The sequence below is a fragment of the Pempheris klunzingeri genome, chromosome 5 (assembly GCF_042242105.1).
Source record: "Pempheris klunzingeri isolate RE-2024b chromosome 5, fPemKlu1.hap1, whole genome shotgun sequence".
Classification (NCBI taxonomy): Eukaryota; Metazoa; Chordata; class Actinopteri; order Acropomatiformes; family Pempheridae; genus Pempheris; species Pempheris klunzingeri.
Window position 1 is genome coordinate 14,944,706 of NC_092016.1, and position 72,089 is coordinate 15,016,794.

Sequence of the window (72,089 nt, forward strand, 5' to 3'; positions counted from 1 at the left end):
GTTCCTGTGTGTGATTGTGTGACTGTGTGTGTATATGACCGGGTGCAAGAGAGAGATAAAGAGAGGGAGATTGATAATAGAGAGGTATTAGTCCCCTGTGAGTGTGGTAAGGGCAGCACTATTATGCAGATGAGCGTTTTAAATGTGGTTGGACACCACCCAGCATGTCATTAAATCTATAATGGCAGAGGGACCTTAATGTTAGGCTGCTATTGTAATGCGCTCTGTCTTTCCCCTTGCTGCTCATTGAATAACCCTGAACCACCATTAACCAGCTGGCTGAGCCTCTCCGTCGCTCACTGTTATTTTTTATATCCCTCATTTTGCTCACTGTGTTTAGCTCATTCTCTCATTCTCTTGTTGCTCTTTTCCTCAAATCACGGATTTGTCTTTGTCTGCCTCAGTCTGCTCTCACTTTCTGTCTTGTATTCAAACCCAAAATAAAAATACAGCCAGCAGCCAATTACCTCTGGCTCATCCTATTATGCCACTGGACAGCTAGTGTAGATGGCATAAATATAGCAGTCCATACCTGTTTGCAATGATGAGCTCAGAGGACCACGGTGAAACCCATTACCCCAATTACCCAATTATTTCAAATGATGGGTGATTATCACACATCATCACCAATACTGCTGTAGCACCACCTCCAGGGTAGCTGTTTTGCTGGCCTGAATATAGCTATTCATGTCTCAATTTTCTTAGTGTCAACACAGACATACATCCAAACACACACACACATGCATTTAGTCCTTGGCCTGCTGTCATACGCCTATTTTGACAGGTCATTCAGTGCAGTGCTTCTTTTCTGGATTCAGGGATCCTGGATGAAGCTCTCATATTCAACACCAAAGGAAACAGAGCTGTTAGTGCAGGGTCACAACCTCTCACCTGACATGTGAGAAGACTGTTTGTGTGTGTGTGTGTGTGTGTGTGTGTGTGACATGTGAGTAGCACACGTCACACTGTTCAACATCCACTGATATGTTGTTTTTGTAGCTCCTCTGCGCCTCCCTGTCCATTCATTCTTCCTCAAACCCCGGCCCCTACAAAAGTTAATAAATAGGGCTCTGGTAGGGCATCAGAGAAATAAAGATGCTTTTGAAATTACAGCAGGAACCAAACAGTTGCACATCTTGAATGCCTGTCCTTTAATCAGTGATAATAGCCCTAGGTCTTCATGAATCTAAAGTCAAGAATGTGCGTAAGTGCTCCTTCATTGCTACTTCCTGATGATTATTCATCTCCTCCTCCTGTTCCCTCCTCTTGCCGCCTGCTCTTCCCCTCCCCTCCCCATTGCCTTCATCTTCACCACCCACCTGCTACAATTCATGGCATCACACCGAGCGATGATGGACATCTCAAGCACAGACCACTGTTTACTCAGTCTAAAAATAAGAGGTTAGGCTCCAAACGCCATAACTCGTGCATGCCTGACATGTAAGGTGCAGCAGCAGCTTGCATTTGCGTATGTCTGCATGTTTCTCTTTGAGAGGCTGGAGGGGTCATTGGCGAGGTCATGTCTATATATCTATGCCAGGTAAAAGAGATGTCCAATGAAGGATGAAGGCTCCTGTGTCTACTAGTCATCTCCCATGTGGCATAGTGTCACTGTCCCTGCTTCTTGCCTCTTCACCCACCCCCGCCACCGGACTGGTGGTAATACAGCCGGGGCTATTCTTAGCTTCTGTGTTAAGCCTGTCTCTGGGGAGCAATCAAGGGGTCTCTGTTACATTACACACACACATGCACACATACACACACACATACACACATGCATGCACACAGGTGTCTTAGGACATCTCTATTTAATCTTTATTAAGCTCTGTAACTCTAAAACCAATTTGAAGAACAGCCCTCTAAGTACAAGATCATGTTCCATCACAACTGAAAACTCAATTAATTGAGTGGTATGCAGATTGAGTTGCTTCAACAGGCAGCCTGCAGTGGTGAAAGCCTAATCCCTATTACAGTCCAATGAGTAGGCAGTATTTTATTATGTGCTGTATTTTAAATCTTGCAAGTAGGAATTTCTCTGCAGAAAGCTGAAGCTGCCCCTGGGTGGCTCTGCACGTGAGACAAAAACTGATGCTATCACCCCTTTTTTCAACCATGGTAACTCTTACCTCTCAATACCTAGCTCAATAGCAGTAACTCAATCCCCCTTTTAGATGTGTGTGGCTTTAATCCACTCTCTAAGACAAATGTGTCACTCTCATCACACACAACGTGAGAATATGCCTGCCTGTTAGTTGAGTGAGATGGTACCACCTGGCCTTTGGTGATAGTTTATAGTGTGTGGGTTCACATGTCTGGATCGGGAGACTTCCCTCTCATGTAAATCCTGAGGTAAACGTCTCGAGCACGTAGCACTTCATAACAAGGGCATTGCCTTACAGACCACACGCAAGATCGGCACCCAGCTAAAGCCTTGAAGAGGGTTGAAAATCCTGTCAATGTGTCTCTGTGTGTGGCAGAGGAAGGGACACGAGGAAGAAGGTCTGGTTTAGTCCTCAGTGCAGCTGTCCATACTGGGGTGAGGACTAAGCAATTCTGCACTTATCCGGTGAACTTGACACACTTCACACATGTGAAGACCCTAACTCAAATAGTGCACGCTCTGCGCAATAGGTCCTAATAAAAGATTTCCATAAATCATGACCGTTGAGTAAATTGCACTATAGACATTAATGGAACTTAAAAGGAGCTTCAAATGAGCTTCTCTGGCCATGGGGAATTTGTTAAATACCAACACTTGTGGCAATAAATCTGAAAAACAGACTCAAATTTGCACTAATCCGAAGGTATTCTTTAAAGCCTGTAATTCAAAGCTTAAGTCACCAAAAAGGCCATGCTTAGTGAGTTCCCTGGGTGTTGAGTAATGTGAGTAAGAGTAATGCCCTGGATCACAACATCACGGGGCTGTGATTGTTTGTCCACCAGCATCCAGTTCCTTCATCACACCCCAAACCCCAGGAAAAGATTTATATCACATAACTGAAAATTCTAAGACTCATTGGCTCGATGCTGTACTGTGGCAAGCAGTGGAAGCTGAAAGGTGAAAGACAAGAGGGTTTAATTTGATGATGTGTATATTTTCACATTATACAAATTATATAAGGAAACATACATTTACAGTTCAATGTGCAATACCCTGTAATCTGTCTGGTGCAAAACTAGTCTTGCATAGCCAAACCTGGAGAAAACTGGAGAAATGTTGGAATGCAGCAACAGTGCCCTTGCTAAATAGAGTGGAGGGAAGTTGTTTTGGTGAAAAACTTGCATGAGGGAAGGCTAGCCCCTGCATTAATATACCTAAATCCCCACAAAAGAAAACACCACATAAAACAGTAAAAGATGTACAGTATGCTGACTATGTTATATGACTTTTACGGATAAAGAAAGACAAACACAACTTGATTATAGGTACCCTAAAGGCGAAGCCTCACTATACTTCAGCTCTGGAAGAGCTCACTGGACTCATTAAAACTACACACAATTTAATAGTTGTATTTAGCTCTTGCAGAATGGTATTAAACTGCAGAAGCTTGTGTGAAGTGGAACAGACAGCAACTTGTGAACACACCTCGAAAAATCCTAGACTCTGTCTCGCAATACTCTCAGGCCCAGTGTTGAACAATTTTCTGACATGACTATCATCAGTCTGAGCTGATTTGGCACATTTTTTAACTCTGGCAGCAGCAATGTGCCGATCCATCCTACTTCACACAATGTCTGTGATATCTTTTCAGTAACATTATCAAGTTGTGTTTTTCTTTTTTATCAGTAAAAGTAGTTGTTTCAGGTTAGGATACAGACTTTGAAAATACCAAAATGCAGATAGATGAAGGGGAGCCTACATCTCATCATTCAGACTGGTGAAAAACTGCAAATGTTAACTATAAAACCTAGAAGTCTAATGTTATTCTGTATTGTGTATGTTCTAAATCAACAAGGCAACCAGTTGAGAAACATTCAAATTATTTAACAACTGTAATTGAAAAATGAGTACTTGGTTTATCGCTGATTGCTGTTCATATTGTACAGCTGCAGGGCCAGAAGTCCCACAGTGCTGGTCTACCATATTTGGTTCAGTAGTGGTGTAAAAGAGTCTGCAGTCGTTTGCTCTGCAGCAGCGCACTAATGCCGCGTTTCTGGTGGTTAATGGCCTCCCATGAGCCTGCTCCTGTTTTACTGCCCAGCCTCTGGGAGGAGGGAAGGGAAAGAGTGATGGTGCCTGAGGGAAAAAGAAGTACAGAAGCCCAGAGAGAGAGAGAGGGATAAAAAAAACAGAAGAAAGGTTAGGGTGAGAGTTTGCAAGATGAAAGGAAGGAGGAATGATGCATTGATATGAGGTGGGGCAGAAAGAAGTTGACAAGGGTAAAAAGGTAGAGAGGGACAGGGATTGTGATGTGGGACATGGTGTAAGGTGACCCACAGCCCTGCAGCCAGTCTGACTCCTGCTGATGGATGGATTGTTCAACAGGAGATGTCTGACTACTGAAGCTAAAACCTTGACATTTATCCACACATGGAGTAATGGGCACTTCTGGTGAGCAAATACCAAACCTAAACTGATCATGTGATAAGTAATTTTCTAGCAATACGGTCTTTTGCAATGCTGTCACAAGCAGTAGAAATGCCTACAGTCACCACCCTCACACATGAACTATCTATTTCACACAGTTTCTGTATGTGTGTGTGTTTTACTGGTTTCTGTATGTGGCCTCCAGTGTACAAAGGTCCACCATCAAGTTCAGGGTCACATTCACACCCATTAATCACAGACGAGGCACCAGATTGAAGCACTGCCTCGGCTTCTCTGCCATTCTCTCCCACTCAGGCAAGCTGAGGTTGTGGTTCGCCCTTCAAAGTTCAGAATCTACTTCTGCTCACTCTGAATGCTGATCAGCCAGGCGAGCAGTGAATCCCTTCTTTAATCTGTGTTATCTCTTCAGCCCTACAGACCATCACGATAAACTGGTGGTATATGCAGACAAACATCAGTCTGAAATTTCAGAGATTTAGCTAAATATATATAAGAATGATCCACAAGAAACAAGAATTTTCTATCCCATGTACTGGTGCAACTATAAAATATAGCACAATATATTTCAATTTAATGAATAATGTGCTGGAACACACAGAGAGGATATTTTTATATGACCACATACTTGCTTACAGGGAATAAAAGGATATTAGGGATCAAGTGATTTTTGAATGAGTCTGGATAAAGAGCCAAGCTTTCTGTCTCTGTTTAGCTTGGGCTTTCATGAAAGCGAACAGGAAGCTGTGGTTTTACTTTAGTACCTCTGTAGTCAATAGTTGGAGTCAGTTATAGGGCAGAGAGATGAGCAGCCACACCAAAGCACCCTCACTGCAGTTATATATAGAGCCTGTTCACCCCCGCCCTGCTCTGGAGGTGAATGGGCTGTATGCACACACATTCTACAGCTTACATGACCTGTTTTTACACCCACCTCCTTGGTTCTGCTTCTTTTCCTTCTTCCAATTTTCACATCTCTTACATCCCTTGTTTTTAGTTAGTGGTTTGGCAGAACAGTACAGTATGTGGTTCAAAAGAAAATAAAAAGCACAAAGCAGTCTAGTGAAATAGCTGTTGGAGAAACATGTTACTTCACTCTCTGTCATGATTGCTGCCTCAGATTGTATTTATATATGCATAAATATATAATTTCCTTTGCACTTTAGTGTCTTGATTTACTGTCTTACCAGAACCTTCCAAATTCACACCCAGGCTGTAGCTACAATTTTCTCCCTTAAAATTATGCTACAAGGACATTGTGCTGTATGCAGGGCCACATATAATCATTTTAAATACATATATTTTTTTGTTTCCTGTTTTGCTAATATATTTTAGTCTATATCCTTCAGTTTTGTGTGTGTTGTTGTTGTTACCACACACAGCGTAGTTTCAACAGTTGGTCAATAGCTCTTCCGTAATTAAGCCAACAGCAATAAATATTTATATGCACTTTGAAAGACTTATGGAGCGTTCGTCATCATGAGCCTCTGGTAGCTCTGAGCACCTGGAGGTATCGCACCTGGAGGTATTTTCAACAGAAAAGAGTATACTGAATTTTCTTAGAAGGTCTTTCATTGTGCTGATTTGTCTGTAACAGTGGGTTTAATAATTCCAAGTTCAAGGACAGAGAAAGCAAGAGGGAGAGTAGGAGAGAACAACAATAAGAGAGGGCGAAAGAAAAAGGAGAGATGCGAGAAAGAAAGAGAGAGAGGGGGGCGCCGACAGCAACAGGATGCATGGATAGTGTCACAGAGGCCCGTGCAGTGCGCAATCCGTCGAGGCCTCCCATGGCGCTCTAAGTGCTTTCTGCATGCTGGCTGTGAGTGTGTGAGAGGTCAGAGCTGGGTGGACACTGTGGCCATTGTCCTGAGATGGCTGACCATTCATTTCCTCTCACTGACCAGGTGGTAAGGCCAGACAGATGACCTGCAAGGAGTCTGTGTGTGTGTATGAACAAGCACTTTTGCACATTCTGCTTTCACTATGTGTAATAAACATATACTGTACTATACTACTATACTAACATATACTAATAACCATTTTACTGTGAATGGGTGAGGTGTTAATAACAGCGGAAATGATATATGGTTATGGCTCAAAATGTGATTGGCAATAGAATACTTAAATTATAAGGGTTGTAAATGGTCATACTGCAAAACACCTGTGCTGCAATTGGTCATTAATGGGCACTAAAGTTACACAGAGTATGAAAGGGCCATATGGGTGAGAATAGAGTGCCAATCACCCCCCAAGTCCTGAGAAAATGTTTACGCTATTCAGCTTTCATTCTTTGAGTTCATGCCTCTCCTCTTCTCTTCCTCCTGCTTTCTCCACAGAGTTCACAAGGTGTTGTTTTTATTGCTCTTTCTTGGTTGGTCCTGGTCACCATGTGGAGTTCCTGCTGTGTGTGTAAATCAACACCTTGTCAGACACATCATCTTATAGTCACCTGTGACTAAACACCCACAGAAAAGAGAGAGAGAGAGAGAGTGAGAGAGAGAGAGTGATATGTTCGTCTGCTGTTCTACCTTTTTGTTATGCTGTGCTCTCATCACGTGACTCATCGGTATCTGAATAACAATAACAGTGCCAGGAGACACTTTCCACTCAAACACTTTCCATATCCCCGAGATGTACTGACAAACACACGCATGCAGAAACCAGGCTGTCGTGTCACCGACAGCTGCTGCCCCACAACCCTTGAAAAAAAAAAGGGTGAGGAAGATTGAGAGAAATGAGGAAAGAGGGGAGACAAGTGTTTTCAGAGAGTGTTGAAAAGTTATACAGTCAATAAACCAGGTTATTGGGATGTGGGGGATTTTTTGTTCATCAGATTTGAGTGATTTAATGTGAACATGGCCTCAGTAGCACTGTGACAAATCAAATACGCTGTCTTGCGCTCTCTCTGTGGACCAGCTGCTTTTTCCATTAAGTACCATACTCACTTGATCAATCACATCACTCATTCAGGATCATAAATGTCACACATCAGCTAACATCACTATGCAATATCCTAATGATATCGATCACAAAAAACTAAATGAGTAAATTCTTAATATTAATATAATTTTCCATATTAATGTTATGCCCTATTATAAATCACTGTACAGTGTTTTTCAATCAGCATTCAGGCTAATGGATCTGTTTCTCAAACTGGATTCCCTGATTTCCTGGATATTATTTCAGGATAGCTGAAGCAACACACCCCTTGCATTTTCTTGCCTGCTCAGGGCCCAGAATGTTCTGTTTTCAAGGGGTCCATAATTGCTAGCAGTGCTCCTGGACGCACCCATCAAAATCTCCTCACCTTCTACAGTCACCTACAGTCCATGCCGTCGTCAGTCCAGTGCAGGTCCAGTGCAGGTCCAGTTACCAAACATTTCCGTCTCAGCCAGAAATAATAAATAGTAAGGCTGGGCAGGTCAGATTAGCGAGACCAGTGTGTATTTTCAAACAGCAGAAGACAGAGGCTGCATACTAAAGCTCTAATGCCCTACAGATGGTTCCACTCACTTTAGTCAACGACAGGACGTACCCTCTCTCCATCCTGGCTATTTGATATGCTGAAGCTTGACCAGACCTCTGATATTTCTGAGTAGACTTTGTGGGAGGATTGACTCTCTACAGGAATTCGTCAGGGATTTACCATGTCAGATAATAATCTGCATGTCATAGTCTACAGTGTGCAATCAACATTTCTCACTGATTCAGGCTTTTGAGAAAAATACACAAATTATTAACCATTGACCCTTTGTTGGTTTCATTCAAAGTAAAGTAAATACTGTTGACATAAAAAAGCGTTCTTAAAATGTTTCCAGACTACAGGAGAAAACACACTGTTTTACAAGTGAATGTCACAAGAAAATTACTTTCTTTCCAGACTGACTGTTGACATTTCACAGTCACAGAGACAGAAACCCATCCAGAGTAAACATCCTCTCCTTCAACGGTCATGACTACTGTAAAATCAACAGCTGCAACGAGATTTCTTTTCTGGGATTTATCATTAAACATTTTTGAAAATGTTGAAAATCAGTAGGTGAAGTGCAGTAAAAGTAGATGCAAAGACTGAGAAATACTGTTGAGCTCACACACGGGTAAACAGGAGGAGTAGAACAGAGGAGTAAATATAAATAGGTACAGTAACAGTCAGAAAATAAATTAAATTGATGATAGATACACTGATCGCAGACTGTTAAAGAGTGTTGTTTAAAGTCTGGCCTTTTTGGCACTGGTTTTCTATTTAAACAGGGTGACCTAGAATTATATACCACATTCACCATTCTCTCACCATCTTGGCTATCTGACACTGCTTACTGAAGCCTCTGATGATGTCTGTGTAGACATTCTTGGAAGAGATACTTTATACAGCAATTCGTCAGGGATTTTCAGTGTCAGATAATAATCTGCCTGTCATAGTCTTCATAGTGCACACAAAAGATCCCAGTGGCTCACACGGTTGGGAAAATACGGAAAGTCTGATTTAAAATGCCACCCACCTTGCCACCTTGTCAACTTAAAGGAAAATCCACCCCAAAACTTGTATATACAGTTTATTTTGGGATGTGGAGGTGACCAAGGCATGGATGTATTAGAAGACCTGGATACAGGACTCAAAGATGGTGCCTATTCAGTCCAGTGAGAACTGAGATCAGGTCGAGCTAGGATGAGGGCCATCCATCCATCCATCCATCCATCCATCCATCCATTCATCCATTCATCCATCCTTTAGATAATTTCACTGACAACCTTGGAGTAAATTAAATACAGCTTTGAAATGTTACATATAGAGGTATGTTATAATGAGCTCATAACCTCATAGCAGAGGGAAAGATGAAAGACAGGAACGAGCGCTTGTACTGTGACAGCAGTGTATTTTAGGGCAGTTTTGATTCAATGTCCACATTTAAGTGAAATAAGTTTTTAAGGCAGTGGTTCCAAATCTATTTAGTTTGAGACCTCTGAGAAAAATCCTCTTAACGAAAGTTGCATTTTTCTGTTAGTTGTAAGCAATTCTGGTAGAAAGCCACCTGAACTTCTTTGATTGTTTAATTTGTCTGGTTTAACAACCACAAAAACATAAAAAATATCAAAGATCTATTTGTCCCATTTATCATCTTGTGACCCCTTAAATTCATTCATCTTATGTCCCATTGAAAGGACCAACAGGCTGGAAACAATTGTTTTCAAAGAGACACAAGATGGAGTGTGGCAATCATATGCAATATATATAGACCATTACAGTGAAAAGTAAATGTGGTCATTTGGGTGGTGCATAGGTGTAGAATTATTTGTTTGTAACACTGGCAACCAGCAGGTCTAAGTGCATCTTAAAACAACAGTCAGGTACCGTACGTACACTGAAACACTTTTTAGATTGTATTGCAGTACTGCTGGAAGCCTTTTGGAGCTTGTTTTCTGTTTAAACAAGATGACCTTAAATTATACACACCCTTCCACTTTCTGTAAATCTGGGACAAGGTGAAACACTTTGTCATCAGAATTTTATTCCCTCTTTTTTAATAACTGTCTGGTCACATCCGTTTCTCTCCTCACTTCTGCATTACCATGGTGCCTGTTGGTAAAGGGCATCTGCAGCGTCTCCACTGTGCAGTGCTCTTTACAATGGAGGTCAAAGAAATGTCACGTATTTCAAATGGCTGAATGCTAATATGCTTGATTACTGGTGAAAGGTCTGTTTTGGTCCATGAATGTGGATACCGGTAAGTACAAACAAGTTCAAATGTATGTCCTCACTTCTTTTATTAAACAAAACACTCCCAACATTCCTTCACATTTGTGGAATTTACAAAACTTTTTGTGCTTCAGTCGGGCTTCACTAATTTTTAATGAGAAGCTGTACCTAAAACTTTGACTGCTCAACAGTGTCCAATTCAGGCTATTAAGTTTAATTTCAAGCTTGTAAACAGTATAACTTGGTCTACTGCTCTTTCGTTGTTAAGCCACTAATCACACTGGAGCCTTGAATAGCTGTTGTTTACCAAGCTCACCAACAGTATGCTAATCTGTACAGACACATAATTATCTCTTAAGACTTCTTGATTTCTCTTGGTTCTTCTGTTACTTGAATTTCATTAGACCAAACTTTTTGGTCAGGCTAAATTGTCTTGTCATTTGGACTAATTTGATTTAAATGAGATTTTGCTGACGGAACGGGTCATGCCTCAGTTCAACCATTCATCATGTACTTTATTCTATTATAATCACTTTCATGAGAAGCAAATTATTCATCCGTGTTGTTTTATGTAATGCTGTTAGATTGGGCCAGTCTGTCTGGCTGCCTCCCCGAAGGAAGACAGGCAGGAGAGACAGTAGAACATTTAGTACAGAGAGGCTTTGTAAAGGTGACCAGGAACACACACACACGCGTACATCCATGTGCATACACACACACACTTCTCAGCACCGCGGCGACAGGCAGTCCCACTCCGTTAGGGGTAAAAACACAGAAATTAAACGCTGCTTGCTTGTGGTTTTTAATTTAGCGTGCTGACAACCATCCAATAGCCCTGTGGTGACACTGGATAACTTTACGACCCTTGTGAGCACAGCCTGGGAGAGGGACCAGGACAGACACCCACTTCACTTCAGATTCAACCCCTTACACACACACACACACACACCTACGCACACACTTCATCGAACATTTTATCTGGAAGACTGATCTGAATTACTACTGCAGATGTTCACAATTTCAACAATCATTTCAAACACTTTGTGGGGACGTAATCGAGCTATTGATCATATAGTGAAAACATTTCTGTGGTAAAATAATAATGATGTTGTCAAATATAAAAATCTAACCAGTAACTCATGCATAATATGCCAAGCCTTTATCGGTTACTGTGGTCTCTGTAATTGCCTATTTCAGAACCATATACCCACTTTCCTGGAGAACATTAATAGAAGCCACACACGAGTGCATTGTGTGTGTGGTTGTATGTAATTGTTGGGGCTTCACCATTGTGCTGCCAGGTAAGTAGTGCTGACTGGAAAGTATTTGAAATGGGCACTATCTACTGAGTGAAGGGCAGACATGTAAAGAATTTATGGTTTAAAGAAACATCTCTTGTATCAGATTACCATAGTTCCATTACTAGCTGATGAGTGATGAAAACAGATCTGACTTTGTGTCTTTGCGCAGTGAAAGCTGGTCTGGTGTCTTCACTATTGATTGGCTAAAAGTCCTGAGTTGACAATATTGACATGCTGTCAAGGATCTCACTGTCATTTGTGCTCAGTATGACCTTGGAAGTGTGTGCCTGACATAATTGTACTGTGAGGAGTAAAACTGTGTCCAGGCCGACATCAGCAATGCATAAAAGAACAGGCCTTCCTCATTCATTGTTGGCCCAGCAGGGGTGGCAACACGGAGGGCTCTGCCAAAATAGTTGACCCAATATGATCAAATATGCAAAATGTCATTTCAGATAAGATATAATGTATCTTGTAACGTGACCTGGTGGTGGTGACAGCTTTCCACAATATTATAAACCACTGTGCAGTATTTGGAATTTGATTTGCCTATTATGTCAACTGACCCATTTACCTGTAGCAACACACCTGCAAGATTTGTTGTTTAAATGCACTGCTGTTTTTGGCCAGAACATTATCAAACTCATAATTTTATTTCTTTATTTTTGTTGTTGTTCACATTTACTGCAATCTGCACGTGGAGCTACTATGAGATCATAACAAGCATGGATTCATTTCCACAAACACATATAAATATACAAATAGCAGAATACATACAGGCAGAAGGAAATACAGCGTGTGGTGTGGTCCATGTGTTTTGATTTATGATTCTGATTACATTGTAGATTTGTAAATAAATGAATCAATGCAAGTAAGGCTTCAGAAGTGGCCTTGTGGCGAGGTGTGTAATTCTGAAAGTAGCTGCTCTGTAGGTGCTGGATATGTAGCTATTCCATTACCGCATGGTGGTGACAGTGTATGCTAATGAAAAACCACATGCAATGCCAAGACTGTATGTGGTTCCATTTCTCTCTCTGTGTTTTTATGGAAGCTCAAGCTGAGTGGATTGTGGTCTAGGCTCAGTGGACATCTTATTAATAGGCTCTGACATTGAACTGCATTAATCGAACGTGATGACATGTGTCTCCAAATTAATACTCCTTGATTTGTTTGTGTGTGTTTGTTTTCTGAATGAGGACATACAGAAAACGGGTCAAATGAAGTCATATGTTGGACTGTTGTAAGGGAAAGATTTGCCATTAAGATGGAATATTCTGAATGGTTACCAGGCAGGCTTTTCTACTGTGTACAGCACTTTGGAGAGTTGTAAATCTTTGTCATTTGGGAATCATAGGCTGAAGCCTTTTTATGTGTCTGTGGCATCTGGAACACACAGTCGGTCACACAGTCTCCATGAATGAGTCACGGATGAGTCTCTCTTCCCTCACTGGATCTCTGCGGTACAATGTTTGTATCCCTGCACATCCTTTCTCCGTAGGGACACGTTCACATCTGTGATTCCCCACCCACTCTATTCATTCAATCTGTATACCTGCCTACCCGTCTCTCCCCATCTTGCTCTCACTCTTTGCCAAATACTGTATACTCCCAGATTCCCCACAGAGGCAGGCAGCAGGCGGGCATGCCCAATGCCAACCCACCCCACCTGCCCGCCCTCCTCAGAGAACGGCTGACGTCACCACTCTTCTCCCAGGTGATTCTTTGAGACACATCAACACTTTCACACAACAGTATGATTTTTCACATCAGAGCAGTAACCAAGGAAGGAACTGTGTGTGTACACACATGTAAGCACAAGTGTATTTATGTCTGAAAGACAGAGGGAGAGAGAGAAAGAGAGAGAAAGAGAAATGCTAATGATCAGTAGTTGGCAGATGGTAGAGTGATGTAGCGAGGACTGATATTACTGCCCACTTAAACTCATCTGCTGTTACTCCAACCCCCAACACTACTACAAGGGTGGACTCAAAACACACTCATCCACAGTCTCTCTCTCATGCACTCAGAGACACTCTTTCAGATTTCACAGGACTATAAAAACATCGATCTGGATTGAAATTGTAAGTGCACACCTTTTTGTTTGTTTCAGCTGCATTCTTACAGTGTTATTACAGGAGATTTGATATGTCTATCCTGGACAAGAGACAGGACGACCATGAGTTATTCACAGAGAGATCTATTGTCTTGTCATCGCTGATATCACGCTGTCAGGGTAAGGAGTTCAATGATTGCATCTTTTGTCATGGCAATAAAATGAGTCTCAATCACAGTTTGTTAGTGTTGTTGGGCTGAGTAACGGACATGGAGACTGAACCTGAATATTCACCCTGGGGGGCTGGTGTGCCATGTGATAACATAACATAACACATAATCCCACATTTCATCTTGTCATCTCATAACACAACCTGGCGTTTTTTTTTGTGTGTGTACATCACATCAGAGTAGTAACTAGGAGAACATCTGTGTGTGTGTGTGTGTGTGTGTGATTTATGATGGCAGCCCAGTTCATGGAATTATGAAGTGTCCAATGTTCAGTAATAAACTCAAGGCTTTTATTGAGTCTGTAGAGCCTCATAATTAGCATACTGGCTTGAAGTTAAACAGGGATTTTCAGCAGAGGAAAACACTCGCAGTCGTTGTGTTTTATTAAGGTGTGACGCTCTAGGAAATCTTTTCCATGTGACACTTGTTTTACATTTCACATACCATTGATTTTGTGGGTTTCTGGGGAGCCATGTTTCAAATTTGCAGTATTTATTTTAGAACTTAAGGCAATCATAATTCCATCAGATATTACATGATTAACTATGGTAATCATGTAATATAACCATGTTATATCTATGTTCAAGTTACTGCATCTTTAAGTTTCTGTTGAGTTTTTTAGATGAGATATTCTGCTTCTATAACATGATGAAGCATAAAAATACCCCAAACTTGACTCAGTGCAGTTTATATTTACATAACCATCAGCCCCCACGAGATAGGTTAACCAAACTCCTAAATATCCACATCAATGAGACAGAGAATTCATGGTCAAGAAAATCAGCCCTTGGGGTGTACTGATGATGTATGCTGTCAAAAGTTAGTCAGAGAGTACCGCAAATTGTGCGGTACTCTAAGGGATGTTATTCCTCACTTCTGTGTGTGTTTACACTGATCTTTTAAGTCTCTAATTAAAAGCTATGTACAGGGATATGTTCTCTTAAGTGGGAGGCTGAAAGGCGTGAAAGCTTATTTACTGCCATGCTGCACTGTGGGGACTAGTTAAGGTGCTGACAGTGGCTCAGACTGGTCCAAATACTGTAACACATACACACAGATGCACACACCATTAGGGAGACACACAGTGGACAGCTGCCCTGTCTCAGGAGAGAGAGACAGGGAGAACAGACTAGTACTCTCAAGACCACTCCCTATCTTAAACATCATTACAAACTAAATCCAAGAATGTAAGAAAAACAGAGAAACAACACAGAGGGAGTGACAAATTACTCACATTTTCTGTTACATTATTAAATCAAAGCAAATGTCAGTATCATCCCAGTATCGTCCCATCTCTAGTGCAGCCTGCTTTCTGGGATACACAGAGTGCTGAATCTCTGTCTAAGCATTATATTTGGGCCAGCTAGAACTGAAAATGCATTGTCTCCTGACATTTAGTCTAATTTTTTCTCCTCACATGGTCAGCTGTTGCAAAGCCTGAGCCATGCACATGGTTTTTGTTTCTCTGGGCACAATGCAACAGAATACCTCTCATTAAGTGTAGCTGACTGTTACCACATGGAGGTGAGGTTAAGAGGGGTTAGCATAACTATTCTGCTACTGCTCAACCAGAATCCTGCCAAATGTGAATGGTTTCTAAGGGAAAACAGCAGAAGGTTTGAATATGAAATATGCAAAAACACATCTCAAGCAGGATAAACCGCCTTTGAGCACAAGTTCAGTCAAAGAAATCCTGTTGTGCTTTGAAATTTCTCAGATCACACTGTGAGAAGGCCATAAGAAGTTTTAAAAGTCTGTGTGACTCCATTTTAAAATAACATCAGTACACTAGTGCTGCATTTTGAAGTGAAGCGGTTGACGACACAACTGGGAATGTCAGGTCAAGTTGATTTTATATCCCAACACCACAAATCACATATTTGCCTCAAGGGGCTTCACAATCTGTACAGCATAAGACAATCAGCATACTTAGACCTTGTTTCAGGGCGGCAGAAAGCATGGAGTCACTTATGTTATTTCCTCTCATTACACCCTCTTCATACACTGTTTTAGGGTCAATATGCAGAGGGCTAATTGAGCCTTAAGATAACTCAAAAGAAATGTGCTACTAGTTTACTCCCACCACAGTCTGTCACTGGCGTGAACAGCAAATCCTGAGTAGTTATTGTGGATTCATTATGAAACAGAAATTCCTTTTAAAAAATTGCTGGCAGTTAAATATTTCTCCCCAATGAGTCTTTGTTAAGGATCCAGACAGAATCAGTCCAATGTCAACAGTCTGCTGAGTAGTTTCTAAAGGAGGTAGACAGTTTTCTTATACTGTCCTATAGTCAGTAGGCGAAATGAGGGGAGATGCCATTCCCCATGTAAGCAGCTTTGTTAGGGGCTGATTAAGTATAAACTTAAGTAAATTAAGTATTTTCAATGGAGATGTGCAAAAAGTACATTTAAAATCAAAAGTGGATGAATGTAAATGTAAATGTTTTCAGGGCATAAAACCAATGATTAATTGATGCTTACAAATCAGGACTGGATAGTTTAACAATGACATGGCCATCTGTTCTGAAAAACATTTTCAATTCAAATCAAATTAAATCAAATCTTTCTCTGAGTCACACCCTTGTGTCAGTTTCATTTTGGATATCCTCTAAAATATATATGATAAAAACGTAATAATATACTATATTGCAGCCTATTTACTCTAAACAGAAGTGTCACCTGATCATGATCCAAGTGACAAGTAGCAGCATGTAGTCACGGAAGAACAAGAGGAGACACACTGTTGCCTGTAGTAATTTTCCTATTATGTGGGGGCAGAGGGGCTCCCATGCTCCCAGTGGCTCATCCCTAAATTAACAAATCCCCTGTTGGCTATACTGTATCTTAAGCTCTGGATATATGAAAGTTTTCTTTGGTATACGCAGCACTGCCTTTAATAGAACAATTAAATGGTTTCTATATTTGATTACTATTGATGTTGTTTCATGTGGTTATAACCTATAAACTGTTAGAATTTATTAAAGATGCCCTCAAATAAACATGGAAACTTGTAAGTGATAAAGGACCCCAGCTTAGTTTAAATTTCTCAAAGCTCAAACATTTTTGTCGTTATGCTTGAGAACTATACATCTACCACAAGTATCAGCTTAAAAAAAAACAATATTTGCGGCAAAGTTTAATTAGCTTACGTCTAGCTCAATAGCTTGCTGTGTGGTGCAGCAGAACATTACCTTGATGGTTCGATGGTGAAAAATTGCAAGAGCACTGATGCTGAATTTGTCAATATAATGATGCGTACTGTTGCTTATATATAAGATAAAGTTAGTTGTTGAGTTTGACCACCTCCTTATTGCTGAACTTCAAGAGGTTAATATATGAGGCCAATATTGATCTTCATCTCTTCTGATAAACTCTTATACAATGAGCTATGTATGGATCAGTTACTGCTTTTGTAGACAGCTTTCCTGAAAATATCCCAGTTTGGGATATTTTCCATAAATTGCAATTGTTAGGACTGAAAGATGGCTGAGACGATGGCCCGTCATTTGTCGATTTTCTTTGCAACAACACAGGTGTTTTTCCTGTTATATTGTGACTCATTTGATAGATTTGTTATTGTTGAAACAAAATCCTCCTTTGAGGTGACATCAATGTGATAACGTATCTTATCTGTGTCCAAATCTCTGACCCGCTGTCAGTTCCCATCTCCCAGGTTATCTTGGAAAAACTACCCCCTTCACACCAGCTCAGATTTCCCCCAAGTCACTCCAAACTTATCTCAAAATAGTGGGTAACAAGTTCTTTTTTTCAGCTGCCTGTCATCTTCAAAGTAATGGTTTAAAGTCAGCTGGATTTAGTGCAAACATGTGCTTCTGCAAATTTCCAGGGAGGTATTTGTTTCATGTATTTTGCAAAACTGGAGTAGGTCTGAGCTCCTATTGTACGTAGCTCCTGTTTTCTTGAACCTCCATCTGCTCTCTTTTCACTTTTCCCATTTATCCATCTCAATCCTCCCTTTTAGGATTACTTGGTCCCTGTTTCAATCTGCATGCGCTTTTTAAAATTCCCTTGTTCCAGCGCTCAGCTCTTTTCATCTCAGCCACACACCATCCTTCCTTCCCAGAGCCCTCTTGTTGCTGACACAGATTGGTGCTCTGATAGTTCATGCTAGCTGACCCATTAGGTGAACCCCTTTGACCCACCGGATGCTTCTGTTTGCAAACTGTGACAAAGTATCAGATTTTCCCTTTTCTCTGGGCGCAGGCAGCACGGGGGAACATGGTGTTTGGGCATGTTTAACAGAGCAGATATAATAGATAGATAGATAGATAGATAGATAGATAGATAGATAGATAGATAGATAGATAGATAGATAGATAGATAGATAGTTAGATAGATAGATAGATAGATAGATAGATAGATAGATAGATAGATAGATAGATAGATAGATATTCTCACAATAGCAGCCCACTACAGGCTGTAAAATTATTTGTCAACATCATTTTCACACACTCAAAATATTAATGACCCTTTTTTACCTCCAGACGTGTTCATCCATATTTCCTATGACACCCCTGTCACACCACATAGTGCACACATTAACTGACACGTGAAGACATGCCTGCACATGCTCTCACACACACACTCACAAAACATACATTCCAGGAAACCCTCTGTGGTTAGACTGCTATTCTGAATAAAAGTCAGCCTTTGTCATTGAAGGACAAAGCCTTATTAAATTAACTTAAGTGATTATTTGGCATTTGCTAAAGTTGCTCCAAGGCACAGAACTACACACACACACACACACACACACACACACAGATAGCCTAATTAGCTAAATGACTCATTAATTTTAGCAGAGCATTATTAAGATAAAGTTAATGAAGGCAATACTAATTAAGACATGATGAATCGACATGTCTGTTACACCGATTAACACATTATCTACTGCTTCTCTGTTATCACACTTATCTGCTTTTACTGCAGAATGCCGCCTGGAAATTAGACATTAAAGTGTCTCCCAACTGGTTTATCTTCAGACTTGACATTAGCAGAGAATAGGAAAGTTAATTTTCTTTAGCTTACCGCAGTACTTTTACAGATCATCATCACTGTTTTTATTCTGTAACAGTGTCTTACAGGCCTGAAAAAAACAAGCATTCAGCTTGTTGCTTTAGCTACATAATGTATAAAAGCTATAAAGCAGACGCCTGAAACTGCTGTTACTAAACAACCCAAACCTCTTAATACTCATTAGTGTGTATTCTTCCTTGCTGTATTTGTATTTTGTACTATAACATTGTTCCAGTATTATTCCTTTTTTAGCATAAAGCTGAATGATCTGGCACACTGAGCACTGCTGTTTGAGTAACACTTTTACAGTGTGCAAGCAGTAATAGTTGCAACAATTACAGGATAAGACCAACCAGCACTGTGTGAGAAAACAGCCTTCTTATTAATTTTACTGAGACTACTGCATTGGCTCAGTGTTGGGGTCCAATGCACATGGCTTCCATAAAAAGAAAGTTTAGGAAAAAAAGTTGAACCTGGCTCAGCTTTTCTTTCAACACAATGTGATGCCATTTGGCAATGCACTGTGTTGGCCAATGAAATATGTTCAAGCTTGCATTTCTGAAATTTCATGTTTTCAGCAGTATGTGAGACAACAGCAGTGGGACCAATTGATTGCAGTTACCAAATGAATATGACATGCTCGGATGATAATATTTATTGACCTGTGGGAGAGTGATGGGGATGCCTCCAGTTAACACTGTAGGAAAAGGAGCCTGCGGCCTGTTCATTTTTCCTCTATCTTGTTTACGAAGGGAAGGTGACAGACTATCTAGTGCAGAGTGCAATAGTGACCCTGATGTCCTGAGGTGAGTTTCACTTTACTTCGAGAGGATTCTTTAAGTGTGCCATTCATTTCCACTTCTCCCCCTTGCATTGCTGGAGTACAGGGTGGAGCCCAGGCTGTGATAAGTTCATCTGTGCAAGTGAGAGTGACAGCAGTCAAAAGGTTGCTGAGCATATACCTCCAAAGGCACCATGATATCTCAATTTCTAGTCTAGTACAAGTCAGACAGTGTTAACAAAGAAAAAAGGAACAGAAACCCCATGTGAAGGCTGTGGCATAAAGAAATATTACAAATTGGAAATATAAATAAAAAAGGCTTGCATGTTTTGTTCATAATATTATTATTGTTCTGTGGTGTAATATGGGCTTATATATCCCATGAGCTCTACTTTCAAAATAATATTGAATTGGAGTTGAGCTGCTTCTTCTGTATATTGCTAACTCCCATCACAAGACAATATATAATGCAGCAGCGTGGCAGACCACATACCAGAGAGTGAGGGAGCCAAGCATGATAATACACTGCTGTGGCTTTGGTTAATTACTCAATTTAACAATGTAGCTAACATTGTGTTCTCAATTATGCTTTGTTACATATTCAGAGTGGTGAAGTTCAGTGTGTCCTTTTTCCACTCAATTTGATTGTTTTAAACAAACAAGGCAAAATATTCAGTAGCGGTATGAGGTTTGGCACGGGGCTAGTTTGTAATGCATCTCCAAAATAAAGCACATCATTAACAGTGGAGAGACTGCCATGTTTTATACAGAGTGGTTATTCACATACAGATGGCTTTATAGCTGCAGTAAGTAGCGGAAACTTGAAACAGTGAACGCTATGCAGACCTAGATTAGAAAACTAAGCCCTCATTAACAGTCATTTAAACCCATGTTTACAACACTCAGAGTGGTCATATTCAATGCATCCACCATAATTATGAAAACACAATGACGCATTTATATAATGTTTCCCAATTGGATGGAGACATAAAATGTGGTATGATTGGAGATGGCAGGTTGGGCAATCTAACCCTGTGGGATCACGGGCAGCGGGGCAGAGCCATTCAACGTAGAGGTCAAGAGGCCAAAGACAGAAATAGAATGACTGTGCATGTCGGGATGGTTTACCGAGTTCCTTTGTTTGTTTTTGTCTGCAATCAGCAGCATTACCAGAATGTGTCCGCTCACTGTAACAGTGCTTGCCTTCATCTTTATTCACCCACGGGTCACTTAAGACCATACATCTATGGGCAACATGATGAGGCACCCAAGCAGAAGAACATGAGGCTTGGATGAGGATGAGGTAAAGGGATTAGGGAGAGGAAGGGTGGATAAACGAGATTTTAGACTTGGAGAGCGGCGTCTGTGTTTTGTGTTTGATGCCTTGGCAGAGAATGGTGTCTGACTAATGTGGCGTGATACACTCGGTACTGAAAGCAGGGCCAAGGGTTCCTTCCTGGGCATGAGTTTCTGGGTTGAAGCTTTTGCTTAATTGGACAGCTGGACCATTTTCCCCACATATTTTCACAAAAGAGGATGCTGCAAGCTTCTTCTCTCTTCTCTTCTCCTCTCCTCTCTTCTCTAATCATTTCTGCATTTCTCTTTGCTCTTAGCCAGATTTGCTTGCCTAATATTGACGTTACTTCACTGTGGAGTGCATGCTACCAGTGGTGTAATCAGAGATGGAGATGGATGTGTGTTGTTTCTGTCTTCCCTCCAGGTAACAGCCTACCTCACTCAACCATGACAAGCCCAGCAGTTATCGATACTCCAGCTAAGGGGGTCATACAATAATAACCCCTTCTCTTTCTGCAGGTTGTAGTGGTTCTACCAACCTTATTTGGAAGTCTTCGTGGTTAGTGAGTGCCTTATATTAGCTTACAGGAATGCAGGCTTTCTACTTACCAGTGAAACTAAACACACTACCCTTTCATGATGACTTGTTTTTGTCTGCGGGTCACTCTTTTTGATAAATGCTTTTCATGGGACATGAAATTTGATCCGCTAAAACTCAGGTAGGCTGTGAAGTGTTTACATCAATGAAATATTGGGCTCATTGCTATACAGGTGGAACATTAATCCTAAATGCTACTTGCCACAAGATTATTTATGAGGCGGATGTTAAGAATCTTGTTAAAATTATATGGCTGCACCTGGCAGACTGCAGCAGAAGTCAAATAACGTGTGTCCAAAGACGTACCTGAGGGATGAGGGAAAATATGGGAGGCCAGTGGTGGAATGAAGGGTGGAGTTGTTAGTCTTACTTGGAAAAAATGCAAATGCTTGATTCTGGCGAAAAATATGTAGCTTCTTTTATTCTGGAAAGAAATGCAGATAGGAATGTACTATGGTATTGTAGAGTTAGAGTCAAAACCTGGGCTGACTGGACAGGATGAAAGACATGTTGTGTCACATTTGTGCTACGTGTCCAGCAATAAGCTAAAATGAGGTGCAATTTCCTCTTGACTAATTAGTGTGGAATTGGTGCTGTTTTACCAGCCTCCCTGGGGCCTTGGCAAAGTGAGTCTCTTGCTGGAGCTAGAGGAAGCTGTGTGGATGAGTATAGAAAGACATACACAAGGCAGGATCTGTACAGGAGAGGTGTGAACAAGAAAGGGAGGACAGACAGAACACATCAGCCGGAGCACTTCAGTCTCATTGCTGTCAAAGCAGCAACTGACATGAGAAAAAAAGCTTTTCTCTTCGTGTTAAGAGCGTCGATGGAGCCTTCAACCATGCAACAGGCAAATAATGACATAGAGTGAACTCAGTGTTGACTGATGTTCATTTGTAGACACGCTTTATTCTCCTTCGTCAAAAACGTCAACATAATGAATGATAGGGCCCTCTGCTCCTTTCTTATCAATGGAAGCCAGTGGTCTTGTATCAAGTTTTTCTCTCCTTTTTCAACTTTTACTTTGTCTTGTTTTTTTTATTTTTCCGTCTCATTTTTTTGTTATCCATCTCCGCCCTCCCGCCACCTTTTGTGGCCTTCAATGACTTAGAGTAGGTAGATTGAACTCAGTAAGGACAGAACAGTCCAAGGCTAAATGGGAATTATTGGGTTTACGTCAGAGTCAAGGTTCTGATTGAAGGTATAAATCTGGGTGGAAGGATGGAGGCTCATGGATCCCTTCTGTTTGACCTCATCTTAACACCAGAAGCCCCATTTAAAGAGAAGCCCCAGATCAATCGATCAAGCCCCTCCTTCCCCCAGACTCCCCTGAGATTGACAAGGTCAGTTAATCCATTGTTAAATGTCAGAACGCACAATGTTTATGGGCTCAGCTGGCACTGCTGATGTGCGCATTTAGGGGTCAGCAGTGGCAAGAAAAGTGATTTGATTAAAATGCACTAAGGAGCATGACAAGGACATTCAACAGTCTTTAAGAAAGAACAGCAAACAAGGTACAGGAACATTCAAGCATAAATAATTGCTTACATAATGGTTTGCCCTAAGGATCTTTTTTATCACAGTTTAACTGCATTTATTTAGACAAATATATATAAAAAGAGTATCCAACTTGTGGATCACAGGTGTTTGCCTAAATTTGACCAAACAATAACTATACAGGTTATCAGAATCACCTATATGTTTCTGATTATATGTAGATATAGATCATTTTGAAGGGAACAGACAAATCATGTCATCACACTGAACTTTTCTAATGGATCTAACAGGATTATATCATATGGTAATTTGTACAAATTTAATTCTGTTCTGACTTCACTGACGAGAGACATTGTTGTCAGACTACTGGAGCTTCAGGCTTAGAGGCTAGGCTTAACCCAGGGTGACACTGGCTCTTAGCTGGGCCCCTTCTTTTCTGATCAAAGACTCAGCAGGGGAATAATCCCAAGTCTCCAGTATTGGTTTTTAATGAAGTCTAACCTTTGACCCCCAATAAGCCCCAGCATACCACAGCAATTGTCAGCAATTGTGAGTGGTCACTGACTTTGGCTGTCATGTTGGCTATTGATGTAAAATGACAGTCAGAGAGTGAAAGCAGTTCCCTCGTAACAATTACATTTTTGTTCCTCATCCTTAGAAAATATTGAATGTTGATTATTATTTCTAGACTGTATGAGTTGGCAGGGAACAGTGCCTCTGTACTAAGAATAGTGTATCAGCAAGTTGGAACATCTTGAAAATGGAGAAACAGTAGCTCCTGTGTGTCTTGCTAAGTACTTTGCCATTGGCACTGCCCGCACTGAGGGGAAAAAGGAGACTTGAGTCGGTCACATGTTTGCCTAGAAGAAGTTATTGTTATGTCTACTTCCACAAGGTATACCCTTACATGCTGGGCTACGGTTTAGTGCTTTATGGTTCTTTCTCCTCCTCTTTCCTGAAGTTTTCCTCTTCACACCTCAAGCTACATAGAGCTTGCTGTGTTAACCACCAGGAGTGTGACACAAAGACAGAAAGTGAAGTGTATGGTCATGTCAATTTGGTTTGTTATAGTGTGAAGGAAGTGAGCTGTGTGATGTCTAGACTGCTGTCATCCAGAGCTGAGTCAATAAACAGCATCAATGATGAGTTTCAGCTTGTCTGTCTCCACCACACACACACACATACACACACAAACACACACACGATGCTAACAGAGACTAACACACATTGTAACTCATTCTCCCGATCTTTCTCCAACATTATACTCTCTCTCCCTCCCTGGAAAGCGAGACTCTGCTCTGACACATCAGCTTTGCAAATGTAGGTGCTTAATTCTCAAGTGATTCATTACTTTTGTGCAGTAAATCTGCTGCAGTTTTACAAACCTTCTAAATAACTTTCTAAAATATACAATTTATGTGACGGGTTTTGGATTTAATGATGGAGTGAAATAGCCTAAAAAAAACAAGTGTGGGCTCGGTTGTGCTGTTCTTACTGTTGCCTCATAGCCACAATGTATATTTGTTGTAAACTTTCAGTTTGCAGTAAAACACTGACTTCGCTGTGTTGATAACATTGAATTTCTAAATATTTTAAGACCGAGCCACAATGTCAGTCATGCATATGTCTGAAATTCGTTTGCACTTTTTGTAGCGAGGAAATGTTTTTGTGTGCCGTCAGGATCAGTGCAGATAATCATCAGCAAGACATTCAGTAAGAAAAATAGTTTACAGTGTCCAAACTCAGTTTATGAAAGAATATTTGGAAAAGTCCTACAGGATCATAGAGCAAGTGTGATGGTTTCTTTCTAAAGAAGCAATAGCACTAATATTATTCTCCAGTTAATACATTAATAAATAACTAAGACAGAAATGGTGCATGGCTTAAGCTGCACTGTGTATCTGGTTTGTGTCTCCCAACTGTAAAAGGTCAGTTGGGACAAATACAGTTTAGAAGAGAAGCTGATTCACCATGATAGCAGATCACTATGAAGGGAACATCTTCAGAAACCTAAACAATCTGCACTACTGAAATACTGAGCAAAATCCTGAAAAGCTACCAGCTGCCAGGACAGTGTACTGAAGCTGACCCTGCACTCTAACCTCCAAGAAGGAAGGCAAACGAAAAGTATCCTACTACACTAACACTGGTTCTAGGCTTCACCTGAAGTCATCAAACGCTCTGCTCACAAATGTCATAATGTCTTCATATATTGTCTACTCTCTCCTAGTCTGCGCTCTTCACCTCATGGTGTCTTTCTCGTCAACCACACAGCGAACGAATGTCTTACGTTTAGACACCGCTTGAATGTTAGACACTTGAATGAGTTGAAGATTATTTTCTGCGCCTTTAATTCTGGGACTACAGAATGAGAACGGTGTAGAGAAAGGTGCTGCCACAGCCCCTGTCCTTGTTCGTGCAATCTCTGGGTGGCTACATGTGAGTCAGAGAGAGTCTGTGTGTTTTTGTTGTTCCCTGTGGAGGTGAGAAGCAGGTAGCTTGAAGGTTAAAATATTGATGGATGATGATAAATTCATGTGGCTGGTGAAAGAGTGAAGCACATTCAAACAGACGCTCTTTGTGTTAATGCCCCTTCCGATGCTGTGAATAAAATGGAGTTTGCATTCTTGTTCATTTTTAGTGAAAGTTCAGAGAGCTGTACGACTGTTCTTCAAATTGTGTTGTGATTAAAGAATGTATTTTTTCCTTGCATTATTATATGAATTTACAAAATGCACACTGTCAGTTTTGCCATATTGGACCCTTTGGTTGCCTCAATAAGGGTGTGGCTGCTTCGGTGTTGAAGATGATGCACTGTTCCCAGTAATTTATTCATAGCCCTGAGGTTTTTGCAGTATTTTTCATCCATTTTTCATTGAGAAAGAGTAAATCACCAACAGCATGTGGTTTATTCAGTCATGAATAGTGCACAGCATACTCTGCCTATTTATGCCATACTCTCATGGGTCTGCTTACATAGAGGAGTTGGAGTGGAAAAGAGTTTTTTCCACACTTTGTTTGATGACAGCGATGGCAGATGCACTAAAGTATGATTTGACTCTGTCCCAAGTTCTAAATAGTACTACTAGTGTTCAGCAGTGGTCAGATTTGATGTTTCTCTTGTATGTTGTCTCCCAGACGCCCCAGGGGTAAGTTAGTGAGGACTTGAGCTGATCCTTTCCCTTTTCCCTTCATACCAAGACCTGCCGCCCCACACAGCTGGCTTCCATCACTGTGTGTTTGTGTTTGCATGTGTGTTTTGTGCCCATAATAACCACAGTGCCAATACATCACTTATGTCATATGCAGCAACCTAATATCCATGGCAGCGGGGAAAACTGCGTCACTGCATGGTACTGTATATCTCATCCTGTCTGCGGCATGAGAATTAAATGTCATACAATAGTATTTGAATACTCTTATGGCAATTTATTCCACTCAAGGAAACTGAAGGCAGATTGAACATGAATGCGTGACAAATCATTTTTCTAAAAAGAGGTTATTCCATACTTAAACCTATAATATAACTGATGCTAGCTCTTTTAAGCACTTTTTCTGGATGTGAGTTTTTTCCTTGCATGTCGCCTGTTGCAGTCACTCAGTGCTGCCCGTCGGGAAGCTAAGCTTAACTACAGCTGGGTGGGTGGATGCAGGAGTGAACTATGCAGGCTGGTATTGTAAAGGGTAGGTGGGCGGCAAATGTGGTTAATTTGCTTGTCTTGGGCTTGTGGTCCATTTTGCTGAGCCAAATCCTCTCATTTGGGGGATTATGTTCCCAGGCTTGCGGAGAGTAGGTGGAGGTCAGAGAGGATGAAATAGAGAAAAAGTGGAATGGAGAAAGTGATGGAAAGAGCTTTTGGTGTGGGGTATAGGTGCAGAGGGATGGGGAGACTTGGCAGCAGATGGGGGTTAATGTATGTACTAGTGTGGAGTGGGGGGAGGTGATGCTCAGTGAGAGGCAGAAGAGGAAAGCAGCTTGTGTGTGGAGAGATCTGACGGTTGGGGGTGCACTTGTGTGGGCAGGAGATATGGTGAGGTAGGGAAAGTATTGTTTAAGGAGGGCTGAGTGAACTCTGATGGGGGGCTCCAGCTTTCACTGGGCATCCTCCAGTGCTGTTCTTACTCCACACCCCTCATCAGCACAAAATCCAAATGCACCTTGCCTCTCTACTAGTTAAAGAAGTCCCCCCTCTCCTACCGCACTTGCGCATGAGTTGCTGCACTCTGAGATGGTCAGAGTACTCTGGGCCCTCTGTCTTACTGAATAGAAGAGTTTAGACCGTGAGGCTGAATTGGTGCTTCAGAAAGAGGCACCTCCTTGAAACGCACAACTCCCTGTGGACTCTGTAAAAACCCACACATAGTCAAGGACGTGCCCCTCTTTTTATTGGATGAATGTTATTCAGTTTATTTTTGTGCCTAGACTGAGAGGTGATAATCAAAGGAAGATACTGTTCAACAAATTAAAGAGACTGCCAAGCTGCAGAGGTTTAAATATTTAGGCATAATATTAGATTCATAGCTCACATTCAAAACACGTTAAACAAGTTAAAAAAAAAAGTTGTGAACAAAATCAAATTGAATTTGGTAAATTTTAGACACATTATGAACAATTGATCTCCAGAGGCCTCGAAGTTGCACATCAATGCCATGGTCTTTTCACACATAACCTACTGTCCTACCAGCTGGTCACAGGCAGGTAGAATCACATTACAATCAGTAGAAACACGACATAAGCAGGCATTGAAGAATGCAAAAAAAGTCAAATTCATTTAATTATTGGAAAACTTTAACCAAATATCTCTTTCAGTGGGAAAACATAATCAAATCTGCCCCCCATCTGCTTTATCAAACAAAATCATAATTCCTCTACCAGAGCTCCTGCCAGGGGGGATTATAAAACACCAAAAAGTACCTTTGGGATGTCAGGTTTAGCCTATGGAGCAGAACATACATGGACAATATACAACATACCAATAGAACTAAGTAAAGTCACATCTCTCAACTCTTTCACCAAATCTATGAAGCAATGGCTGCTGGACAATTTTGAATCTGTAAGGCAAAACAGACACAAAAAAAAGTGCATGTAATAAGATATGAACTAAGAGGGTCCAGAGGGTCAATTGAGAAGTGGAGGACTCTTGAGTTGGCAACTCTGAATGTTCGTCTATGTCACAAACTGGGACATTCTCACCGCTGCCTTTCTTCTCTTTTAGAAGGGGGCCGGGAGGATTTAACAGCCAACTGTCAAGACTGCATATGCTTTTTTGATGAGAATCAAATAAGTGGCAGTCCGTCAACTCAGAGCACAGATGGCATTATTGATGTGACATGATACAAGAAGCTATATTAGCTGTTATCCACTTCACACTTGTACATCAAATGCTTGAAAACACTTTGCAGTTATCAACGTGCAAGGAGGATGTCCAGTAGAAGTGTGGAGTTACATTCTCAAGTGGGCTATTCACTCCTAATTCACCTCAAACAATCGCTCCGTCTGGCCTTAGTTATGGCAGATTGTGTTACATGATCCTTGGAATAATGAACTGGTACGTCAACACTGCCAATCCCACACAGCAAAGCAAAGGATCTGTCTGTTCCAGCCCCTAATCCAGTCTGTTTGGGAAGCAGAGACTGTGGCATGACACTTGTTCCCCATAGTCTCCAGTGTTCTCCCTGGAACCTCCAAGCGCCAGCTTACATTAGCATAACCGCGAGGCCCATCCACTCACTACAGGATTAGTTCAGCTCTCCTCCCACTGTCTGATGGCTCTTTATCCAGATGGATACAGCCTGTTAGAGGGCTTAACCACACTATTGCCACTAAAGTCATTATCATTCACCACGAGAAGGAATCAGCTCACTGAGGGCCTGCTGTTTAGAGTGAGATTGACATCTCATTTGGGATGGTCTAAGAAAAAAGACAGGGAACTCCCCTGCAGACTATGATGGAGGAGCCAATAAATGCCCAATCAATCGGCCTTTATACTTAAGTGACTATTTCAGATTGTTAGTCCGAGTGTGTAAAGTTTTGTGGAACACTGTATTTATGTTTAATGTGGATCATTTTTATGGGACACATGCAGGTTTTCCACCAAGACCAGTTTAAACTATCTGTAGAGAGATTTGTTGTTGTTAATAGAGATTTGTGCATAGTATAAGAGTTTCTACACTTGTTCATGTCAGTACCCAAATTTGGTAAATTCACGGTGCTGTAATCCATTCTGGGAATGATGTTCTTTGCTCATGGTCTGTGCTAGACCTTTTCTTGTTTTTCCACAGAATGAGATTTGTCACACCCATAAGAGAGACTGTTTAGCTTGAAAATTTAGTTAAGCTTGAAAATAACTTCATTCTAGGAACTTCTGTGCTCAGCCATGTGCTTGTTTGAAACTTAAGTGGCGCCATCTCCAGACAGATGTTCCTGACAAGATGTATTTTTCCATTGTCCAGATAGTTCCGTATAAACCACAAGCTACAACACTGTAGTGCCAGCGCCACCGCTAATCCATCAGACTCAGGTAAACCAGACTGCTGATGTTTCGCTTTGAGAAGGAGCCAGTTAAATAGCATGCAGGTGGTATAGTTTCTTTGCAGTCTCACTGTCTGGCTTCTTCAGCCAGCAGGGGAAAACTTTATCTGATTGAATTTTAACAGATTTACATCTAATATCAGTAAACTAGAAGTAGTGGACTTTTAACCACATAAGAGGCTGACTCCTTTTGAACTGATTTAAGAGCATATTACATTTGAGTACAAGTGAGATTATAAATTATGTATAACTGAATTTATGATACAGTTGGTCTTCTGGGCAATAAATCATTATGGGATGGAATTTTTTCAGTATTATGCATATCTTAAGAAAAAATGAAGAAATGGATAAAAGGAACAACACGAGAAAGAAACAACGGGGGGAATTCAACAGACTTAAAAATGATCTCCAGTGGCTAATGTAATGCATAAAAACTGTAAATGTCAAATTTTGAAAGACCTCTTGTGTGCACAAAGAAGGAGAGGGTGAAGGAAAACTGTGCAGCAAAGAAGTTTATCTTAAAGGTAAATCTAACACAGAAAATGTCATGTGTGGGAAACAATATGATGGATTGATTTGTAAAAATTCAGTGTACTGTACACCTCGTGGGGACTAGTTATGTATGTTTGTAATTATCTGTAAACGTTGCAAAATGTAATAAAAAATAGTGTATTGTATTTTACGGTCTCTATATCTATATTGAATAGGAAACTTAATACTATTATTTTTCTTTTTACTCAGAAAGACGTTACCCTGAATGTTCCACTTTCATGTTCTGTTTGTGTTTTCTTGTTGTCATACACTTTCTAACCTCTTGCCTTGTCCTAACCTTTCCAACTCCTACTACTTTTGCTTTCACTGTTTCCTTTCATGCTTTCATTGCTCTCTCACTCTCTTCTTTTCTTAATCTCTCGCTCTCTCTCTCTCTCACTCTCGCTCTCTCTCTCTCTTACTCTGACTATGCTGTCTGCCTCAGCTGTTCTCAGTTGCACTGTGTGCCTTGCGCTGTGGGGACAGGGCAGAGCTGCGCTGAGTGGGGCTGAACTACTCCAGAGCAGTGTTAGGAGAGAGAGGTAGACAGAAAAACAAAGTGAGAGGGGGAGAGAGAGAGAGTCAGTGCAGATTGTGCTTACCAAGCAGACTGGATTAACAGCTGAAGCAAACTGGACCTGTTTTTCTCTTTTTAGCTAAAGGTAGAGACTCAGCGACAACGTGGATGGCTGTTTAAACAGAGCAGCATGCTGGTTAGGTACCGGGACAGAAAACTATGGCAGTCATACACAGACCCTCGCGCTCTTCCTAGCACTTAATATGGTGACAATCTCTTATTTGTGCTTAGTTTGATCAAGTTTACCTCAGGCTTACTGGAGTGGGAGGCTCACTTGCAGTGACATTGACCCATAACCCCCAACTCTGCTTTGCAGGTTTTGTCTCGCCTGGAGTTGGACTCTAATTTTGGCTTTTGACCCCTGGAACAGGAAAGGGTTTTTGATTTGGCAGGGGACGAGACCTGCTGAGAACCAGTCTGGACTGACTCACCAGTATTCATTCATAATCAGTGGACAACAGGAACATTTCTTCTACCGGCGTTTCTTCTATTGCACCAGATCTGAGAGTGACCACACTGGAGGCGTGTATTTAAAGGATCTCTCCGGCCTCTATTGCCCCAGGACCATGGGCTCTCTCTGGGGCAGCATTGTGCTGCTGTGTGGGGTGCTTCTGCTCAGGACGGAGGGCAGCGGAGCCCAACAGACCAAGAACAACGTCCCCCGACTAAAACTCTCCTATAAAGGTGAGTTTCTTGCATTTGTTGCGTCTGTCATAAATGGTAAATCTCAAAATGATTCAGCTCTACATTATTTTGTCTGAGGTAGAGAATGTGTCTTAGAGTCTTGCCTTTTGATTTATGTTCCCAAACCACATATGGGGTGACAATGAATTGATTGCTAGAAAAGCAATGTCTATTGAAGTTGCAATAATTGCGTGATCCTACATGTAATTGTGAAGCATCTGTAAAAATATCAGTAAACAAATCAGTTCTTTACAGGGCTTGTCAAGCTTCCAGGTATATGCTCTGGTTGTTTATCGGAATAATGTATTTCTGTTCTATATGGTTTCAGTCAGGTAGTTACAATCCCTTTTTGATCATGAAAACAGTTTTATGTTGTAAGATCATCTGCATGCCTCAAAAGAAAGTTCCCATTTAATGTTTAATGTTTATTCAGTCATGCAGATGATGCTTCCATTATATTTCTGTCCCATTGCATTTGGTTGAGCTGGAAACCTTATTGTAGTGTTAAAAATGTTACTAAACTAGTTCAGTAAAACAATTGGCTGAGACTAATAAATCAGAATGAATAATAACTGACAATTCACTATATGTATAATTATGCCAAGAAGAGGTATTTAGGACAGTAACTTCACTTGCCAAATTAGATGAAGTGCTCCTGTCTACTTTATCTCTATGGTACAACTGTTTATTACAGAAGTCTGTCTGTGATGCACTCTCTCTTCCTGTTTCTCTGTCCCTGTTTTGATCAACTGCTGTTGTCAGTTTTGCAATGAAAAGTGGTGCCAGCCACGGACTCCCTGGCAGTTGAGCGTCATTTATCCCTCTCTCCCTTTCTTTTTTTCCTGGATGTCATTTTTCCACTCCGTTCTCTTCTGCATGGTAATTATACTCAGGATGAATGGTGCAGGTCTGTTTCAGCAGATGGCTTTCCCAAAGAGAAATGTTTCTCGCTCAGCACTGGGAGATCCGTAATTATACACACAAGCATGCGCGCACACACACACACACACACACACACACACATATAAATACGTGACCATCTGTAGATAGCTAATGATACCTGTGAGTGCATCAGTCATTTAAAACAACATGCTGTCAGATCGGTGAAACACGCCCATGCAGTGATATCTCTATTAGAAATCTGGCCTTCAGGTAACAGCCTCGCCAACTTGCTTATTTGGCTGCCATCTCCACTTTCAATATTTCCACTAAACCTAATTCACATTTGGGCTGGTGGGGATAATATTGGGCACCATTCCTGGCTTAAGAGTTCCAGTGAAATGGCAGTGGGCAGGTATAATTTTCATGCCTGCAATGTGGGGGAAATATTATTCACATGATACTGTAGAATTTCATCAAACATTATACACTGTAGGTCCCGTTAGGCAAGTGACATGGGATTATTGCACTATGAATCATTTATATTATCATATAAATTATTTATTACCCCTGTGATAGGTGAATCACACTCAGATTTACTCATGAAGAGAAGGAAATCTGATGATTTTCTGTGGTGAATTACAGAACAGTACCTGCCAAGACAGCCTGAGAAGTTGTTCAGTCCTGAGCAAGGAAAGTCTGATCAGTGACACATGGGTCTGTGTGGTGAAGGAACTCTGACCCCTACAGTTCACTGAGAATACTGAGAAAATCTGTGTGGGTGCAGGCATCCACACATATGTTTTTGAGTCCACTGTAGACGTAAGTCACATGAACACAGCAGGGAAGTGTTTATCTCGAATGTGTGAGCTTGACGAGCAGCCTGCTCCCCCGCAGTATGAGCTCCTCAATGAACACAATTAGGCTCTCTGAAACATACAAACTTCCCTAACCATCCACTACATACACATCACACAGATGTAGACACACACACACACGCACAACCTCCCCACTGAACCCCAGGAGATTTCTAAAGATCTTTGAAAGCGAGGGTCGAGGGGCAAAAGGGCAGTGGAGTAAGGGGAGAGATAACAATGGTACCCCATGGCTGCCTAAACATGAGCTAAGGTCCAACTGTATCAACAACTAAGTGACTGGGTGATGATGAGGGAGTTGGGAGGGGGGCATGGATTTACAGTACACTGCAGCCAGAGAAATGGAGTCATTTCACATATGTTACACTTTGACATAAACTGATATGAGATCAATTCACACCCCCAGGGTAAGTGGATCCTCCAGGGACTAAACAGAGATCCATATGGTTTGCAAGTTAATAGGCCACAAGAAGTAGAGCACATGTTGTTTACTGTCCAGGGAAGAGAAGAGAGGGTACTTTAGTTTTATAGGATGTGGGTGTACTGCCAAAAGTACTCCTTCTCCTCAACCTGTCCACCCCTTTGCTGAAGAGAGCCAACGGCTTGCACATAAGCGCATACACATTTGCACACACACACTCACACACATATTCATGCCAACACATTCACAGCAGCACAGTGAAATTCTCATTCTTGAACACCAAGATGGAAAAGAGCCAAGAAAAGTGAAACTACAGTAGAAACTCCTTGGTTCCACTCTAAATTCTTCCTCTAGTAGTCATACGTTCAGTTGTTTTTGTTTTGTGTTATCCTCGTTTTCATGGTGTGAATTTACTTTAATCAGTTTTGGAGAGTTGGGAAGTTCTCTTAAAGACTTTTAATCCAATAAGCATGTTAACAATTTTTGAAACGGAGTAGGGTTTCTAGTGGTGCATACAGTATCAATTCATTATTAATTAAGGTATTCTATACACTCCTGACATTTGGAGGCTTTCTCAGGTTCTGAGTAATCTGTTCCCCTCCAACTTGAGGCATGTTCAGGATTCATCTGGCAACGCTCAGTTGTTTGACTTGTTTCTTCAGGAGCTCTGAGAGGAATCTTTGTATTTATTTGACTTAGTCATCATCTGTACTGGCTTCAAAGTGAGATATTCTGAAGATAAAATTCACCTTGTTTGAATTAATCTGCTTACACAAGCTCTAGTGCCCATGGCTATTGGCTGACAACCAGGCACAGTGTCATGTAGTGCTGGGCAATATGTCTGAAATCAATATCACAATATTTGTAAGAACATTATCCAGTATTGGTACAAATCACAATATGATCAAAGTATATATAAAAAAATCAAAATCAAAAAAATGATCAAACTGAAGTGCAGTTAAAACCTTCAGCCACTACTTTTGTTAGGCTACATGTTAATTTCAACAAGATGTGGGAACGTTACCATCACAGTATGATGAAACATGGGAATATTGCTCTAATTATGTAACTCAACAGAGAGCTCAGAATTGCCTGAAAAACACAAAGATATTTATTGATAACTAAAACTATCACATTAAACCTCAAATTTGGGCAATTTGCTGACCAGCCTGCAATATGTGAGAGAAGTTGAGGAGGTGTTTCTGCCTAACACTGAACAAATCACATTACAGATGAAGCTTTGTGGGGTTTTTTTCCCTCAGGCATGGAAGAGTCAGTCACTGGATACACTTTAAGTGACGCAGTGATACATTGTGTTTTGTCAATGTGCAATCATACACTCAGCCATGAGAACGATAAACGTCAGTGAAGCCACTGAACCAGGGCCAAACATCAGTGTTCCCATATACAGCGCAGCCACATGTGGGTTATTGTTAAGACGTGTTTCTGCTTTTTCTTAGGGAGCACTTAGATAACACTCTCTGTGCCCTCCAGTCGAGAAAGAAAAAGAGGGAAAGACGGAGAGAATGTAGGCTAAAAGAGTTTATTTTTATCAATCTCACATGGGACTGTTGATTCTTTGCATCCATTCCATCTGCCCCTTATCTCTCTCTCACATTCTTTCTCTCTCACTTTCAATTTTCCCTTCTTCGCTCTTCTGCACTCTCCGTTCTTAACTCACAAATTCATTGTTACAGAATATAGTAGTGACAAGAGAGGGATTGAAATAGGAAAAAAGCTGGCAAAATTGTTTTTTACTAAAAGAAATGGAGGGAGGGAAAGGTTGCGAAAGAAAAAGTAGGTCCAAAACATCTGGCAAAAAGTCATATTTGCAGGATTCTTGACACGCCTACCACAACAATAACAGGCTAAAAGAGAAAATTTGTAAAATACGGCAGGGCAGCAGCTGACACCTGTTACCAGCACACACACGTTTGACTATCCACCTGTCTTTCAGTTTGTCTTTCTTGTCAGCATGAAAGTGTCTGTATCTCTTTTAATAAAACTAGGCATGTTTTATGTAGCACAACATTACAAACAGAGAGTTATTACTGTGAAAAACTTTATCAAGGAAGTTGTTGCTCTGAAGTTGCAGGTTAAACAGGATACTGTCGTGCTTTATGAGTGCACATGGTGTCAACCCCTTTGTATATTTAACCAGAGGGTACACCAGTCAGAACATGTATAGGTTACTAACTGTGGTGTGGCTTGGAAACATCCCGCTTCTCTCCAATAACACAAATGCTCCATAAACACATATAAACACACAGATCCACACACAATACCCATAGAGTATCTGTTGCTAGATGAATAGCTTTTAATAACTTCGCAGTAGTCTCTGTTGAATGGTCTGTTGCCATGGACACTACTCCCATAGACAATTTTCACAAACCAGAGACGTGTGTGTATGTGTATGGTGGGTGGATGTGGTGATGCTGGTCTCCATTCTCTCACAGAGGGATATGGTTTGAGGAGAAGTGAAGTACAGTCACCATGTCTGTCTGTCATGGCTTCCCTACAGCCCCATGACACCTTCCTGTTCATAAAACAAGTGTATCAATCTGTGGGCAATTACTTATTTCCTCTAAATTAACAGATTATATACAAATTACAGAGGCATGCTGTTCATGTAATTTAAGTACCAGAAGGGATTTTTCCTTTTTGCTTTTCCAGGTGACTCATCAATGTGCATGTGTGTGTGAGAGAGTGTGTGTGTATAACTACCTTGCTTAATGTCAGGTATTAGGAAGGAACTTTCTACAATATGAAAAGCTGTAAGTATTTCCTATTTCTATGGAGCAAAAGTAAAAATGTTATATGTGGAGGACGGCTTCTCTCTGTTTTCAGCTCTCTCTCCCACACATAAACTTGTGCAGGTGAGAAAAGGTCAGAGGTAGCAGGCGGGTGTTATTGTGCTGTCAGTGAAGGGCCTACAGTGGATCCACTAATGATTGATCACCAAGGCAACAGAGGAACATAAATCTGGGACACAGCTTTGGACTGGGCTAAACAATACTTTTACAGAAACTTTCTATGACTTTGAACTTTTGTTTCCATTCTTAAAACAGTTTCTGTGTTATGTGCAGCCAAATAATCCCATTATGAAATTAAATTACTAATATTCCAAAATAATTTACCAAATAAACAAGTATAACTAGAGCAATTTTCTGTAACATATCCTGAATCAAGCAAAACATTGTCTGTGATTTACAGACACATAATGACACTTTAGACAAGTTGATACTGTAAATATCTGGAAGCATTTATTGAATCATAATTTAAATTGTGTATTTATGGATAAACTTCTTTGGCTTAACCAGCTTTGGGGTTTGGAACCAGTCCCATTATATATCATGAGTGGCTACAGACTAGCTCCGTTCTTTACGGCTTCAAGAATACTTTAAACTCCTCACAGACTTATTAAGTCAGGTTTAGATGTCAGCTTCTCAGAAGTCTTTGGGGTGGGGAGTCAGAGACCCCGAGGGCTAGGTCACACAGCGCCATGAGTTTATATTTAGGAGACTGTCTAATTCTCTCCCCAACAGCGCTGAAGCACAGGAAACCAACTAAACCACTAAGACAATGACAATAAAAACTGGGTGTCAACCCATTGTTTATTATCATCCTGTGTGTATAGTAGTGTGCTTTTATGTGAAAAATGTTTGCATTTGTGAGCAAATGCCAGAAAATGTTACATGATGACAAGGAAGTTTGTAACTACAGCCAAAAGGTTCTCTGTTTTTTCCTCTCTCTCCCACAGCTGTGTTTCCTCACCTCCTTGTAACATTTTAAATAGTTTTTTTTTTCATTTATCTCACTGCCCTTTCTATTTTTTACTTCCCATTAATGGGTAATAGCGTAATGGCCCCATAAAGAGTATGCCTGTAAACTCAACTCTCCAAAGCCCCTTAATTCAAAACAGCTGAACCATGGTACAAATTATTGATCACATTTTCATTTAGACAATAGCAATAACTTCTATATGTATGAAAAAAGTATTTCCATTATAAGTATTTTTTCATACTACTCATCTATGATGCTTTTATGATGTGGGAATAGTAAAAAGAGTCAAATGGCACCACTATTGTTTCCATTCGACAACCCACATTACTCTTGTTACTTCTACTATTTCTGATTTTGCATTTTATCTGCTCTGTCATGTATTTTTTGGACAAGAGACTAAAGTGGCCTTTTCCCACATAACCATACCCAACCAAAACCTTTCCTAGATTACATCTGCCAAAGTTTTGTGGGACAACTTTCATGACCTGTGTTTTAACCTGGATTTTCTTATTAAAATTTCAGTTTATGAATGAGTACTGTAAAAGGAGTGCGGTGCCCTCTCTTCTCCAATTTTCTCTTCTTTCATACCAGCTTTGCTCCAGCCTGTGTCCTTTCATTCTCTCGGGTTCTGACACACTTCAGAGAGGGGGCATTCTCCTCGCTAAAACATTCATGAATGGTTTTGTTATTTACTCCCCAAGAAAGAGTAACATTGACAGAGAGAGAGAGAGAGAGAGAGAGAGAGAGAGAGAGCACCAAAAGAACCAGTTCTCATCTGTTCCATAACTCCATAGCTTTTTGTGTGGGTGGTCAATGGGAGGGGGTCATAGTGTGGTTAGACTTAGCGGGCGGGAACAAAATGTGAGAAGGACAGAGCATAAATGTACGTGTCTATGCACGTGTTACACGAAAGGTGTCACAGGGCCATAGCCATAATACCACCTTTAGAGGTCGTTACAGTAATGAGATCATCAATGTTATTTATCGGGGTGGAGGAATGTGCAATATCTTAGCGTAGGGCATCATGGTTTTTCAGGGGTGGAGGGAGCAATATATTTTTGGTGGACATGTTCTGGTGTAACCATAGTTTGACACATATGTGTATGGATATGTTGTGTGTATATGGGGAGGCTATGGGCTGCTTTAGTCTTCAAAAACCCAAGACAAATTTCTATCAATGGAGTCAATACAAGCTAATCTAATCTCATCTAAATTCAAGTTCGGATTTCCACTGGGAAACCAAATATTGCTCCTTTGCCAGACTTGGCAGACATTCGCATTACAATGCAAAACGTGAAGTGTAGCCCATTATGACGTATCCTAATAGCTGATCTGGTTCAGAGTAATCCTGCAGTTTGGACTATGAAGTATTAGCAGAGTCATATGACATTACATACTCCTTCCAGATTTCCACTGTGAGTGTCCCAAGTTCTGCTTGGCTGCTCTGGTCAAGGTCACTTCCCTATGCAGACAGTTTGATCACTGGCTCCCAGTGCTGGCATTACCTGCCCAGTCCAATTTGGCTTGGCAGTGGTTCTTCACTATGTGTCTGTTGCCTTGCTTGGCCAAGCTGTGCAATTGCTAGTCCTGAGCTCATTTTCAAAAAGGAATGGCAGCCACAACATTTACACAAAAACAAAAACACATAAAAAAGCTGTGAGGGAGGTTTTGACGGAAAAAAAAGAGACAGTCTATAAGGAATAGAGCCAAAAAAACCCAAAATATCCAAACAAACAAAACAACAAATGTATTTAGGGTAACCTTTATTTTCAGTTTATGTGGAATTGCATTGCAACAATACAACTGAGCAGAAAGAATAGTGAACCTGTGGTCACAGATATTCTAGGTGGTTGGAAATGTTGAAAGCTTTCTAAAAATGAAGGCTTTGTCTGTGAAACAGCCCCTGAAAATGTAATAGAATAAATATTTCCCTGATGGATTTTCTTCAGCTTTCATGTTTCCCACAATTACTGTGATTTTTCATAAAGTGATTATCATGTTATGCTGATCATCACTTTTCTTTCCATTTTTCTCTGCAGACATGTTGGAGTCTAACAACCTTGTGACGTTTGAAGGTCTGGCCAACAGTTCGGCTTACCACACTTTCCTGTTGGACGAAGAGAAAGGAAGACTCGTGGTTGGAGCCAAGGACCACGTTTTTTCTTTTAACCTCATCAATATCAGCAGAGACTATGCACAGGTAACACCAGTGTTTGGTTTTCTGTCTGGTGGATTTGTCCATTTATCCATTTAATATGACTGTAAGTTGGTTTGTGTTTTTGACTGACTTAATATCTGCCTTAAGTGTGCATCTCCATCCAGAGTGCCAGTCAGGGGTTCAGGTACCTCGGGACATTCTTTTCTGTTTCTACAGAAAAGTGCCTCATGAATATTTCAGACAAGAGCTGTCGCACACGATCACACGCTGTGCCAGGCATGTTAGCTGCTCTCTGCACACCTGGATGAATAATGGAGTAAACTGAAACAAAATGGATAACAAATCGCATTGTGACCCCTTCAGCCCCCATATACACACACATGCATGCGCACAAGCTGTAGTTGTATCGACTCACTCTGTAAAATTGATTCTAGGATGGGGTGATTCTTTTCTGATGGGAAATGTGTTTTTGTTGCAGATCACTTGGCCAGCTTCTCCCACCAGAAGAGATGAATGCAAGTGGGCAGGAAAAGATCTTTCGGTAAGAGCTAAAACCATCCATTTTGCTAGTGGGTGTCAGCATTTTGCCCCTCCACTCCCACAGATGTTGTGAACATGTCTTTGTTCTCTTGTACTATGGGAGATGTGTAACTCTTCAGGTCTCAAAGGAAACCTCGCTTGTAGTTATACTGGGATTACATGGGATCTGTGCTCCATATATATGGCATTTAATCACAGACAATATGAGATTTTTATCTTTCAGCTTTTTTTATACCAGTGTGTTGACATATCCAATCTATCATGTGGACAACACACCGCTTAGCTCACCATAGGTCTAATCATAATCTCAGAGCCAAGATTGAGACCATCATTTGACCTTAATCACTTATCAAGCCTCTGGGCACTCCATTTAATAGAGTGGGGCCGGGGAAATCACTGCGCTTTCTGCCAGACATGCTGTTATAACAGCACTGCATGAATAATAACTACTGAAACATACTTGGAGATCATAAGCATTAGTGTTCCGATGTTATTAGGCTGTAATTTTCCATGTGTCTCTCTTTGTGAACTGAAATTTCCGTGTGTTCATACATCCCACTCTTTTCAGGTACTTTCAGACTAACCTCAGGGAACACATCAAAAGAGGACTTGGCCTTGATTGGCTTGCAATAAAAATGATCCTTTCAGACAGAATAATTTGCAGTGAACAATGGAAAGACTAATTTGTCCCATTTAAATTAAACAAACTGGTCTACATTATTGTGGCAGGCTTACCTATTAGGACTTAAGTCAGTTTGACTAATAAAGTTTAAGCTTTGCATAAACTACGTGATAGGAAAAAAATATAAGAATGGAAATAATATATTTATTTGTTTAGAATAATATTGTTTTATTAAATTTGTTAAGCTCAATTTAAAACAAACGGAAAAAAAGGAGTTGTTGAGGCATTAATAGCTAGGGCTTTTTCAGACTCCTTACCTCACTCAACCCTTGCATGACAAGCCAAGCATCACATCTCCCTGCTGTGGCCGAGTGCAGTTTTAGAGCAGCTTGTGTAGTGAAACGTCATGTAAACACGTTGAGAGGTTGTCTTTGCTCCCTGCAAGCTGTGTTATGAATTGTATCTTCCATAACGCCTAAGGCAATAGGCTGGAATGTAAAATCACGGCCACACTGTTTGTGCCTTGGTACACTGCGTTGCCATTGGCCTTAAGAGGGCAAGCTCGCCTGCCCTTCTACCCTTCTGTACGGCTTATTTTAAGCACCATGAAGTCTTTTGTGGATTTTCTGTAAACATTGTGGCATGGATGAATAAGGTGCCCTCAGGGGTGGTCTTTCTGTTATAGAGTCGCAGGAGGGTGAGAATTAAAGAGAGGTGAAGAAAGGTGGAGAGTCTGCCGATGCTCTCTCATGTGCTGTAAGCAAACACCTCTGAAGATGGAGCAGAGAGGAACTAAAGAGATAGATGGGTGTGAAAGATGTGACTGCACATCGGCAAAAGGAAGATGAAAGCTACATCTATGGCATAGCCTCATAAATGGCACAAGAAATGTGGATAACATTTGCTGATTGAATTTTAAACATGATTGTTAAAGATATCTGCATTCTTTTGATGATGCTTTAAGGATTTTATCATTTATTAAAAACCCATTAATGTAAGGTATGACATGGTAGACACACTTGTTTGGGGTTCTGCATCAGCATACTCAACATTAAGAAGTATGACCGGTTCCACGGCGCAAATGGATCATGCCAATACTTACAATATTGTGTTACTGCTTGTAACAGTTTATTACTCAGATAAACCCACTCAGCAGGCCATATAAATCAAAGTAAAGACAGCTGCTTCAGTGACAACCAAAGCTTACACAAACAGAGGCTGCTGCCTGCTCATGACCTAGTAAAGCCAGATGAACTTAGTCATGCATAATTTGTGGTACTATTCTCTTTTTTTTCCTTCTTTTTGAATATGTGATGACACATTCAGTTTTATTTGAGGTCAGGTCCGCTCAGGCACGTGCCGACAGACCACGAGGTGATATGCCATATGGCAGTGGAGCAACACATACAACACACACACAAACAAACACACAGAAATTATTAAATAAACTATACTAACATTAAAAGTAATAGTACTAAGCATTAAAGATTATAAAAATGTTCTGACGCTACTAGACTTGCGATAAATATTGCTATGCTCCTACAGTAATCATTAAGCAAAGACATAAGAGCCCAGTGGAGTGCAGAATCAAGAACATCACTTTTTTATCCTCTGCTGGGAGAATGACAGTAAGCCAGCGTTGGCGTGCTTTACTCTGATTGGTATAGGATTATTATGGTCGACTTTTGTTGACTGCCTCTTTTGTTATTCTACAGTTTAATTCCCTCCTGTATGGATTTCACAAGTATTCCATGGGAAATTGCACAGCTCATGTGCATAAAATCTCTAAAGCCAGTGGTGGCAGATGTCACTGAGTTCAGAGAGACAGACTCAAGTGTGTCAGTGAGGAGATGTGATGGGGCGTACTGAATATTGAGGAAATGGAAAAAAAAGTAATGAACAGTAATACTTAGTCTGGTTATAATATCATTTTCTGATGTATTAGTCCACACAGTGCTAGGTTTCTTCTCTGGGCAGTTACAGCACACTACAGTAGGTTTTGCGCTCTGTTACCATCACAGATCTCTTTGTATTGGGTTCTACACTGTGACCTGTATTCTTAGTGATATCTAACTGGATTTTATATCTAGCAGTTTCACCACTTTTTTACTGACCCTAATGTCGTAAATGCTATCACAACAAGCCCTAGAGACTTTAAATATTGTGGCATTAAAATGGTTTTGTGTCAAAGGTGGATTATTCATCTTGCTTCATCTGTTCTCTGTCTGTCCCCGGTCCATCAGAGGGAGTGTTCAAATTTCATCAAGGTGTTGCAGCCGTTCAACCAGACCCATCTCTATGTGTGTGGGACAGGAGCCTTCCACCCTGTGTGCTCCTACCTGGAGGTGGGCAAGAAACCTGAGGTACAGGCAAATGTTACATTTTCTTTACTGCCTCTCACAAGATGTGAGAATTTCATGTCATAGCAAAGTTTGAGTATTTAAAGTTGTGAAGGACAGTGTCCAGTTGGGTGTGAGTGGATTCTCTAAATGATTTGCTAAGTACAAAAAATGGTTTCATTCAGCAAAATGGGGTGGGAAATTAAACACAGGGTTTCATAGTTTGCAGCATTTGCAATTCATCCCTCTAATATGGAACTGCTGTGTGTGTGTGTGTGTGTGTGTGTGTGTGTGTCTGTGAGAGAGAAGGAGAGAGAGTATGAGTGAAGAAAATTGCTCTCTTCTCCTCCAAATGTCACTGAGTCAGACTTATAAATGTGCTTTTCCTATTCATTAGACAGCTATTTACAGACAATTAGAGGCAGGAAATATCTCTGAGAAAAGACATCTACTTTATATTGCTCATAACCATGAAATGTAATTCATCTGATGGGTTTTCTATGAACGTCAAGGTCGCCAGTTCATAGATGGTGATGGGATTTATTGTTTTCATTCTCAGTCCTTTCCTGTTAGAGTATGTGACTGGAAATTACACAATTTCACTTTTTCCCTTAGAAAGTTTTCCGCCTAGTATGGCATTGCCATGTAATGTATGATTTATCTTCTTAATAAATAAGCTATTAATTTCTGAATATTAGGGTTTATATTTAAAACCAAGAAGGTTTTGGTTGATGGCTGCACTTTTGTATTGAATTTTCCTATAATTCTATATGAAAAATTTGGCAACCTCATACTAAAATTTCAGATTCTATTCTGTGGGTCATGCTCATTTTCATAAATTACCACAGTTTTTTCCCAACTTGGATGTCATAATGTGCTGACAGCAAAATGGGTTCCCGGGGGAGAGAATTCCACTCATACTGAAGCAAATATTTTTTTCCTGTGTAATTTGCAGACTTGCTAAAAAAAATAATGTTAACCCCTGCATTTGATATGTCAGTACAACTCACATGATTTTCTTTCTCTGAATGTCCAGGACAGCGTATTCAGACTGGAGCCTCACATAGAAAATGGCAGAGGGAAGAGTCCCTATGATCCCAAGTTGCTCACTGCCTCCTTGCTAATTGGTGAGTTTAAGACCGGATACACTGTGCTGTTCCTCTGTGTGTAAGAGCAAGGTCGTATAAAAACATGGGAGTTCTGAAAACACCCTCTGTCTTGCTCTTTCATTTCAGCAGATATATAGGGTGTAAAGTAAATGTAAATAACAGAACAGAGCATTCCTGTCAGTCATTACAAGTGGATCTGCTCTGTAGTTTGAGTTTACACACTAGGAACCCCTAATTGGCAGGACTGTAATCTCTATTTCAACCTGAATTTACCTCCTATAAGTGCTGGGTGTGCGTGGGAGATGTCACTTTATTGAGTTTTCTTTGCGCTGGCAAATAAACCAGAACTATGTGACCATGTCTTATTTCTCTACCCCCAATCATTGCCAGTCACATTGCGTTATACCACACCGTTTAACCTAGCAGATGGCCATTTTCCAGCCCATCAACCCTCATCTCCTCTCCCCTTTCTCTCTCCCTGTTCACCAGCATTATTATGTACTCCCCTTGTCTCACACCTCTGTCCTGTCCCTCCTCATCTGTTCCTCTATCTGTTCATCCTTCCCTTGGCCCCCTTCTCAGCCCTGCCTACTGTTTTAATGTCAATTTCACACTCCTGATGTTCATCACATCTGTCACTGTCTGTGTTCTCTCAGGACTCCAAGTCTACCTGTACTGCTAAGCCCCTGAAGATTTTCTCAGACCTTTACACCTACATCATTGGGGAGAAATCACCTCAGACTGTTTTCTCATCCAATGTTACTACACTAACACACTGCATTCCTCTTACTCCCAGATGGGGAACTGTATGCTGGGACATCAGCTGACTTCATGGGGCGGGATTTTGCCATCTTTCGCACTCTCGGCAAGCATCATCCAATCAGGACGGAGCAACATGACTCCCGATGGCTAAATGGTGAGAGAGAAGAGGAAAACCACTGTCTTTGATCAGATTCATGATTAGTTATCAAAAGCAATATTTCTTGGGTCCTTGATTTTGCAAGCAACTGTTTATGTGCTATTTATGAAAAGAACATTTTCATGGTGGTTGCTGACTGGTTCTGACCTGCTGTTTCAAGATGTTGTTCTTGTACCTATTTTATTTTCTATCAATATATAACCCTCAGGCCTTTAAATGACTAGTTTATATAGCTTTCCACTTTTATGCAGATGACATTCAACCATATTTGTCAGTCAACACTGTTGATCTCAACAAGCTAACTAACCCAAGGGACCACCTGGACTTTATAGACTGTAGAGAAGTTTTTCTCAATTTAAATGAAGATAAAACAGACGTTGTTAACATTGGCCATTATTGTTATTATTGAACCTGCAGCCGTCTCCCGGATTTTAATCCTTCAATACCAAGTTGTATTTACATGATATACGGGACAACAAGATTTCTTTTTTTTTATAGGTTTTATAGGTTATAGGTTTCGTCCCTGTCTCAATTTTTCTGTGCATGTCAAGAAACATATTCTATTGTTTGAAAGGACTGAGAAACTAGTCCATGCGTTAGTGTCTTTACACTATTTTAGTGTATTTCATCATATTCCTGCTTTAAGCAAGTGGCTGTGGAGTCTTTACAGATGGTTCAACATATTCCAGCATCTTGATCAAGAGCAAAGAGCGCATTACTCAAGTTTTGGCTTCTCTCCATTGGCTGCCGGTGGAGTTAAGAATTCAATATAAGACTTTAGCTATTACCTATCAGGCTCTACATGGTGAAGCCCTTGAGTACATTCATTAATTGTTGAGTAATAATCTTCAGTGTCATCTTAACAATATCTACTAGATGATCTCCTTGTTTGGCTTAAGATGGGACTCATTTGCTGACTTTGTTGCTCTTGTGTTTACTATCCTGCCTGTAAAGTATGTGTAGTATTTTGTGAAGCAACCTTTTTTTTCCGAAAAGTGCTAAATGAATAAACATTTTTAGGTAAATGTAATTACTCACTATGTTTTTCTCTCTTTGTGTTTTTTTTTGCAGATCCCAGGTTTGTGGGTGTTCATATGATTCCGGAGAGCGACAACCCAGAAGATGACAAAATCTACCTGTTCTTCAAAGAGAACGCCATAGATGGAGAGCATGCTGGGAAGGCCACACATGCTCGCATTGGACAGCTGTGCAAAGTACGTACACACAAATTAACGAAACTCACACAAGCTGGCTCTCACAAAGGAAAATTCAGAAACACAGAAGGAGAGAGACAAAAGCTCACACACTCTCACAGACATAATGTGAAATAGCTTCTGTATCTAGAAAAACACTTGACGGGTGTCTGAGAGGCTTTCATAATGGCAGCTTTCAGGGGCTGTTATCTGTGATTATTTTTAGCCGGGAGAAGAGTGGGCTTTGTTGTGTGTGGTACAATCACTCCCAAAGACAGAAACCTGAGAGAAATGTTAAATGTCAACAGAACCTGAGAGGCAAAGGCGCTGTCAATGGCAGCACTGTTATCCTAATGCCAGCCTTTGGCACTGATTTTCTGCTACACCCTCCAACTGCGGGGTGTGCTTATGTTAAATCGCTGGCCTTGTATCAGCTTTCACGTTCCACATCCTATTCTTATTCATTAAGCAGGAATCAACCAAGCTGACTGCAGATCAGTGGAATTGATGTCCAGCCTCAACTTTCCCCTTTAGCTGCATATCGTGCCTGTGTCACAACAGCCTGATTACCCAGAATGTCAAGAATCTGCTATGCTCACCGCAAGACAAGCCATCCATTATGCAAGATGTGGTATTAATTTGGGCCTATGCATATTTGGACACATTCTAATTTACTGTCATAAATCAACACCAAGTGGGATATGTATTTGAGAGTCAGCACTTTGTGTCTCTAGGTTCTGGAAAACAAACACTATACTGTGAGACGCACAGACACGTATTGTTAGGGTTTGTACTGGAACATACAGTACTTTAGAGACCGTTCCTCTTCACAGAAACTTTAAATCCATTATTCATAACGGGAAATGCATTTTTAAGAGGCAAATATGGATGTTTAGTTGATTGACAGGCTTGTTTAGTAATTAAGAGAAAACACACCCCACAATGAAGTTTTTATATCACAATCAATTAAAAGTTTATGTTGCATGCAGTCTGTCTAATGTGTTTTAAATAAGCTCTCTGGAGTATACTGGCCAGCCTTTAAAGGGCTTTCTCACTTCTTACCCTATCTGTTTTGTGATGTGAATGACATGATTCTGGCTATAGGATGCTTTAAAAGGCGTGAAAAGGGAAAAATGGCCGCATCAATGGCATAGGGTCGGCAGTTCTCATGCTCTGTATCCAACCCGCAGCAGAGCACCTCCCCTCATTCAACCAAGGGGTAATGAGGCATAAATTCTCAGCTCAGCAGTAGAGTAGAGCAAGAGAGCTCAGAATATGAAATTAGGCAATGCAAGTCGTCCATTCACATAATAGAGCTAGTGTATTTTGTTTTTCCGCCTACAAAGCTGCATACTAATACAAACCTACAGAATATTGTTTAAATATACACTAACAAAACACTAAAAAAAGTTTAAAAAATTTTGACTCTGTTATTTCCAATGAACCTCCCTGATGAACTTCTACATGTCAACTGTCGAACAGAATGACCTGGGAGGTCACAGGAGTCTGGTGAATAAGTGGACCACCTTCTTGAAGGCTCGACTTGTTTGCTCCGTGCCTGGCAGTAATGGAATAGACACACACTTTGATGAACTACGTAAGTGATTTGTCCAGCACCTTAAAACATGTTTCACACACCATCTCCTGAAGAGGTAATGCTGTCTTGGGAATATATCTGTAACACATAGTGTCTTTTCTTTGGCTTTCAGAGGATGTTTTTCTTATGAGCACAAAGGATCCCAAGAGTCCAATCATTTATGCAGTATTTACCACTTCCAGGTACTGTGGCTGACACTGAATGAATTTTTACAATTACTGACTGCATGACCTATGTTTTCAACAAGAACCTGCCATTTTTTCACACTTACATATGCTTTCTGCCCACTAGCAACATCTTCAAAGGTTCAGCTGTGTGTATGTACAGCATGACAGACATTAGGAGAGTGTTCCTGGGTCCCTATGCTCATAGAGATGGACCCAACTATCAGTGGGTGCCCTTCCAGGGACGTGTTCCCTACCCCCGGCCTGGCACGGTGAGCACAGTATTCTCTTAACTGGAGTGCAAGTGTGTTACGAACTTTTTAAAACAATTCTCCTTTATGTTCCACAATGTAATCATTATAAGAGTTGACTTTTTTTCTTCACAGTGCCCGAGCAAGACATTTGGAGGATTTGATACAACAAAGGATCTTCCTGATGAAGTCGTAACTTTTGCTAGAAGCCACCCAGCCATGTTCAATCCGGTCTATCCCATCAACAATAGACCAATCATAGTTAAAACAGATGTGGACTACCAGTTCACCCAGATAGTGGTGGATAAAGTAGAAGCTGAGGATGGCCAGTATGACGTCATGTTCATAGGCACAGGTATAGCCTTGTCATTTTTTGCATACAAACTGTATCTTGTAAACTGAAACATTGTCACAATAAATGTCTAATTGAAATAAATAAGCATTTACTATATAGTAGAAATTAACTCAACATGTGTGCTTCCATTGTGTGCTAGATATGGGGACGATACTGAAAGTCGTATCCATCCCAAGAGGCTCCTGGCATGACCTGGAGGAAGTCCTACTGGAAGAAATGACTGTCTTCAGAGTAGGTTTTTCTCTTATCACCGGTATTACTACTCCAGGTTAAAGGATGATTATAGAATTTACAACTGTTGTCTAATCAATCAGCACTAATGTCATTTTTTTCCCTTACAGGAGCCAACAGCCATTAAGGCGATGGAACTTTCAACAAAACAGGTATTTTAGTTTTTATTGCATGCCTAATGAAACTATAGCAATATGTATTGCAGAACAAAGCACTATAACCACTAAAGAAACCATAAACATAAATGATTCTGAGAATGTTACTACTATTTTTGCATGTTAGTGTCTGGAAGCCCTCCTCTTAGAGAGTGAGAGCTGTCCCCTTAGGTGATACATCTTGCTGCTCGGCTAAAATACAGAGCAAAGACACACTTGAGATGAAACACTTTATCACACTTTTCGGCAGCAGTTAGCTTGTCAACTTAAATGGCAGGGAGAGACAAAACAATTCACCTAATTGACAGGTAGGAGGGAGCTGAGCACCTGTAGTTAGAGTCTTCACACATTCCTGAGTTGAATTTGCTGCTTTACTGGCGAACACAGGCTGAGCCAAACATAGGTGTACTACCTAAAGCACACCGCCCAGCCAGACGTAGTACTTTAATTATAGCTCCTAAGACATAAATAACCTGATACTGAACAGTAAGTCTTTTTTCTCTTTTTACCTGCACAGCAACAACTGTATCTGGGCTCAGACATTGGTGTGTCTCAGATGCCTTTGCATCGATGCGAAGTTTATGGCAAGGCCTGTGCTGAATGCTGCCTGGCGAGGGACCCGTACTGTGCATGGGATGGCACAGAGTGCTCCAGATACTTTCCCATGGCTAAGAGGTACTTAATACATTCATACTTGTCATGTCACCATCCTGCCATTGTGTTTTACAAGCTATTTAACACCTTAAACACAGTAACTAACCAGCACTCAACACACTGTGCTGGTATTTTTGAAGTTTGCCTACAAGCTGCTGGCACAACAGCAGATATTTTAACACATCTGGCTAGATTTGCACAGCGAATTTAATGCATTCTTTGAATAAATCAACACAGTCTTGAACTGAGAAAAAAGCTCAACCTCAACCTCGACAGAGAAGTGTATTTGTGTTTTGAGCAATCTGCTTTAGATTGAACATCCTGAATGTACAACATGTTCGTTCATGCTTGTTAATGGATTGCTTTTGTTTAACATATTGATTACATTTTACAAAGGTTAAACCGGTATATATAGAAGGGTTTTCACATAGAGAGTGTAGACATATGCAGCCAGACTTGGATTCAGGGTTGGAGCCAAAACCCCTAAAGGTTTAATGTTGTGTTTCTACCAGGAGGTGAGAAATATAACCAGCCTCATTTATTTGCTGTAAATGAGAACCAATGTCAGTTATGTCTGGAGGCTATGTGGGTAAACCAGGAGTGAGGTGGGTCTTGGGGGTTTGGTGGTAGTGTGGTTATAATAGTGGACCGATCTGTATGTGTTCCTGTATGTGTGTACTTGTGTGTGATCTGTGTGCAGCCTCCCACTCACAGCTCCATGGGGGTTATTGATTTGAATGGTAGCTGCACAGTTTCCTGATCTTGCTCTTAGTTGGACTCCGGAGTCCTACATTGAACAATAAGACAGAGCAAACTCTAACCTTCAATTACCAACACACCAATGCTGCATTGGAACAGTGGGAAGAAGAGGGGGAGAAGTTATGAGTTTGCTTTGGTGTCTCCATAGTTCCCTCGTTTATTGTTTACAGAAAATATTCTGAGTGTTGTGTTTGACACTGTATTGAAACTCCATTTCTTTCACATCTGCAACCCAGAGAGATGACAGAATGAAGTGATTGATTACATTTGAATTCCTCTGTCACATAAACCCTATAATTAAAACTTTCATTTGATCCTATGGGCTGCCTGCTGTTAGCTTATCTGTTTGTGTTGGCTTTGCTGCACATCCAAACCACATTCAAATACACACCTACACACACACACACACAAAGAAACCAGTGTGTCTGCTGACTCATGAACATGTTTATATTTGTGTTTCTGCAGGAGAACAAGGAGACAAGATATCAGAAATGGAGACCCACTCACACAATGTTCAGATCTGCAACACCATGGTACATAAATGAAAAAAAAAACGTCTTTTACAAACTGTGGCATAATTTAAGGCGATATGTTATTAAACCTTTTAATAAAATTTTAGTTCAGACATCATCACTCTGACTAAGGACATATACTGTATGATTTTTGAATTTCTAAATAATATATTGAAGCAAATAACAATCTGGGCGTGTCAATTTTCCAATAGCATAACACTAAGACTTTATGTTTAGAGAATTTATTTCTTCTCTGAACATAAAAATGGTGATCAAAACAGTAGAGAAGCCAATTGAATGTGTGTGCATTTGCGTCTTTGTGCTTTATGTGTTTCTGGTGGTGTGAAGATTAGAGTTGGTTCATGTGCAGCTTGTAATTAACATGGTCAGTCTCCTCTCAGTCGCCAAACCCTCCATTCTATTGCCCTGTTAGTGGTCTTAGTCCAAAAACAGGACTCATACTGCTGTCTCATTATTTATTTAATGTAACTGAAACAGAAACTGAACACAAAAGAAAAACATTTTATTGAAAGCTGTTGATTTGAGGAGGCGGACACAGAATGAACTGTTACCTGTTGCTACCCACTCAGTAGGCAGCAACATTGTACACATTAGCCAAAGAACCCAGATACCAGACAGGGGACTATTTCTATATAAAAGGATAAAAGAAAAGCATTTTAAGAAAATGGGGAGAGAATAAATTGAAGCAGACTTTAGTGGCATCTGAATAGTTACGTTTACAGCAGTATTTAGAACATCAATCGGGAGAACACTGACCTTACAGTGGAATAGCATTGCATGTACTTGACTGTATGAAACACAGATTTTAGTTACAGCCCATTTGCTGCAAAGACTGCATCCATGGTGGGAGCTCCCTATTCTGCACATGATTGGGTTGTAATAAGAAAAGAGACAGGACAATGTGACAAAATAATGTAAAATGCAGTCACTGAAAAAACCTAAAACCACGTTGCAAAGTCAGGTAGTACTCGGAGAATGACCTTTTTTCACATTTCACTTAGACAACAGCACGAACGCAGAGAGAGTTTTATACAGATAATCACTAAAAATCACAAAAGCTGAGCCGATAAAATGCATGTGAAATAAACTTTAACTTTACTTTAACACCCTTGCATGACTAATATATTCTGATTTGTTATCTAGATGAACTAAGTGGACAGATGACTCTTCTGGATAAAACTGTGTATGGTGTGGAGAACAGTAGCACTTTCCTTGAGTGTAGTCCCAAGTCCCAAAGAGCCCTGACATACTGGCAGTATCAGCGCTCTACTGATGACCGCAAACAAGAGGTAAGAGCTACCTCAGCACACACTTTATGTTTTTTGTTAATATAGATGAAGATAAATAATGATAGACGGTACTTCTTGATGAAGACTATTTTAGACAAAACAGCATTATATTTAATTTAATGTCACAATTGATTTGTGTGAAATAATAAAAACATCAAACAATAAGCTGATTAGATTTTTGGGATGTTCAATCTCATATTTCCCATCATATTTTATCTCTGTGTCCTTCATTCTGTCATTTTGTCTCTCTCGCTTCCAATTTTCTAATTTTGTAGATCAAATCAGAGGAACGTTTCATCCACACGGAACAGGGCCTACTGATTCGCACACTTAACAAGAAGGATTCGGGGATCTATCTGTGCCACGCGGTGGAACACGGCTTCATGCAGACACTCCTAAAGGTGACTTTAGAGGTCATTGACACTGAACGCCTGGAGGATCTGCTACATCGCAATGAAGAGGCCGCAGCCACCATCCCTGCTCAGGATCGCCCCTCACCTCAAGAAACTCCCACTCAAAAGCTGTGGTACAGAGACTTCCTGTCTTTGGTCAATCACCCGACACTGAACAGTGTGGACGAGTTCTGTGAGCAGGTATGGAAAAGGGAGAGGAAACACAGGAGGCAGAAAGCTCATCTGGTGCAGCAAGTACAAATACACCAGCAGCAACAGCAGCAACAGCAACAGCAGAAGGTTGTGGTGAACCCTCACACCCACATGCATGCTCAAGGGCTGGCAGCCAAGTGGAAACACCTGCAAGAGAGGCAGAAGGGCCGCAACCGCAGGACCCATGAACTGGAGAGGGCCCCCCGCAGTGTCTGATCCATAAACCTTGACTTTTAACACCCAAACCTGAAATCACACCCAGCTCTCATTCTGTAACCCTGATTAACTTACTCATTTCTCTCCGCCATACTGAGATACAGACTTCTTCCGCAAAGACTGGATAGAAAAGTTAAACTGGAAAAAGGTGATCTGCTGGCTGATGTGTTCTGTGCGTGGGCAGCCATGTTTACAGTACGCCAGTACAGAGGACTGCAGGAAGCAGGATGTTGTATTACACCGGACCATTGGAGCATATTATCTCAGCTGGCCACTGTGGCCTGAACACTGCAGAGCGACAGTGTCAACCAGCACAAGGACAGGATACATGTAACCACCCTATAGACATGACTGACATGTTGAGATGGCTGTGTCAATGGCATTGTCTCATGGCATGCTAGTTAGGTGTCTTTATCAGCGTGAAACTAAGTAGATACCTAAAAATAACTGATCATTTCTTTTTTACTTCACAAATTTGAAAGAAGCAGATGTGGGATTGTATTAAAACAGTGTGGAGAGTAAATGGACTTGCTGTGGAATTACAAGCACAAAATAAGTGAATCTCTTGGAAGGCACACGATGGGATATTTGGTAATTTTTGGTATTGTAGATGGTTAAATCATCAATGTAAGAAAGAAAAATGCCCAAGCACTGCAAGAAACTGGGAGCAACAGTCACCATTTGTCGATAAATATAATTATGTAGCTAAGATGTGTAAATACTGTATTCTATGACGTCTCCTCATACTAAAGGGAATGGCTTATAGTTGGCTTGTTGCTTTATGTTGTTTCCCCGGATAGAAATTTATTTAAGAAAAGCTCTTTCGAAAGCAGTTGTAAACAGGGAGATTTTGTACAAGTCTGTGTGTCTACGCCCTACATAAGCTTTCCAAACTAAGTCAGGTTTTATTATTCTGTTTTGTTTATCTTTTTTTTTTTTAAATCATCAGATTCTTGCCAGTGTCAACAGTCAGACATCCAAATAAAGTTGTCAGTTTAATGGATGTCTGCCACTTGCATCATCTCACTGCACAAAATGTCATACTGAGTTCTTCCATGTTCATTTCATTTGTATACACTTTGTTTCCACTACATGTGTATTTATTGATATACAATTGTGTACATTGTGAAAATATTTTTTCGATGTGCAGACTTTTTTTCTTAAAACTTGCCATTTGGTTTCACACTAATCTCCTAAAATGACAACCCTTAAAATAGCTGTTATCACAAATACTGTAGTGAGACAAGAGGTTATTTATCAATATTGGTCAGTATTACATGCATCACATATCAAATGCAGTGAGCAATAATCCAGCTTCCATACTGTATATTACTAATACATTAACTGCCTCATACCCATATGCTTCACCAGGCAGCGCAGTGTAAAAACTTCATTTCACTGCATGTAACATACAAAAAACTCTAATTTTTCTGAATATAACGATCCTTTATTATACAATGCACACAAACACAAACCTGGAATGTAGCTGTGAACATTATGTAAATATAAATACTATGATCTATGTACGACAAGTATGACACTGTGTACTAGTGCATGTGAATACTATTGTAGTGTTCCTGTTTTGCTATAGCGATAATATACTAGTCTGGTGTTGTCACCGTTATTCTGTTGTTTGCTTATCCAGTACACGATATTAACTATTTCAAAGATGTACATACTATTTCTGTTAGGACTCTAAACTGTAATTCCTGAGGTAGGTATCCATTAAAAAATATCAGCAAGATCTAAACAAGAATTCACTGTGGATTTCAGAGTCCACAGACCAGCTAACAACAATGAACAATGACAATTGAACATTGCGACACATCAGTATGTCAGTTGACCTTGTCTAGTGAGTGTTTGCAAACCTCATCCATGATGGAGGAAGATGAGAAACATTTGGAGTGGGCCTTGAGAAAGAGTTGTGGAGCTTTCAGCAGAGATGGCCATATGATAAGATCATCATTATAAAGAGAAAAGAGAAGAGGGGGCCTCACTGCATCTGTCTTGGACATACAATGAAAGTGAGGATATGAAGTGCTGCTGCTGCTGCTGCTGCTGCTTTTTGGCATGATGATGATGATAGTGGTGATGTATTCTACTGATCTAATAAATGTCTCTTCCTAAAGTGCTGGTTTCATTAAATCCATTTTTAATATGCTACGTCCTGCTGCTATCATGGTATGCGGTTAGTGAAAAGAAAGTTTCCTGTAGAGTAGATGATCAGATTAGATTGAAGAACCTTGCTGTGTGCATTTCCATATTAAGAAAAACTTTTATAAACTTGTATAAATTATTCGTGATATTGGGATTTATTTAATGCTGTACTTGTCTTTTATGTCCTGACAAGAGGCCTACTACATACTGACATAGAAAAAACTTATAATTAATGATTTCATTAGCTGAAATAATTAACATGATGGATAATATATTAAACACCACTGTGGTTAAGGAAGAATATCAGTCAGCTCAAGTGCTTCTTATATTATAATGTGTATGGAAAAGTGAAGCTGTGTACTATGATGTGCCTCGGGCAGTGGAGGAATTACTGTAAGTTGTTATTAAGACCTTGATGTGTGATGTGATATGAATAATACATGAGGACCCCTACAGTCTCTAAGTGAAACCCAACTGCTGTATTTGCATATTGAGAGGAGTTGGTTAAAGATACAGTATAGCTATGGCTTTCAGTGACTGCAACTGAAGCAGAATCTATAAAAGACGAAAACCAACATCTTGAATATCCGTCTATAACGGCTTGACAGATCATAACTTCCATAGACCCTGCATGAAAATATGAAGTGTTTAACTACTGCCCTCTGGTGGTTATAATAGAAAAGCACATCCCTTATATAAAAATAAGGTTTTTTCCCCATTTTCCATCTGTATAGCATAGAGTGTTTGCCATAGTTGCTTGGTATGAACGTACGGTAGTACTGAAGCCACACAAAACACAACAGACAGACATACTGCTTCTGTTGACACATTTGGTCACCTTTGATCCAAGGTCAAAGGTCAGCGAGCACATGTCTCACCTGGGCCTTGACCTTCACTTCTGTAGTCAGTTCAAGTACTACTGTGGGAGCTCATAAGTTTCGGCCCTAACTGTCTCAGACACTTCAAAGGGAACGTTATTGAAAGGTTCTAGTGTTGATCGTGTCACCCGGGGGGGCGAACACACACACACACACACACACACACACACACACAGACACAAATGTATGGGCTCTCCTCATGACATTTGAAATGATCCACTGTTGTTACTATGATACTTGTGGGTATGTGTGCATGACTCCAATGGTCAGATTGATGGAAAAAAAAAAAAAAATGTATTTGTCGGTCCAGGTCGTGATCTGCTTTTGTGATTATGATGTCACAGTCCTGAAGTTTGGTATGAAAACAAGTGCAAGTGCAAAAGCATATCACATAATACCATATAAGTATAGTTGTGGGATTATTCTAACATTAAATTATGATATGGCAATAACATTTAGGTCTTTAAACCACAAAGATAAGACACAGACTGGTGTCCCTTTGAAACAAAATACAAGTATACAATACACACTGATGAAACAGGGCTTTGCACAGTAGGATTGTACTCTGGCATTGCAGCCACACCTGGAAGACAGACCATGTCTGCCCTCTGGTGGCTGATGGGACCTCATTCATTACAATTCAGCTCCAACTTCCCACTCTGCCTGATGGAAAAAAAAGCAGCTCCGTCCTTTGACTCCCAGCCAAAGCCATGGATGAGTGAAAAGGGCCCCTCTGACACTCTCACAAAGGACCACTACACTCAATGGAAAAACTGACACATGAGTGACAGAGTGGGAGAGCGAGAATAGAGAATTTAGTGAGTAACAAGACGAGATTGCACGTAATGTCGAAATGGAACAATTGGAGAGAGTTTCAAAGAAACCTGAGTGTGGCACATACCTTGTCTGTTTCATCATGTGAAACTGTTCTTGTCCCACTATAGACTTTAGACTAGATGAGGATTAGGAGTCATCTGGCAGGCAGCTGAGTGAACATATATATATATAAGAACACATGTTTGAATGTACACGCACACATTGCGCATTAGACTCTTTCCCTCAGACACTCATCATCTTTTACTGCAGCTGCATCCTTTACTGCAGCTGTGGGGAAGAGGCGTCAGCGTATTCTCTCCTATCAGGACTCTTGGAAAAAGTGAAATGAAGCAGAGATAGAGTCATTTATTTTACACCGCTGACTGGGTTGATGCTTCTCTAGGCCCAGTAGGGTTCTGCCGGAGGCATGTACACACATGCTCTGATCACTGGTGCATTCCAGCTGGTCTGTTCTGGGTCACCTCGGGAGTCAACACATTGGTTTATCTGAATGATGGATGGAAAATTCCAAAAGTGGAAGATTCAGTACCAAGTTTTTGCGTATACATTACCACTTTTTTTGATGCTTGGATTGTAATGCAACCATAAACAAGGATACTCCCGGCAGTTTAGCTGTTTTCTCAAGGAAGCCACGCCACACAGCTGGGAGAGAGCTGCATCACCCTCAGCGGCACAGTACAGCCAAACATTACCCACTCTACCGCAACACGTCTGACATTTACTCTACTAAAGAATGACCCCTGACAGCATCCAGCCCATTAGCCAGGCGAGACATAACATTCATATGTCATATCTCAGTTCTGGGACCTTATAGCAGAGTATGGTATATCACAGCCCTCTCAGAGTGAGGTAAGGGTCTATTCCTTTCCCTCCAGCTGTCACTTATCAAATGCTTGTAGATTTCTGGCAGTGTCTTCGTCACAGAGTCAACACTGGTGGTGGAAGTGTGTGTGTGTGTGTATGTGAGTGTGAGTGTGTGGTGGTTATTTTCTGGAAAACCTAATTTTGCAGGCTGGGGGGGATTTACTAGATCATGGATGGATAATGCTTTGATGTGCAGTCAGATTCATGTGTGTCTGTGTGTGCTGCTCTTCATTGGAGTATAGTAGCGTGTTAGCACTGTGTTAGCATGCAGGGGCACATCCCTTGCCTGGGGTAAAAGAGAGGGCAGAGTATTAAGCTGTGGCAGCTTGGCAGCAGTAGTGCTGGTGGTGTGCTGTAAAGTTGGCAGGGACCTCGAGTGCCTCTCTGCTATGAGTGACAGCATGGCATGAGAGGGTTAGACCACAAGTATGACAAGACCTTTAGCTCATTTCCTATGTGGAAAAGAGCTGCTCTTTTTATGACTAGTATACACTTAGAATGTAGCGTACTGACTCATATTGGACAAACATGTATTGATATTATGGAAGTCACATTTATTGTACAATATAAGCCAATATGTCATAACTTTTACTACAAACACACACAAGCATTCATGTATATGAATCAAAAAAACAATTTCCATGTCATATACAATATAAATGGATATAATAAGTGTTCTATCGGTTTCCCTTAAGACCAGTGAAATTACACAATAATTTGTGGGCTGTTCAAGTGTTTTGACAATTCACAAGTTTTAAATGTAAAACTAAATGTAACTAGCATGTGGGACAAGTTTGTCTTCAGGGCTTTCTGCCAGAAAGCCGCCGTTCATGTCTCATGTGAAACGAAAAGTCAATGATGACTTTCAACCCAAACCGTGATCTTTTCTAAAACCTAACCAAGTAGTTTTGGTTCCTCAACCTAACCAAACTGTGGATGAAAACTGGAAATACTACAGTATAAAATGTGAAAATAATAAGTCAACTAAGTGTAAGAAGAAAAAGTTACACACAGTATAACACGGGACTTGAACCCCAATCAAAGCCCCATATTTAACACTTTCATCCACCACATGCTACAGCTCATATGGATTTTGCTGTTATTCCTACTATGTCAGTCGCTCTGGAGTAAATGGCCAAATAGCTGCCATCTGACTCTCCAGTGTTTTCTTTTCTTTTTTTGTCTGTTTTTTTTTCCCACCAGAAGTTGGATGACTTGAGCCACTTTTGGAACGTCGTACAGATCAAGTAAACAAAAAAAAAGTGAAGTCCTTTTCTTCCTTCACCTTTACTAGCTCACACTTGACTCATCAAGTGCACTTATAAACATAGAATTACATTGGAATAAACTTCACTGTGAACGGTCAATCATTTTAAGTCTGTTTGTGAGCTCCTTGAATTGTTTATCCAGTGGCAATGATATACAAGCCCAGCAAATCACTTCATGTGTACAGTACTGTGTAATGTTATTGTCCAGAAAGTCCAATATTAGCATTGGCGAGAATCTGGGTGAGTCTGGTGCATCTAAATGAAAATGCTAATGTGAGAGTTTAACTACCACATCGTGGTCAGAGTTCACATTTAGGGCACGGGGAGAACAAAGAATCACCTTTTCCAATTCTCATTTACATGTTTTATTATATTTTCAGTTAAGTGTGTAAATGCAAAAAAGATAGTATCAAAGAAAAGATGGCTGATTATCTTCCAAGCCTTCAACTTAGATGCTGTTGGGTAAAGTAGATATCAAAGTAAAAAACATTAGAGGGGGCAATAAAAAAACAAAAGGATGAAAGCTGCTGAAAGGAGCTGATGAGATAGGATCAGACAACAGATGAATGAGGCCTCAGGCTTGATCTTAGCTGACTTTGAGATGGGTCAAAGGTCTGTCCAACAAAGAGCAGAGGTCAATTTATCCAGAGAAATGTGTCTAGGTAGCCTGCCGTTTTTCTGACTGTTGCCTGGCTGCTCGCTTACACACTTCTAATCTGTAACTGATTGAGGGCTGTTTAAGAGAGGTTTGGCTGGAGCTCCTGGAACGCATCACCCAGTAAAAGGCTTAGCTGTGTGTCATTCTGGCTCAGCTCTGCTTGCTGAATATTAGAAGAATAAAGAATCAGTTACTCCACATTTGAAAGCAATGGAATTAAAATGCATTAGAAAAGTATGAGTCTAAATTCTGTATGTTAATATAACCATAATCTGAGACTTTCCCTAAACTCAAACAACTTTTTTAAATTGCCAAAACTTTTGAAGAATTTGGAAGTATAAACAAATAAATCCCCATCTCCATCTGTGCTCCCCCCCCTCACCCCGTGTGAAAGATGTGTTGATGTTATTTATGATAAATTGGAGACACGGAAACTTAAACATTCACCACCAACATGAATCTTTGTCAACACAGGTCAGCCATTGCAGCGATGTCCTTGAGAGAATGTGAACTAAATAAACTCTTTACCCCTTATGTGAAACACTGTTGTGCTGCCTCAGTTTAGATGTAATCAAAATCTTCAGTAGCAAAATAAATATTTGTTAGCAGACATTTACATCTCTGGATCTACTGCACGCAAAACTTTATGTGCTCACAAAGCAGCACTAATGTTCCAAGAATAAGAAATGCACATTCATAATTAATTTTCTTCATGGTGTCTTATGTCTTCAACTTTCCTTCAAGCTGGAAAAGGGAAAAAAAACCCATACAGGAGTACATACAAGGTTGTTAGTGATCAAATGTCACTCCCTTAGCATTGAGCAAACCAATTCCAGATATTTTATGCAAAACACCCTCATGCTTGCTCAGTCTAGCTGTAAACTGATACAGTTCATTCACCGGTAAAATCATTTTTTTTAACTTATAAAGACTTTTCTATCTTGTTTCAAGGGGAAAAAAAGATTGGATGTTTTCATTTATTCTGCTACCTTTTTGGACATAATTGTTTTCTTTACATATACTTTGGACGGGTTAATATACAGGCAGAGCACTTTATTTATCTCGATGGGAAATTATATTGTTACAGCAGCCAAGTCATGTCAATCAAAAAACAAAAACAAGACAAACCCGCATAAAGCGCAAAGTACAGTAAAAAAAAATAAAGTAGACATGACACCTCACACAGATTCAACCAGTTGTGGAAATGCAGTGAAGTGCAGTGAAGTTTTCAAAGCTCTATGGCTCTGGGTTGTTTTCAATGTATTACTGATCCTATTACTGATAGCTGTCAGCATGCAAAGATAATTTTGCAGCAGAGGTATTGTTTAACATGAGCTTTAATTATAGGTGCTACCTTCCAGGTGTTTTCTTTTCAAAATTTAACTATTAGCTAACCCCTTCGTGTGGTGAACACATAAAAATAGCACATCTGTTGAGTACTGTTGCCACGTTATCCAATTAGTGGTTGGAGAAAGAAACTTTCTCAGTCACTGCGTAATCTACTTTTGCCAGTTCATGCTGGTTGAGCGAAACTATGCTGATGAGTATGTGCTGGTGGCTCAAAATATGTGAACCAAAACAAGCGTGTTTTGTTCCAGGAAAAGTGTTTGTCAGTTGACATAAATGTTGATTTTGTTGACTTCAGTCAACCTCAGTGTTTACCTCCAGTTCTCCTCACAGAGTCAAAGCTGACCTTGCCATGGTTTTTGTGGAATTGTTAACCCAGTAATTATGGACACATGAAGTGACAAACAAAGGCGGTGGAGGTTACAGAGGCATGAAACAATCAGTCGATGCAGACACCAGTCTTACTGGCAGTGCTCTGATTAGTGCCGCATTAACGTCAGTCTAAAACTGTAACTTATTAACGGGTTTGTAGCTTAATTTGTGAGGTTTCTTTTTTATTTGTAAGAATTCATTGATGTGGAGCTTTGAGGGGGCTGCTAATAACTGCATGTGCTAGTTTGAGAGAAGCACATGTTGACGTTAAAGGAGTAGTACGACATTAAGAAAAGTACTTTTCACATTCTGTAAGAGAGTTACATGGATAGATTCTCTCTTCACTCTCATCTCTGTGCAGCAAATGTGAAGCTACTACCAGCAAAACCCCTGCAAAACCACCATGTGTTGTTTTTACTGAACAATTCAGCTTTTGTATAAATGAATCAAACAAGATTTTAATGTGTCAGTCGGTGAGCTTTAGAGGGGGATTTTGTTACATTTGGATGGAGCCAGTCTAGTCTGTTTCTCCTGTTTCCAATCTTTGTGCTAAACTAAGATAATCAGCTGCTGGCTGTATCTTCATACTTTCTATACAGACATGAGTGGTGTTGATCTTTTCATCTAACTCGACAAGAAGCTAATAAGTGTATTTCCCCAAATGTCAAACCATTCCTTTATGGTGTAATGCATTTGGCCCAGCTGGGGAAAAGTGTGTAGGCTGTCTTTGTTTTTCCAAACTTATGATTCTGCCACAGTCTTATGTTTATGCCTGTGCATACAGTAAATCACACAGCTTGCTTGTGTTTCTCTGGTATGTGTTTCCTGGTCTAAAAGGCTGCTAATGGTTATTAATCAGAGTTAGGGAGAAATGTAAACTCAGTGACATCTGCAGATGGATTAACTGACACAGGTCATTGATAGTGCCTTTTAAAGCAGTCAGAGTGATATAATGTAGGTTAACAGGTTAAATTCTGCCAGAATCAACAACACATCTGTAACAAGCATTATCCCTGATACCTCTCACTCAGTTCTCATCTTCACCACTTACATTATTACTTATGTGTAACAAATACTGCATGTATGTGAGCAAAGGGTGAACCTGAAGCACAGTGAAAGCGAAACTTGAGCATTGACAGTCGTCTCACACCTCTATCCTCAGGATAAATAATATCTGAGTTCATTCAAGGACAAGGTGTTGATGTGAAGTGTGTCTGGTATTTGTAGGGGGAAAAAATGCTGAAAAAACACGCACTAGTCCGTAATTTAGTAAGAGACACTTACCAGTTTACAGATACACCCAATGCATGACTCACACTTTTAATTTAAGGATGTGGGTGCTGTATGCACTTTTTCAGGCATTTGTTCATAATTAAACTCATTTTGTTTTCAGTTTTTATCATTTCTACATCAAACAGGGGTTTCTTTTTTCTATGGTTGATATATTTATTTATATTCAGACTGTTTGAGCAATTAATGGCAGGGTTAAAACACAAGAGCTGGCCTTTATTGGTCACAGACAATCATTCCATATATGATTTTGAAGAGCTGTTACTGCTTGTGAGCCACATCAAAGAAGACTGTCGGAAAATGGAGGCAGAGAGAAGCTGCCACAAAATTTCCCTCACTGCAGCAGCCCATGGTGGTCCAGCCCCAGAGCAGGATGGGAGTACTCTGATTCAATTTACGTGTCACTATTCATATTTCATAAATACAGAGGCTTATGCATAAACATATGCACAGCATCTCACACACACAGACGTCATGCTTCCACACACACCAACAGGCACCGCATACATTTGCACCGACAGTCACACTCAGAAGTAGTTTTTTTTTCCAGATTCGATTTTCTGCACAGAGGTTTTCCTCCCAAAATGTTCTCTGAATTTATTCGATGTACAGTGGAGCTTCCCAGCAGTGATTTCAACTCAGCTGCTTTTCCATGTATATATCCTTGTGTTTTAGCTTTGGTGCTGAATGAGATGTGTCTGACATTTCTGTGTGGGCATAAATCACAAAGCAGTGGGCTAGAAAAAAACAGCCATAAGTGCATGTTGAAGTCAGATGTTTAGTCTATGCTTGTCATCATTATTATTATATCTTTCCCTAGTTTCTCTGCTAACAATGATCATAGCTAAGCATGTTTAAGACTTGACAGACTTGACAACATTACAAACGTTTTTCAAGTGGCCTGGTTTTTCTATCTTTTATATAGACACAGTCATGATACCAAGCTTGACAGATGACAATGCACCAGAGGATAAACAGATACCTCCATCCATTGTTCATGTGCTTTTTTTTGCCCTGTGCACATGTGCAAAAAAACAAAATTCACCTGAAAGCACAAAAACACAGGCACACAATACACATGCATTCACAAGCTGACACCCGCACTGACACACACGCACACACACCTGTAGATTATGTGACGGTTACCATGATGATGATGGATGAGAATACACATGAGGCCAGATGGCCACTTCCACATATCACTCCAGAGGCGTAACCCATTCCTCCTCTTAACCATCTGTGACTGCAGAGTGCTGACCTGGGCTGGTTTTCCCATTACTAACCCTACAACTAAGAAATATGTTCTGAGAGTTGAATCATGGAAAGCCAAAATGATGGCCATGCAGCTTCTCCAATTATGATTTTATAACCTCCTGATCTGGGATGATACATTGTGGTTTCTGACGTTATATTTGGCAAAGAGAAAATATATTTACCATGCTTTGGTGCCATGAACACTCATGCGAAACCTGCACCTACTTAGGGCCTCACCTGAGGGTTAGCAGTGGTCAGCAGGACAGATGTTAGGAAATAATGGAGTGTAACAGAATATATACAGACTTCTTTCTACTTATCTATAAGCGTATGTTAAAAGGGGTTACAAGCATGATTTCATATGCGTGAAGGTGTGCACAGTGGGTTTTATACCATAATGTTCGCACTCAGCAGACACTGCTAAGCCAACCATAACACACCTGGCTTCTCAGTCAGAGTAAGGCTGCACATCCTCCTCCGCTGCCTGCCTCCCTCCCTGTTCGTTCATCTGTGGCTAACAGTGACTCCCTCTCGCTGCGTGGTGTCACACACGGTGCAACATGAGCCCTCCAAACGGAATAAACATTTGTGTGTCTTGCTGAGGTTTTCTTACCTTGCCACAGAAGTTGTATCAAATACTGTAATCTCATATGTATAGCAAGGAAACAAGTACTGTAACCTGCCTTCAAATTCTGACTGATGTCTCTACAGTCAGTATGTGTCACAGGGACAGACTTCACCAGCCATATGATAGCCACCTGTGTAAACTGCTGGAGTGTCTAGTGGCTCGGAAACACTGGATCCTCTGAGTGCTGCTTCTGTTGCTGCTAGAGAGCAGGGGCCTGACCTCTCTATAGCAGAGGGGAGCCCTGCAGGGGGTCAGTGGCAGACATAAACTAACATACACACAGTTTCATGCATATATGCATGTATGCATGCAAGCCTATCTTGTTTTTAATCTCCTTATTTCCTTTTCTTTTTTTATTCACTTACACTGTAAGACTGCAGTTCAATGCACTTAAGTATTACTTGCATGAGCATAATCTGTGTGTATGCTTGAGGGCAGGGGGGGAGTGTACTTGTCTGTCTCTGCGGGTCAAACAGGAGGTGAGGGAGGCTTCTGCTGAATAGGGGCGGATATTGACACAGCATTAACATGAATGAAAATATTTTCAGTGTTCAGACAGCATGAAAGGAACGCCGCCAGACGTTTGGACATGGCCTAGTCAAACAAACTCTGGACATCAGCACTCAATCAAACTGTCTTTTCACACACCTTGGCTGTCTTAAATCAGCAGCTAAAAGAAGGTCAAACATTGTGACCATGGTTTTGTCTAACCATCTTTGAAATTTGACGCATTCACAGGACTCTGATAGTGCAGAGCAAATATCTCTGCAGTGCACTACATGCTGAATAAATATTTTAGGTATTGGTAGAATCCCAGGGACGCATGTAAGAGGACAGAATTTCAATGGAGGTGGAAAGAAAGTGGGTGTAAGGCTGCTGTGGAGGAGTGCTGCATGAGAGGGCCACATGCACAAGCTACTAGCACTGTCAGAATCACACTAATGGAAACATCAAGGGCTGAAAGTACAACACAAATCAAGAAAAAGGGGAGGGAAGCAGGGACAAAAGTAGGGAGGGATGGTTAAAAAAGAGAGGAGTGAGGGATTGAGCTGTTGCTGTTTTTGGTCTGCGGCAGATTTCTGACTGATTACTGCTATTAGCTGGCGTGAGGGAAGGAGAGACCCATTCAGTCGCTGAGGGGCAGATGTGAGTAAGTGGATGCTGTGCCTACTGGCCTGTGTGCATTAGCTACTTTAAATGGCTATTAATCTGGTGTAGTGGCTTAAGAGATCGGAAATGAAAATCTTCCAGAGCACCTATCATCAGGATGCGAGGCTAAAATATGCTCTTACATTAATGCTTCGGTTCAAAGTGATGAAATTGTGTGTCACAGTCAGTCAGATAGTGTCAGCTCCATGGTAAGCTGGCGGTGAACAGTTGTCTCACCCTCAACAACAGATGAGAGTCTATAATTGCACCAGGCAATGGAATAACAGAGATTGTGTATGTTACGAGACCTCCACACACACAAAGTCCTTCTGTTCTGACAGGGAACAGGTGCAACGTGGGAGTTGGAGTCATCAGATCCCAGGGTGGTGCAAAGGGGTGTGGGTGCAGCTGCTACATTTACAATTCAATATTACAGTACATGTCTTAATTTATAGGTTTGCCATTTGTTAATGGAAATACATTCACACTCACGTTCACACTGTGAATTAATCTCTCTTTCACTTCTGTCTCCCCTATTAGCTCTTCATCCTGTTCATTCAGCCATGTATGTTTGCTTTGTCTGTGTATGAGATTGTGATATTGGTGCAGTTTCATTTTTTTAATCAGTGCAGGGATCTCAATTATAAATAAGGATTACCACTGGGAAATGTTCCCGTTAAATCCCTGTTTTGCAAATTAAAAAATAATTATACCACAATGCGAATAAGTAACAGATTTGAAAACAACAAAAGGAAACTTTTTTTTCTTGTTTGCAGTCTGACGGAATGTTTCAATTTCAGGGATCAACATGACTCAACATTGGTGTCACCACTCAGACATGAGAAAGAGGCAGAGACAGAGAGAAACAGATGTATACCAGAGAGCTTTACGGGACAGAGACAACGCTCTGCTCCGGTAACTGGACGCCTGTGAGACTTTCCTGTGGGACATGTGCAAATTCAATAACGACTCAAGTCACATCTTGTGCATTTGTTTTGAGTGTGTAAGGTTTTTGCAGGCTCGGATTCAGAAAGCTGGGGACCTTGAGACAAAAGAGCACAAGGACAGAATACAAGACTGCATGCCAATGAGTTCAACATTTATATTTTACACAATGCTGGTAATACCTGAATACCTGTGCACACGTGTACATATACACAAGCTCTATTTGAAATAGAGACAGTTACCAAGTCATTTGGAGTGAACATAGTGACAGAGAAAGAGTGAGGAAGATGTGAAAAAGACAAGGCATGGTATGATACAATAAGGAAGGACACAGGGACAAACTAATAACTAGGTTTTACAGAACTGAGGAGAGTGAGAGATTATAAGATAAACAGAAGGAGAAACTGAATGGGCAGAGAGAAAAAAATCGTCATGAAAGAAACCTTGGACATGAAAATCCATGGTAACAGCGATAATGACTATCCACATGGAAACAAACACAAAGAGGGCAATAACTGAAAATGAAAGACGTGCCAGAGTTAAGAGGCTGAAAACCTTGGCTGAGGTCCATGTTAATGCAGCGGAGTTAGGCGTAAAAAGAAGGTGGTGAAGGAGGAGGGGAGAAGCAAGGGGTGGTCTGTAGAGTGACATGAGATGCAGTTAGAGGATAGCCAGGGAGAGTCTTACAGAGCCTGCCTGGGAGACACAGCACACTTAACCCAGCTGCCTGGGAGAGGGAGAGATATCTCAAGACAATTTAGAGGAGAAGGCAATTTTCAGCCCTTCAAGCTGATCCACACTCCCCACGTTATCATCCACACACACAGGCATTTCCTCAGACACACCACACCATGGCAGGTGGCCTCTGCCCAGATCAGTAGCTGTGGCAGAAACCCTCGTAACTGACTCACTGAGGTTTGAGCTGAGGTTTGGATCCTCCCTGGCCAATCGAGCGTGAGTAGAGTTAGGAGCTAGAGCTCCACTTTCTTCCCCAGACCGCACGCCAGGCACGAGGCTCCCCACTCCTCCCCTCTCCCTCTCTGCCTTTTCCTGGGCTCCTGTCCAGAGAATGACTGGCTCCAGTGGACCCAAGAGGAAGAACGCAGCCTGAGGATACAGTACAGCAGCTCCAGCCTTGCCTGCCTGCCTGCCTGCCTGCCTTGCCTGCCTGCCTGCTTGCCTGCCTGCTGGGACAGACAAATGGATTGAGGTTTTGCAAATCAACAGCTCCATTACTTTTGTGGGATTCATTGACTTGATTTATTATTCTTTTTTTCACGTCATCAGATCAGAAAGACTGGATCTAAGCTGGGCATACAGACAGACAAACAAACAGACGGACTGACATATGGACAGAGAGCAGTGGGCACTGCAGCGTGAATGTAGCAACTGGACTTCTTTTCTCCGTGGTTACTAAGACCAAACAAGGATAATAACCAGAGCACTATCCTGTCCACCGAGGTAGTGGGTGGATGCAGCTTTCAGCAGAGTGCTATAGGGGAAAGCAGTGACTGTATAGAAGCTGCAGAGATACATCAAGTTGATCCACATTGTTATGATCATCAGAAAAAGCACTGTGATCTCCAAGTAGACTTTTGCTGGATTGATATACTTGACATTCCTCCTGTTAAACATTGTTTGCAGAAACTTCAAGGTTAAAGAACTCTGGACTTTCTTTCTTTTTTGGACTTTGCAGCCCATGCTGAGTAGACTTGCAGGATTTCTGTTTAGATGAAAGTGGAGTGTGTGCCTAAATGAGGATGGCAGAGCACATAAGGACTGTGTATCTGACACTGATGCTGCTGTATCTTGTTCTGCTGGGCACGGCTCACACAGCCCACAGCATCTACCCGAGGATACGGCTCTCCCACAAAGGTAAGTGCGTTTCTTGTATTACATTTAATTCACTTTGGCAACAAATAGTGATGTTGCATAAAAATTCAAATCCTCTGTCATGTTGCACCAATGTGAAGGCAAAATAATCAGTGCAGCCTGAACCGAAACTAGCATTCTCTGTTCAATGCATTCAGTGAAATGCGTTGAAAATCAGGCAGGTGTAACAGAACAGACTTTTCCATCCGTTCATAGACCTCTGCTGTCTGTTTAAAGCAGTATTCATTACAGCATTTTTGTTGGTGCCACTGAAATCAGTTAAATTAATAGTTTGAAATGGTATGACACCTTTGTCTGACCTACAACAAAAAATGAACTAATACTTAAAAATGTTCTTTCGACAAAGTAAAGTAAGAAAAGTGACATCTTCTGTGAGTAAAAGTTGCTGCAGGTAATCATCATCATGCAGAGAGGATCCATGTTTTAGTCTGAGAGAAAAAGTCAGGGTTGGATCTCAGAAGGCTGACTTCTGCTCCGACTTCGTGAAGTGCATACTTTTCTTCACTCACTGCTGATGTTCAAGGAGCCACCTTGTAGTTTGTTTTGATCCCTCAGCCATGGTGGCTGAGAATTCACAATGTGGCTTTCTCTCGTGCCATAGTGGCAGAGAGATGGAGGAGGTATTTGTCTGGGGGCATGAATATGGGCAAAGCTGTTTATGTGTCTGAAAGAGAGAGAGAGAGAGAGAAGTGTTTGTGTGTGCCTTTTTACGTGTGTGTGTGTGTGTGAGTGTGTGATATGGATGTGCATGCGCTGGTTTGCAGATTGATTGTTGTGTATCTCTTGGCCAATAATGGGGGTTTTTATCTTTTATCTTATCTAGATAAAACTATTGAGTAAACACAGCTATTTTTCTCACAGTTTCTTTGATCTCTATAGCAACAGAAGGTGATGATTCCACATAAGCCTGTTAGTCATGGTTGAATATAGGTGTGGAATTTGGATGGTCAATAACTCATAAATATGGTGATGTTAGTCTGAGTTGACGAGTCTGGTTCATCAGTTACATATGTGAGGATGGGTTTACTGTTATATGATATGTGCTGTATACTTTATCTCTAACCTTACTGTATGGTGGACTTTGTTAGCTACAAGACAATAAATAAACAAATAAATAAATAGAATATGGCACAGTTTTGAAGTGAAAATTAATGGAAATGGATGAAGGAATTGAAAGAATTTGAAGGATAAAATAAAAAAATTGGGACTTCTGGCTACAGTTAGGTAAACCTCAAATACCAACACAAGTGAGCAGATCAGTGCTGATGTGCTTAGTCATAAATGTCAAATAAATGTTTGTCATGATCATGACTTTCATATATCACCCAATTCATTAACGGCCTGAGGGGAAAGCTGTTACAGTGATTGACACCCCGTCTCTCTCTTTTTCCCTCTCTCTATCTCTCTCCCTATTTCTCTCTCTCTAATACATGTTCTGGCTAGCATGGAGTGCTATGAAAAGGCTCCAGTTGGATCCTATCATTATGGAATGAAAAACATCTAAGTCTTAATATATGCCTCATGGGCTCTGCCAGTGATTTTTGCACACACCCTCAAATCCACACACACACAGGCAGAATACTGTGAATTCTTCACACGCCAATGACTTGGATGCAGTTCAGGGAGATGGAGAGGGATGTGGTTTTAACTATTCACCCTCAGGACTAAGAAAATATTACCATAACATCTGGTATCAAAACAGGGTGGAAAAACTAGATTCCTCTTTGAGAGACAGATTGATCATGTGAAAGAGAAGTTAACAATATCAGAAATATTCACTTCATGATAATGGTTAGATACTACGTGTTGGATCAATAGAAATCTCAATGAAATATCAGGTCAACTTTCTCCTGGTTTCTGGGAATGAATTCCCTTGGGCACATCATCATATGTTTCGAGGATGACCTTAGTACCATACAGTATGGATCTGTGCATGCTTTGATGTTAGCCACACTTCACACATGGCGTGGAATTACGATTGCTCCCTCTTTCATCTATTGCCGACCTTCTTGTCTAGACTTCTGGACCAGTGAAAGTTTTTCCAACTTTGCACATTTCACTTTCATCCCAGTCATCCTTTAATTTGCTTACACCCCCAATTAACTCCATTTCCAAAAGGTTGTTACTTAAATCACATGGAGTTACAATCACAGACTCTCTGCTGTCTTTATAGTGAATTGACTCAAATCTTTGACTGCACAGCTTCCAAAGACCTTTAATGCAAGTTAAATAATACACCTCAATTGCTTAGACTCCCTAAATCCTGGGTTATTATTCATAGAAATGCACTGCTGGGAGATCTGCGCACTATAGAACACAAATTAAAATGTACTGTTTCTTTTGTACCATTTTTTGTGCCTTTGGACTCAGATCCATGAGATTTGGATCTGCATCATCCGAGGCTCTTGGCAGCAGCGTCAGATCTACAGGCCTGTGGAGTGAAATGGCCTCTTCTTTTAGGACAACCATCAATTCTGCTGCTAATGAGGCTCTTGCACAGTTAACATGTGTCAGAGTCCCGGCAGGCTGCAGGTAGACTTATTTTGCTGCCCCTACCAAGCTGTCTGTAGAGACTGTGATACAGCAGTTTTCATACTAATGGTGACATAATCAGATCAAAGTCACTTCCAAAAGCTGGAAAGTGCTGGAAAGTTTAATATGCAGGCTAATGACACTTATCTTTACACGTTGCACTTAATTCTGAAGGTGAGGTCAAGTTCGCTATTCAGTTCCTATTGATTCAGTCATATCAGCTAATCTAAATAAGCAGTGTGTTTTGGGCAAATCAACATAATATATTCCTAGTATAGGGAAGCTTAAAATTTCCCTCCTCCTCATAATAGATACTTGGGACTGCTTCAGTAATGTGCACTTACAGAAATCATTATCTGGTAAATAGAACAATGAAGACAGCAATGGTAAAACATTAATAAAATCTGAGACATGTGCCCATGCTCCTGTTTGTAGCAACAAAAAAAAATCTACTTGGAAAAAATCCCAATTGTTTCTCACATTCCTGGAAAACAAAATGAGTTGGCGGATTCTTACTGCAGACAAGCATCACCTAAAAGTGTGTCCTCATAAAAGTGTCTAGAGAAGTGATCATGGGAGCAGCTATGGCAAACACACAGACTAAAAGTTGGTAATTTCACAATAATCATATTGCCCAGGCATTCCTTCAGCATGTCTGCTGAAAACGTGTTTATCAAAAGTGGTAATCGTTAAGTAAGATATAAATATTTATCTTAAGCAGGTCTGTGACGGTAAATTAAGTTATCCAGAGATGCTTAGCTGTTCTGACAGGGTTAACATCATACTGTATGTGTTCACTTATATAAATGAACAAATGTGATTTCCCAGTTTCAACCCAACATTTGTCTCATTTTTAAAGAAAAGATGGTTAAAGCAGCTAAGTTTAGTTTAGCTAAGTTTACTCATGCGCTATGAGTAAATCATTGTGTGTGGAAGACATATACTTTTCTATAACTGAATGCCTGTACTTTGGTCAACAAATGCTAAAACATTTCCTTAAATTGTGAGATTT

General features: G+C 40.7%; 2 protein-coding genes across 3 annotated transcripts in view; both read left to right on the top strand.

Annotated features, from left to right (window-relative positions):
* The first annotated feature begins 13,564 nt into the window (after nucleotides 1-13,564).
* Nucleotides 13,565-54,088, top strand: sema3ab (sema domain, immunoglobulin domain (Ig), short basic domain, secreted, (semaphorin) 3Ab). 2 transcript variants are annotated; one of them, XM_070831204.1, is made up of 18 exons: nucleotides 13,565-13,623; nucleotides 30,991-31,358; nucleotides 39,356-39,516; nucleotides 39,953-40,015; nucleotides 42,880-42,999; nucleotides 44,012-44,102; nucleotides 44,881-45,000; nucleotides 46,075-46,217; nucleotides 47,679-47,793; nucleotides 47,906-47,975; nucleotides 48,085-48,229; nucleotides 48,344-48,563; nucleotides 48,703-48,794; nucleotides 48,905-48,946; nucleotides 49,467-49,624; nucleotides 50,828-50,895; nucleotides 52,039-52,184; nucleotides 52,460-54,088. In XM_070831204.1, exons 2-18 carry the CDS (start codon nucleotides 31,241-31,243, stop codon nucleotides 53,003-53,005), a joined length of 2,418 nt encoding a protein of 805 aa, XP_070687305.1. In that variant the 5' UTR covers nucleotides 13,565-13,623; nucleotides 30,991-31,240; the 3' UTR covers nucleotides 53,006-54,088. The 2 variants fall into 2 exon arrangements, with proteins under 2 accessions (XP_070687305.1, XP_070687304.1); XM_070831203.1 differs by lacking the exon at nucleotides 13,565-13,623 and adding an exon at nucleotides 30,584-30,880.
* A 14,318-nt stretch (nucleotides 54,089-68,406) lies between these two features.
* The window catches only part of sema3e (sema domain, immunoglobulin domain (Ig), short basic domain, secreted, (semaphorin) 3E), a 17,852-nt gene continuing 14,169 nt past the window's right edge, over nucleotides 68,407-72,089 (top strand). The window contains exon 1 of the mRNA XM_070830528.1: nucleotides 68,407-68,527. Coding sequence (XP_070686629.1) covers nucleotides 68,407-68,527 — 121 coding nt within the window. The remainder of the gene's footprint in view (nucleotides 68,528-72,089) is intronic.

Bases quoted from the DNA above. Each gene is read 5' to 3' on its own strand.
- sema3ab (XM_070831204.1), top strand. From the start codon at position 31,241: ATGGGCTCTCTCTGGGGCAGCATTGTGCTGCTGTGTGGGGTGCTTCTG. The intron at 43,000-44,011 runs GTACAGGCAAAT...CTGAATGTCCAG, and splicing joins AGGTGGGCAAGAAACCTGAG to GACAGCGTATTCAGACTGGA. The intron at 45,001-46,074 runs GTGAGAGAGAAG...TTTTTTTTGCAG, and splicing joins TGACTCCCGATGGCTAAATG to ATCCCAGGTTTGTGGGTGTT.